The sequence below is a fragment of the Cherax quadricarinatus genome, chromosome 12 (genome assembly GCF_038502225.1).
Source record: "Cherax quadricarinatus isolate ZL_2023a chromosome 12, ASM3850222v1, whole genome shotgun sequence".
In the NCBI taxonomy this organism is placed as follows: Eukaryota; Metazoa; Arthropoda; class Malacostraca; order Decapoda; family Parastacidae; genus Cherax; species Cherax quadricarinatus.
Genome location: NC_091303.1, coordinates 30,868,544 through 30,940,632, shown reverse-complemented (window position 1 = coordinate 30,940,632; position 72,089 = coordinate 30,868,544).

Sequence of the window (72,089 nt, the reverse complement as noted above, 5' to 3'; positions counted from 1 at the left end):
TATGGAGGAGGTGAACGTATTCAGATATTTGGGAGTGGACGTGTCAGCGGATGGGTCTATGAAAGATGAGGTGAATCATAGAATTGATGAGGGAAAAAGAGTGAGTGGTGCACTTAGGAGTCTGTGGAGACAGAGAACTTTGTCCTTGGAGGCAAAGAGGGGAATGTATGAGAGTATAGTTTTACCAACGCTCTTATATGGGTGTGAAGCATGGGTGATGAATGTTGCAGCGAGGAGAAGGCTGGAGGCAGTGGAGATGTTATGTCTGAGGGCAATGTGTGGTGTGAATATAATGCAGAGAATTCGTAGTTTGGAAGTTAGGAGGAGGTGCGGGATTACCAAAACTGTTGTCCAGAGGGCTGAGGAAGGGTTGTTGAGGTGGTTCGGACATGTAGAGAGAATGGAGCGAAACGGAATAACTTCAAGAGTGTATCAGTCTGTAGTGGAAGGAAGGCGGGGTAGGGGTCGGCCTAGGAAGGGTTGGAGGGAGGGGGTAAAGGAGGTTTTGTGTGCGAGGGGCTTGGACTTCCAGCAGGCATGCGTGAGCGTGTTTGATAGGAGTGAATGGAGACAAATGGTTTTTAATACTTGACGTGCTGTTGGAGTGTGAGCAAAGTAACATTTATGAAGGGATTCAGGGAAACCGGCAGGCCGGACTTGAGTCCTGGAGATGGGAAGTACAGTGCCTGCACTCTGAAGGAGGGGTGTTAATGTTGCAGTTTAAAAACTGTAGTGTAAAGCACCCTTCTGGCAAGACAGTGATGGAGTGAATGATGGTGAAAGTTTTTCTTTTTCGGGCCACCCTGCCTTGGTGGGAATCGGCCAGTGTGATAATAAACAAAAATAAAAATAATATATATATATATATATATATATATATATATATATATATATATATATATATATATATATATATATATATATATATATATATATATATATATACAATTTATTTTTATCTCCAGCCGAGATCGTCTTCGGCTGATACAGATATGAGGAGAAAGCTTGCATTAATAAGCATACATGAAGGTATGCACCTCAGCAGGTAAGGTGCTTGATCACAGTTAAAGGGGACATGCTTACATTGATCACATGCACATCATCTTTAACATAAAATATAACACCTCACACTCTACCTTGCCTTAAGCTCGTCATCTCTCTTCCTTTCGAACAGGATCTCACTTAGAGCTGTAATATAAAGCTCCTGCAAAGCTTCCCTCTGGGATTACTGGAGAATTGTTTAGCGATCCAATAATAATTTTACTCGTTGATAATATCCTGATAGATCTGACAAGTGCATGAAGCATCTGACACTCACCTCCTCCACAACAATACTTCTGACACTCACCTCCTCCACAACAATACTTCTGACACTCACCTCCTCCACAACAATACTTCTGACACTCACCTTCTCCACAAAAATACTTCTGACACTCACCTCCTCCACAACAATACTTCTGACACTCACCTCCTCCACAACAATACTTCTGACACTCACCTCCTCCACAACAATACTTCTGACACTCACCTCCTCCACAACAATACTTCTGACACTCACCTCCTCCACAACAATACTTCTGACACTCACCTCCTCCACAACAATACTTCTGACACTCACCTCCTCCACAAAAATACTTCTGACACTCACCTCCTCCACAACAATACTTCTGACACTCACCTCCTCCACAAAAATACTTCTGACACTCACCTCCTCCACAACAATACTTCTGACACTCACCTCCTCCACAACAATACTTCTGACACTCACCTCCTCCACAAAAATACCTCTGACACTCACCTCCTCCACAACAATACTTCTGACACTCACCTCCTCCATAACAATACTTCTGACACTCACCTCCTCCACAAAAATACTTCTGACACTCACCTCCTCCACAACAATACTTCTGACACTCACCTCCTCCACAACAATACTTCTGACACTCACCTCCTCCACAACAATACTTCTGACTCTCACCTCCTCCACAACAATACTTCTGACACTCACCTCCTCCACAACAATACTTCTGACACTCACCTCCTCCACAAAAATACTTCTGACACTCACCTCCTCCACAACAATACTTCTGACACTCACCTCCTCCACAAAAATACTTCTGACACTCACCTCCTCCACAACAATACTTCTGACACTCACCTCCTCCACAACAATACTTCTGACACTCACCTCCTCCACAAAAATACCTCTGACACTCACCTCCTCCACAACAATACTTCTGACACTCACCTCCTCCACAACAATACTTCTGACACTCACCTCCTCCACAAAAATACTTCTGACACTCACCTCCTCCACAACAATACTTCTGACACTCACCTCCTCCACAACAATACTTCTGACACTCACCTCCTCCACAACAATACTTCTGACTCTCACCTCCTCCACAACAATACTTCTGACACTCACCTCCTCCACAACAATAGTTCTGACACTCACCTCCTCCACAACAATACTTCTGACACTCACCTCCTCCACAACAATAATTCTGACACTCACCTCCTCCACAACAATACTTCTGACACTCACCTTCCCCACAACAATACTTCTGACACTCACCTCCTCCACAACAATACTTCTGACACTAACCTCCTCCACAACAATACTTCTGACTCTCACCTCCTCCACAACAATACTTCTGACACTCACCTCCTCCACAACAATACTTCTGACTCTCACCTCCTCCACAACAATACATCTGACACTCACCTCCTCCACAACAATACTTCTGACACCTCCTCCACAACAATACTTCTGACTCTCACCTCCTCCACAACAATACTTCTGACACTCACCTCCTCCACAACAATACTTCTGACACTCACCTCCTCCACAACAATACTTCTGACACTCAACTCCTCCACAACAATACTTCTGACACTCACCTCCTCCACAACAATACTTCTGACACCCACCTCCTCCACAATAATACTTCTGACACTCACCTCCTCCACAACAATACTTCTGACACTCACCTCCTCCACAACAATACTTCTGACACTCACCTCATCCACAACAATACTTTTGACACTCACCTCCTCCACAACAATACTTCTGACTTTCACCTCCTCCACAACAGTACTTCTGACACTCACCTCCTCCCCAACAATACTTCTGACACTCACCTCCTCCATAACAATGCTTCTGACTTTCACCTCCTCCACAACAGTACTTCTGACACTCACCTCCTCCCCAACAATACTTCTGACACTCACCTCCTCCACAACAATACTTCTGACACTCAACTCCTCCACAACAATACTTCTGACACCCACCTCCTTCCACAACAATACTTCTGACACCCACCTCCTCCACAACAATACTTCTGACACTCACCTCCTCCACAACAATACTTCTGACACTCACCTCCTCCACAACAATAGTTCTGACACTCACCTCCTCCACAACAATACTTCTGACACTCACCTCATCCACAACAATACTTCTGACAATCACCTCCTCCACAACAATAGTTCTGACACTCACCTCCTCCACAACAATACTTCTGACACTCACCTCCTCCACAACAATACTTCTGACTTTCACCTCCTCCACAACAGTACTTCTGACACTCACCTCCTCCCAAACAATACTTCTGACACTCACCTCCTCCATAACAATACTTCTGACTCTCACCTCCTCCACAACAATACTTCTGACACTCACCTCCTCAACAACAATACTTCTGACACTCACGTCCTCCACAACAATACTTCTGACACTCACCTCCTCCAAAATAATACTTCTGACACTCACCTCCTCCACAACAATACTTCTGACACTCAACTCCTCCACAACAATACTTCTGGCACTCACCTCCTCCACAACAATACTTCTGACACTCACCTCCTCCACAACAATACTTCTGACACTCACCTCCTCCACAACAATACTTCTGAGATTCACCTCCTCCTCAACAATACCTCTGACACTCACCTCCTCCACAACAATACTTCTGACACTCACCTCCTCCACAACAATACTTCTGACACTCACCTCCTCCACAACAATACTTCTGACATTCACCTCCTCCACAACAATACTTCTGACACTCACCTCCTCCACAACAATACTTCTGACACTCACCTCCTCCACAACAATACTTCTGACATTCACCTCCTCCACAACAATACTTCTGACACTCACCTCCTCCACAACAATACTACTGACACTCACCTCCTCCACAACAATACTTCTAACATTCACCTCCTCCACAACAATACCTCTGACAATCACCTCCTCCACAACAATACTTCTGACACTCACCTCCTCCACAACAATACTTATGGCATTCACCTCCTCCACAACAATACTTCTGACACTCACCTCCTCCACAACAATACTTCTGACACTCACCTCCTCCACAACAATACTTCTGACACTCACCTCCTCCACAACAATACTTCTGACACTCACCTCCTCCACAACAATACTTCTGACACTCACCTCCTCCACAACAATACTTCTGACACTCACCTCCTCCACAACAATACTTCTGACACTCACCTCCTCCACAACAATACTTCTGACACTCACCTCCTCCACAACAATACTTTTGACACTCACCTCCTCCACAACAATAATTCTGACACTCACCTCCTCCAAAACAATACTTCTGACACTCACCTTCTCCACAACAATACTTCTGACACTCACCTCCTCCACAACAATACTTCTGACACTCATCTCCTCCACAACAATACTTCTGACACTCACCTCCTCCACAACAATAATTCTGACACTCACCTCCTCCACAACAATACTTCTGACACTCACCTCCTCCACAACAATACTTCTGACACTCACCTCCTCCACAACAATACTTCTGACACTCACCTCCTCCACAACAATACTTCTGACACTCACCTCCTCCACAACAATACTTCTGACTCTCACCTCCTCCACAACAATACTTCTGACACTCACCTCCTCCACAACAATACTTCTGACTCTCACCTCCTCCACAACAATACTTCTGACACTCACCTCCTCCACAGCAATACTTCTGACACCTCCTCCACAACAATACTTCTGACTCTCACCTCCTCCACAACAATACTTCTGACACTCACCTCCTCCACAACAATACTTCTGACACTCACCTCCTCCACAACAATACTTCTGACACTCAACTCCTCCACAACAATACTTCTGACACTCACCTCCTCCACAACAATACTTCTGACACCCACCTCCTCCACAACAATACTTCTGACACTCACCTCCTCCACAACAATACTTCTGACACTCACCTCCTCCACAACAATAGTTCTGACACTCACCTCCTCCACAACAATACTTCTGACACTCACCTCATCCACAACAATACTTTTGACAATCACCTCCTCCACAACAATAGTTCTGACACTCACCTCCTCCACAACAATACTTCTGACACTCACCTCCTCCACAACAATACTTCTGACTTTCACCTCCTCCACAACAGTACTTCTGACACTCACCTCCTCCCCAACAATACTTCTGACACTCACCTCCTCCATAACAATACTTCTGACTTTCACCTCCTCCACAACAGTACTTCTGACACTCACCTCCTCCCCAACAATACTTCTGACACTCACCTCCTCCACAACAATACTTCTGACACTCAACTCCTCCACAACAATACTTCTGACACTCACCTCCTCCACAACAATACTTCTGACACCCACCTCCTCCACAACAATACATCTGACACTCACCTCCTCCACAACAATACTTCTGACACTCACCTCCTCCACAACAATAGTTCTGACACTCACCTCCTCCACAACAATACTTCTGACAATCACCTCCTCCACAACAATAGTTCTGACACTCACCTCCTCCACAACAATACTTCTGACACTCACCTCCTCCACAACAATACTTCTGACACTCACCTCCTCCACAACAATACTTCTGACACTCACCTCCTCCACAACAATACTTCTGACATTCACCTCCTCCACAACAATACCTCTGACACTCACCTCCTCCACAACAATACTTCTGACATTCACCTCCTCCACAACAATACTTCTGACACTCACCTCCTCCACAACAATACTTCTGACACTCACCTCCTCCACAACAATACTTCTAACATTCACCTCCTCCACAACAATACCTCTGACACTCACCTCCTCCACAACAATACTTCTGACACTCACCTCCTCCACAACAATATTTCTGACACTCACCTCCTCCAAAACAATAGTTCTGACACTCACCTCCTCCACAACAATACTTCTGACACTCAACTCCTCCATAACAATACTTCTGACACTCAACTCCTTCATAACAATACTTATGACACTCACCTCCTCCACAACAATACTTCTGACACTCACCTCCTCCACAACAATACTTCTGACACTCACCTCCTCCACAACAATACTTCTGACACTCACCTCCTCCACAACAATACTTCTGACACTCACCTCCTCCACAACAATACTTCTGACACTCACCTCCTCCACAACAATACTTCTGACACTCACCTCCTCCACAACAATACTTCTGACACTCACCTCCTCCACAACAATACTTCTGACACTCACCTCCTCCAAAACAATACTTCTGACACTCACCTCCTCCACAACAATACTTCTGACACTCACCTCCTCCATAGCAATACTCCTGACTCTCACCTCCTCCACAACAATACTTCTGACACTCACCTCCTCCACAACAATACTTCTGACACTCACCTCCTCCACAACAATACTTCTGACTCTCACCTATTCCACAACAATACTTCTGACTCTCACCTCCTCCACAACAATACTTCTGACACTCACCTCCTCCACAACAACACTTCTGACACTCACCTCCTCCACAACAATACTTCTGACACTCACCTCCTCTACAACAATTCTTCTGACTCTCACCTATTCCACAACAATACTTCTGACACTCACCTCCTCCACAACAATACTTCTGACTTTCACCTCCTCCACAACAACACTTCTGACACTCACCTCCTCAAAAACAATACTTCTGACACTCACCTCCTCCACAACAATAATTCTGACACTCACCTCCTCCACAACAATAATTCTGACACTCACCTCCTCCACAACAATACTTCTGACACTCACCTCCTCCACAACAAAACTTCTGACACTCACCTCCTCCACAACAATACTTCTGACACTCACCTGCTCCACAACAATAGTTCTGACACTCACCTCCTCCACAACAATACTTCTGACACTCACCTCCTCCACAACAATACTTCCGACACTCACCTCCTCCACAACAATACTTCTGACACTCACCTCCTCCACAACAATACTTCTGACACTCACCTCCTCCACAACAATACTTCTGACACTCACCTCCTCCACAACAATACTTCTGACACTCACCTCCTCCACAACAATACTTCTGACATTCACCTCCTCCACAACAATACCTCTGACACTCACCTCCTCCACAACAATACTTCTGACATTCACCTCCTCCACAACAATACTTCTGACACTCACCTCCTCCACAACAATACTTCTGACACTCACCTCCTCCACAACAATACTTCTAACATTCACCTCCTCCACAACAATACCTCTGACACTCACCTCCTCCACAACAATACTTCTGACACTCACCTCCTCCACAACAATATTTCTGACACTCACCTCCTCCAAAACAATAGTTCTGACACTCACCTCCTCCACAACAATACTTCTGACACTCAACTCCTCCATAACAATACTTCTGACACTCAACTCCTCCATAACAATACTTATGACACTCACCTCCTCCACAACAAAACTTCTGACACTCACCTCCTCCACAACAATACTTCTGACACTCACCTCCTCCACAACAATACTTCTGACACTCACCTCCTCCACAACAATACTTCTGACACTCACCTCCTCCACAACAATACTTCTGACACTCACCTCCTCCACAACAATACTTCTGACACTCACCTCCTCCACAACAATACTTCTGACACTCACCTCCTCCACAACAATACTTCTGACACTCACCTCCTCCAAAACAATACTTCTGACACTCACCTCCTCCACAACAATACTTCTGACACTCACCTCCTCCATAGCAATACTCCTGACTCTCACCTCCTCCTCAACAATACTTCTGACACTCACCTCCTCCACAACAATACTTCTGACACTCACCTCCTCCACAACAATACTTCTGACTCTCACCTATTCCACAACAATACTTCTGACTCTCACCTCCTCCACAACAATACTTCTGACACTCACCTCCTCCACAACAACACTTCTAACACTCACCTCCTCCACAACAATACTTCTGACACTCACCTCCTCTACAACAATTCTTCTGACTCTCACCTATTCCACAACAATACTTCTGACACTCACCTCCTCCACAACAATACTTCTGACTTTCACCTCCTCCACAACAACACTTCTGACACTCACCTCCTCCAAAACAATACTTCTGACACTCTCCTCCTCCACAACAATACTTCTGACACTCACCTCCTCCACAACAATAATTCTGACACTCACCTCCTCCACAACAATACTTCTGACACTCACCTCCTCCACAACAAAACTTCTGACACTCACCTCCTCCACAACAATACTTCTGACACTCACCTGCTCCACAACAATAGTTCTGACACTCACCTCCTCCACAACAATACTTCTGACACTCACCTCCTCCACAACAATACTTCCGACACTCACCTCCTCCACAACAATACTTCTGACACTCACCTCCTCCACAACAATACTTCTGACACTCACCTCCTCCACAACAATACTTCTGACACTCACCTCCTCCACAACAATACTTCTGACACTCACCTCCTCCACAACAATACTTCTGACTCTCACCTCCTCCACAACAATAATTCTGACACTCACCTCCTCCACAACAATACTTCTGACACTCACCTCCTCCACAACAAAACTTCTGACACTCACCTCCTCCACAACAATAATTCTGACACTCACCTCCTCCACAACAATACTTCTGACACTCACCTCCTCCACAACAATACTTCTGACTCTCACCTATTCCACAACAATACTTCTGACACTCACCTCCTCCACAACAATGCTTCTGACTTTCACCTACTCCACAACAATACTTCTGACACTCACCTCCTCCAAAACAATACTTCTGACACTCACCTCCTCCACAACAATACTTCTGACACTCACCTCCTCCACAACAATACTTCTGACACTCACCTCCTCCACAACAATACTTCTGACACTCACCTCCTCCACAACAAAACTTCTGACACTCACCTCCTCCACAACAATACTTCTGACACTCACCAGCTCCACAACAATAGTTCTGACACTCACCTCCTCCACAACAATACTTCTGACACTCACCTCCTCCACAACAATACTTCCGACACTCACCTCCTCCACAACAATACTTCTGACACTCACCTCCTCCACAACAATACTTCTGACACTCACCTCCTCCACAACAATACTTCTGACACTCACCTCCTCCACAACAATACTTCTGACACTCACCTCCTCCACAACAATACTTCTGACTCTCACCTCCTCCTCCACAACAATACTTCTGACACCTACTTCCTCCACAACAATACTTCTGACACTCACCTCCTCCACAACAATACTTCTGACACTCACCTCCTCCACAACAATACTTCTGACACTCACTTCCTCCACAACAATACTTCTGACACTCACCTCCTCCAAAACAGTTCTTCTGACACTCACCTCCTCCACAACAATGCTTCTGACACTCACCTCCTCCAAAACAATACTTCTGACACTCACCTCCTCCACAACAATACTTCTGACACTCACCTCCTCCACAACAATACTTCTGAAACTCACCTCCTCCACAACAATACTTCTGACACTCACCTACTCCACAACAATATTTCTGACACTCACCTCCTCCACAACAATACTTCTGACTTTCACCTCCTCCACAACAATACTTCTGACACTCACCTCCTCCACAACAATACTTCTGACACTCACCTAATCCACAACAATACTTCTGACATTCGCCTCCTCCACAACAATGCTTCTGAATCTCACCTCCTCCACAACAATACTTCTGACTTTCACCTACTCCACAACAATAGTTCTGACACTCACCTCCTCCACAACAATACTTCTGACACTCACCTCCTCCACAACAATACTTCCGACACTCACCTCCTCCACAACAATACTTCTGACACTCACCTCCTCCACAACAATACTTCTGACACTCACCTCCTCCACAACAATACTTCTGACACTCACCTCCTCCACAACAATACTTCTGACACTCACCTCCTCCACAACAATACTTCTGACACTCACCTCCTCCACAACAATACTTCTGACTCTCACCTCCTCCACAACAATACTTCTGACACTCACCTCCTCCACAACAATACTTCTGACACTCACCTCCTCCACAACAATACTTCTGACACTCACCTCCTCCACAACAATACTTCTGACACTCACCTCCTCCACAACAATACTTCTGACTCTCACCTCCTCCACAACAATACTTCTGACACTCACCTCCTCCACAACAATACTTCTGACACTCACCTCCTCCACAACAATACTTCTGACACTCACCTCCTCCACAACAATACTTCTGACACTCACCTCCTCCACAACAATACTTCTGACACTCACCTCCTCCACAACAATACTTCTGACACTCACCTCCTCCACAACAATACTTCTGACACTCACCTCCTCCACAACAATACTTCTGACTCTCACCTCCTCCACAACAATACTCCTGACACTCACCTCCTCCACAACAATACTTCTGACACTCACCTCCTCCTCAACAATACTTCTGACACTCACCACCTCCACAACAATACTTCTGACTCTCACCTCCTCCACAACAATACTTCTGACACTCACCTACTCCACAACAATACTTCTGACACTCACCTCCTCCACAACAATACTTCTGACTCTCACCTCCTCCACAACAATACTTCACCTCCTAAACAACAATACTTCTGACACTCACCTCCTCCACAACAATACTTCTGACACTCACCTCCTCCACAACAATACTTCTGACACTCACCTCCTCCACAACAATACTTCTGACTCTCACCTCCTCCACAACAATACTTCTAACTCTCACCTCCTCCACAACAATACTTCTGACACTCACCTCCTCCACAACAATACTTCTGACACTCACCTCCTCCACAACAATACTTCTGACTTTCACCTCCTCCACAACAATACTTCTGACACTAACCTCCTCTACAACAATACTTCTGACACTCACCTAATCCACAACAATACTTCTGACATTCGCCTCCTCCACAACAATTCTTCTGACTCTCACCTCCTCCACAACAATACTTCTGACACTCACCTCCTCCACAACAATAATTCTGACACTCACCTCCTCCACAACAATACTTCTGACACTCACCTCCTCCACAACAATACTTCTGACTCTCACCTCCTCCACAACAATACTTCTGACACTCACCTCCTCCACAACAATACTTCTGACACTCACCTCCTCCACAACAATACTTCTGACACTCACTTACTCCACAACAATACTTCTGACACTCACCTCCTCCACAACAATACTTCTGACATTCACCTCCTCCACAACAATACTTCTGACACTCACCTCCTCCACAACAATACTTCTGACACTCACCTCCTCCACAACAATAATTCTGACACTCACCTGCCTGGCAGCGTGGCTTGCCGTGCACTGAGTGACGTGCCTGGAAGCGTGTCTTGCCATACACTGAGTGGTGTGCCTGGCAGCGTGTCTTGCTATACACTGAGTGATGTGCCTAGCAGTGTGTCTTGCCATGCACTGAGTGGTGTGCCTGGCAGCGTGTCTTGCCATACAATGAATGGTGTGCGTGGCAGCGTGTCTTGCAATGCACTGAGTGGTGTGCCTGGCAGCGTGTCTTGCCATACACTGAGTGGTGTGCCTGGCAGCGTGTCTTGCCATACACTGAGTGGTGTGCCTGGCAGCGTGTCTTGCCATACACTGAGTGATGTGCCTGGCAGCGTGTCTTGCCATACACTGAGTTATGTGCCTAGCAGCTTGTCGTGCCACACACTGAGTGGTGTGCCTGGCAGCGTGTCTTGCCATACTCTGAGTGGTGTGCCTGTCAGCGTGTCTTGCCATGCACAGAGTGGTGTGCCTGGCAGCGTGTCTTGCCATACCCTGAGTGGTGTGCCTGGCAGCATGTCTTGCCATACACTCAGTGGTGTGCCTGGCAGCGTGTCTTGCCATACACTGAGTGGTGTTCCTGGCAGCATGTATTGCCATACACTGAGTGGTGAGCCTGGCAGCGTGTCTTGCCATGCACTGAGTTGTGGGCCTGGCAGCGAGTCTTGCCATGCACTGAGTGAAGTGCCTGGCAGCGTGTCTTGCCATACACTGAGTGTTGTGCCTGGCAGCGTGTCTTGCCATGCACTGACTGGTGTGCCTTGCAGCGTGTCTTGCCATACGCTGAGTGATGTGCCCGGCAGCTAGTCTTGCCATACAGTGAGTGGTGTGCCTAGCAGCGTGTCTTGCCATACACTGAGTGATGTGCCTGGCTTCGTGTCTTCCCATACACTGAATGGTGTGCCTGGCAGCGTGTTTTGCCATACACTGAGTGGTGTGCCTTGCAGCGTGTCTTGCCATACACTGAGTGGTGTGCCTGTCAGCGTGTCTTGCCATACACTGAGTGGTGTGCTTGGCAGCTTGTTTTGCCATACACTGAGTGGTGTGTCTGGCAGCGTGTCTTGCCATGCACAGAGTGGAGTGCCTGGCAGGGTGTCTTGCAATACACTGAGTGGTGTGCCTGGCAGCGTGTCTTGCCATACACTGAGTGGTGTGCCTGGCAGCGTGTTTTGCCATACACTGAGTTGTGTGCATGGCAGCGTGTCTTGCCATACACTGAGTGTTGTGCCTGTCAGCGTGTCTTGCCATACACTGAGTGGTGTGCCTGGCAGCTTGTTTTGCCATACACTGAGTGGTGTGTCTGGCAGCGTGTCTTGCCATACACTGAGCGGTGTGCCTGGCAGCGTGTCTTGCCATACACTGAGTGGTGTGCCTGGCAGCTTGTTTTGCCATACACTGAGTGGTGTGCCTGGCAGCGTGTCTTGCCATGCACAGAGTGGTGTGCCTGGCAGCGTGTCTTGCCATACACTGAGTGATGTGCCTTTACAGCGTGTCTTGCAATGCACTGAGTGGTGTGCCTGGCAGCGTGTCTTTCCATACACTGAGTGGTGTGCCTGGCAGCGTGTTTTGCGATACACTGAGTTGTGTGCCTGGCAGCGTGTCTTGCCATACACTGAGTGATGTGCTTGTCAGCATGTCTTGCCATACACTGAGTAGTGTGCCATGCAGCTTGTTTTGCCATACACTGAGTGGTGTCCCTGGCAGCGTGTCTTGCCATGCACAGAGTGGTGTGCCTGGCAGCTTGTCTTGCCATACAATGAGTGGTGTGCCTGGCAGCGTGTCTTGCCATAAACTGAGTTGTGTGCCTGGCAGCATGTCTTGCCATACACTCAGTGGTGTGTCTGGGAACGTGTCTTGTCATACACTGAGTAGTGTGCCTTGCAGGGTGTCTTGCCATATACTGAGTGGTGTGCCGGGCAGCGTGTCTTGCCATGCACTGAGTTGTGTGCCTGGCAGCGAGTCTTGCCATACACTGAGTGTTGTGCCTTGCAGCGTGTCTTGCCATACACTGAGTGATGTGCCTGGCGGCGTGTCTTGCCATACACTGAGTGGTGTGCCTGGCAGCGAGTCTTGGCATACACTGAGTGGTGTGCCTGGCAGCGTGTTTTGCCATACACTGAGTGTTGTGCCAGGCAGCGTGTCTTGCCATACACTGAGTGGTGTGCCTGTCATCGTGTCTTGCCATACACTGAGTGGTGTGCCTGGCAGCTTGTTTTGCCATACACTGAGTGGTGTACCTGGCATCGTGTCTTGCCATGCACAGAGTGGTGTGCCTGGCAGGGTTGTCTTGCCATACACTGAGTGGTGTGCCTGGCAGCTTGTTTTGCCATACACTGAGTGGTGTGTCTGGCAGCGTGTCTTGCCATACACTGAGCGGTGTGCCTGGCAGCGTGTCTTGCCATACACTGAGTGGTGTGCCTGGCAGCTTGTTTTGCCATACACTGAGTGGTGTGCCTGGCAGCGTGTCTTGCCATGCACAGAGTGGTGTGCCTGGCAGCGTGTCTTGCCATACACTGAGTGATGTGCCTTTACAGCGTGTCTTGCAATGCACTGAGTGGTGTGCCTGGCAGCGTGTCTTTCCATACACTGAGTGGTGTGCCTGGCAGCGTGTTTTGCGATACACTGAGTTGTGTGCCTGGCAGCGTGTCTTGCCATACACTGAGTGATGTGCTTGTCAGCATGTCTTGCCATACACTGAGTAGTGTGCCATGCAGCTTGTTTTGCCATACACTGAGTGGTGTCCCTGGCAGCGTGTCTTGCCATGCACAGAGTGGTGTGCCTGGCAGCTTGTCTTGCCATACAATGAGTGGTGTGCCTGGCAGCGTGTCTTGCCATAAACTGAGTTGTGTGCCTGGCAGCATGTCTTGCCATACACTCAGTGGTGTGTCTGGAAACGTGTCTTGTCATACACTGAGTAGTGTGCCTTGCAGGGTGTCTTGCCATACACTGAGTGGTGTGCCGGGCAGCGTGTCTTGCTATGCACTGAGTTGTGTGCCTGGCAGCGAGTCTTGCCATACACTGAGTGTTGTGCCTTGCAGCGTGTCTTGCCATACACTGAGTGATGTGCCTGGCGGCGTGTCTTGCCATACACTGAGTGGTGTGCCTGGCAGCGAGTCTTGGCATACACTGAGTGGTGTGCCTGGCAGCGTGTTTTGCCATACACTGAGTGTTGTGCCAGGCAGCGTGTCTTGCCATACACTGAGTGGTGTGCCTGTCATCGTGTCTTGCCATACACTGAGTGGTGTGCCTGGCAGCTTGTTTTGCCATACACTGAGTGGTGTACCTGGCAGCGTGTCTTGCCATGCACAGAGTGGTGTGCCTGGCAGGGTTGTCTTGCCATACACTGAGTGGTGTGCCTGGCAGCGTGTTTTGCCATACACTGAGTTGTGTGCATGGCAGCGTGTCTTGCCATACACTGAGTGTTGTGCCTGTCAGCGTGTCTTGACTACACTGAGTGGTGTGCCATGCAGCTTGTTTTGCCATACACTGAGTGGTGTGTCTGGCAGCGTGTCTTGCCATGCACTGAGTGGTGTGCCTGGCAGCGTGTCTTGCCATACACTGAGTGGTGTGAATGGCAGCGTGTCTTGCCATACACTGAGTGGTGTGCCTGTCAGCTTATTTTGCCATACACTGAGTGGTGTGCCTGGCAGCGTGTCTTGCCATGCACAGAGTGATGTGCCTGGCAGCGTGTCTTGCCATACACTGAGTGATGTGCCTTTACAGCGTGTCTTGCAATGCACTGAGTGGTGTGCCAGGCAGCGTGTCTTGCCATACACTGAGTGGTGTGCCTGGCAGCGTGTTTTGCCATACACTGAGTGGTGTGCCTGGCAGCGTGTCCTGCCATACACTGAGTGATGTGCCTGGCAGCGTGTCTTGCCATACACTGAGGGGTGTGCCATGCAGCTTGTTTTGCCATACATTGAGTGGTGTCCCTGGCAGCGTGTCTTGCCATGCACAGAGTGGTGTGCCTGGCAGCGTGTCTTGCCATACACTGAGTGGTGTGCCTGGCAGCGTGTCTTGCCATACACTGAGTGGTGTGATTGGCAGCGTGTCTTGCCATACCTTGAGAGGTGTGCCTGGCAGCGTGTCTTGCCATACTCTGAGTAGTGTGCCTGGCAGCGTGTCTTGCCATACACTGAGTAATGTGCCTGGCAGCGTGTCTTTCCATGCACTGAGTAGTGTGCCTGGCAGCGTGTCTTGCCATACACTGAGTGGTGTTCCTGGCAGCCTGTCTTGCCATACACTGAGTGGTGTGCCTGGCTGCGTTTTTTTTATATGCACTGAGTGATGTGCCTGGCTGCGTCTCTTGAAATACACTGAGTGGTGTGCCTGGCAGCGTGTTTTGCCATGCACTGAGTGATGTGCCTGGCAGCGTGTCTTGCCATGCACTGAGTGATGTGCCTGGCAGGGTGTTTTGCAATACAATGAGTGGTGTGCCTGGCAGCGTGTCTTACCATACACTGAGTGGTGTGTGTGTGTGATGAATGGTTTGAAAAACCGGTTTTTCAAACTATTCATCACAACTGTCAGACACTGCAGCATCATGGGATCTTGTTACAAAGAATTCTTCAACACTTGTTCAAACTTTGGACGAAGACCTACTTCGACTAGTGGATGGTACCACTATGACCCCGCCTCCGCCTGCTTCACCTCACCTCACTACAGTATATAAGCCACGTCTACGGCCCTATGCTGTACATTCTACAAGATTGATTGACTGAATACATCGACTCCAGGGTGAGGGACTGATTACCTCATACTCCCCCTCTCCATACGCCTTCCTCTTTGTATTGGACTGATGAAGCCACTGTGTGGCGAAACGTTTCCTGAATAAAGATTCCCATATGCTGCATAAGTGTCTCAATCTTCAACTGAGTGGTGTGCCTGGCAACGTGTCTTGCCATACACTGAGCGGTGCGCCTGGCAGCGTGTCTTGCCATTCACTGACTGGTGTGCTTAGCAGCGTGTCTTGCCATACACTGAGTGGTGTGCCTGGCAGCGTGTCTTGCCATACACTGAGTGGTGTGCCTAAGAGCGTGTCTTGCCATGCACTGAGTGGTGTGCCTTGCAGCGTGTCTTGCCATACACTGAGTGGTGTGCCTGGCAGCGTGTCTTGCAATACACTGAGTGGTGTGCCTGGCAGCGTGTCTTGCAATACACTGAGTGGTGTGCCTGGCAGCGTGTCTTGCCATACACTGAGAGGTGTGCCTGGCAGCATGTCTTGCCAAGCACTGAATGGTGTGCCTGCCAGCGTGTCTTGCCATAAACTGAGTGGTGTGCTGGCAGCGTTTCTTGCCATACACTGAGTGGTGTGCCTGGAAACGTGTCTTGCCATTCACAAAATGATGTTTCTTGCAGCGTGTCTTGCCATACACTGAGTGGTGTGCCTGGCAGCGTGTCTTGCCATACACTGAGTGGTGTGCCTGGCAGCGAGTTTTGCCATACACTGACTGGTGTGCCTGGCAGCGTGTCTTGCCATTCACTGAGTGATGTGCCTGGCAGCGTGTCTTGCCATACACTGAGTGATGTGCCTAGCAGAGTGTCTTGCCATGCACTGAGTGGTGTGCCTGGCAGCGTGTCTTGCCATACACTGAGTGGTGTGCCTGGCAACGTTTTTTTTTCCATGCACTGAGTGGTGTGCCTGGCTGCGTGTCTTGCCATGCACTGAGTGATGTGCCTGGCAGGGTGTCTGGCAATACACTGAGTGGTGTACTTGGCAGCGTGTCTTGCCATACACTGAGTGGTGTGCCTTGAAGCGTGTCTTGCCATATACTGAGTGGGGTGGCTGGCAGCTTGTGTTGCCATTCACTGAGTGGTGTGCCTGGCAGCGTGCCTTGCCATACACTGAGTGGTGTGCCTGGCAGCGTGTCTTGCCATACATTGACTGATGTGCCTGGCAGCGTGTCTTGCCATACACTGAGTGGTGTGCCTGGCAGCTTGTGTTGCCATACAATGATTGTTGTGCCTGGCAACGTGCCTTGCCATGTACTGAGTGGTGTGCCTGGCAGCGTGTTTTGCCATACACTGAGTGGTTTGCCTGGCATCGTGTCTTGCCATGCATTGAGTGGTGTGCCTGGCAGGTTGTCTTGCCATACACTGGGTGATGTGCCTGGCAGCGTGTCTTGCCATACACTGAGTGATGTGCCTGGCTGCGTGTCTTGCCATACACTGAGTGGTGTGCCTGGGAGCGTGTCTTGCCATACACTGACTGATGAGCCTAGCAGCGTGTCTTGCCATATACTGAGTGGTGTGCCTTGAAGCGTGTCTTGCCATATACTGAGTGGTGTGCCTGGCAGCTTGTGTTGCCATACACTGAGTGGTGTGCCTGGCAACGTGTCTTGCCATACACTAACTGATGTGCCTGGCAGCGTGTCTTGCCATGCACTGAGTGATCTGCCTGGCAGCGTGTCTTGCCATTCACTGACTGGTGTGCCTTGCAGCGTGTCTTGCCATACGCTGAGTGGTGTGCCTAAGCGTGTGTTGCCATACACTGAGTGATGTGCCTGGCGGCGTTTATTGCCATACACTGTGTGGAGTGCTTTGCAGCGTGTCTTGCCATGGTCTGAGTGGTGTGCCTGGCAGCGTGTCTTGCCATACACTGAGTGGTGTGCCTGGCAGCGTGTCTTGCCATACACTGAGTGGTGTGCCTGGCAGCGTGTCTTGCCATACACTGAGTGGTGTGCCTGGCAGCGTGTCTTGCCATACACTGAGTGGTGTGCCTGGCAGCGTGTCTTGCCATACACTGAGTGGTGTGATTGGCAGCGTGTCTTGCCATACCTTGAGAGGTGTGCCTGGCAGCGTGTCTTGCCATATTCTGAGTAGTGTGCCTGGCAGCGTGTCTTGCCATACACTGAGTGATGTGCCTGGCAGCGTGTCTTTCCATGCACTGAGTGGTGTGCCTGGCAGCGTGTCTTGCCATACACTGAGTGGTGTTCCTGGCAGCATGTCTTGCCATACACTGAGTGGTGTGCCTGGCAGCGTTTTTTTATATGCACTGAGTGATGTGCCTGGCTGCGTCTCTTGAAATACACTGAGTGGTGTGCCTGGCAGCGTGTCTTGCCATGCACTGAGTGATGTGCCTGGCAGGGTGTCTTGCAATACAATGAGTGGTGTGCCTGGCAGCGTGTCTTACCATACACTGAGTGGTGTGTGTGTGATGAATGGTTTGAAAAACCGGTTTTTCAAACCATTCATCACAACTGTCAGACACTGCAGCATCATGGGATCTTGTTACAAAGAATTCTTCAACACTTGTTCAACATTTGGACGAAGACCTACTTCGACTAGTGGATGGTACCACTATGATCCCGCCTCCGCCTGCTTCACCTCACCTCACTACAGTATATAAGCCACGTCTACGGCCCTATGCTGTACATTCTACAAGATTGATGGACTGAACATATCGACTCCAGGTTGAGGGACTGATGACCTCATACTCCTCCTCTCCATACGCCTTCCTCTTTGTATTGGACTGATGAAGCCACTGTGTGGCGAAACGTTTCCTGAATAAAGATTCCCATATGCTGCGTAAGTGTCTCAATCTTCAACTGAGTGGTGTGCCTGGCAACGTGTCTTGCCAAACACTGAGCGGTGCGCCTGGCAGCGTGTCTTGCCATTCACTGACTGGTGTGCCTAGCAGCGTGTCTTGCCATACACTGAGTGGTGTGCCTATCAGCGTGTTTTGCCATCCACTGAGTGGTATGCCTGGCAGCGTGTCTTGTCATACGCTGAGTGATGTGCCTGGCAGCGTGTCTTGCCATTCACTGAGTGGTGTGTCTGGAAGCATGTCTTGCCATACACTGAGTGGTGTGCCTGGCAGCTTGTCTTGCCGTAAACTGAGTGGTGTGCCTGGCAGCGTGTCTTGCCATGCACTGAATTGTGTGCTTGGCAGCGTGTCTTGCCATGCACTGAGTTTTGTGCCTGATAGCGTCTCTTGCCATACACTGAATGGTGTCCCTGGCAGCGTGTCTTGCCACACACTGGGTGGTGTGCCTGGTAGCGTGTCTTGCCATACACTGAGTGGTGTTCCTGGCAGTGAATCTTGCTGTACACTGAGTGGTGTGCCTGGCAGCGTGTCTTGCCATACACTGAGTGGTGTTCCTGGCAGGGAATCTTGCTGTACACTGAGTGGTGTGCTTGGCAGCGTGTCTTGCCATGCACTGAGTGATGTGCCTGGCAGCGTGTCTTGCCATACACTGAATGGTGTCCCTGGCAGCGTGTCTTGCCACACACTGGGTGGTGTGCCTGGTAGCGTGTCTTGCCATACACTGAGTGGTGTTCCTGGCAGTGAATCTTGCTGTACACTGAGTGGTGTGCCTGGCTGCGTGTCTTGCCATACACTGAGTGGTGTTCCTGGCAGTGAGTCTTGCTGTACACTGAGTGGTGTGCCTGGCAGCGTGTCTTGCCATTCACTGAGTGTTGTGCCTGGCAGCGTGTCTTGCCATACACTAGGTGGTGTGCCTGGCAGCGTGTCTTGCCATACACTGAGTGGTTTGCCTGGCAGCTTGTGTTACCATACACTGAGTGATGTGCCTGGCAGCGTGTCTTGCCATACACTGAGTGATGTGCCTGGCAGCGTGTCTTGCCATACACTGAGTGGTGTGCTTGCAGCGTGTCTTGCCATGCACTGAGTTTTGTGCCTGGCAGCGTGTCTCGCCATACACTGAGTGAAGTGCCTGGCAGCGTGTCTTGCCATACACTGAGTGATGTGCCTGGCAGCGTGTCTTGCCATACACTGAATTATGTGCCTGGCAGCGTGTCTTGCTATACACTGAGTGGTGTGCCTGGCAGCGTGTCTTGCCATACACTGAGTTGTGTGCCTGGCCGCGTGTCTTGCCATCACTGAGTGCTGTTCTTGGCATCGTGTCTTGCCATGCCCTGAGTGATGTGCCTGGAAGCGTGTCTTGCCATACACTGATTGGTGCGCTTGGCAGCGTGTCTTGCCATGCTTTGAGTGATGTGCCTGGCAGCGTGTCTTGTCATACAATGAGTGGTGTGCCTGGCAACGTATCTTGCCATACACTGAGTGATGTGCCTGGCAGCGTGTCTTGCCATTCACTGAGTGGTGTGCCTGGCAGCGTGTCTTGCTATACACTGAGTGGTGTGCCTTGCAGCGTGTCTTGCCATACACTGAGTGGTGTGCCTGGCAGCGTGTCTTGCCATACACTGAGTGGTGTTCCTGGCAGCGTGTCTTGCCATGCATTGAGTGGTGTGGCTGGCAGCGTGTCTTGCCATGCACTGAGTGGTGTGGCAGCGTGTCTTGCCATACACTGAGTGGTGTGCCTTGCAGCGTGTCTTGCCATACACTGAGTGGTGTGCCTTGCAGCGTGTCTTGCCATACACTGAGTGGTGTGGCAGCGTGTCTTGCCATACACTGAGTGGTGTGCCTGGCAGCGTGTCTTGCAATACAATGAGTGGTGTGCCTGGCAGCGTGTCTTGAAATACACTGAGTGGTGTGCCTGGCATCGTGTCTTGCCATACACTGAGTGGTGTGTCTGGCAGCGTGTCTTGCCATACACTGAGTGGTGTGCCTGGCAGCGTGTCTTGCCATACACTGAGTGGTGTGCCTGGCAGCGTGTCTTGCCATACACTGAGTGGTGTGCCTGGCAGCGTGTCTTGCCATACACTGAGTGGTGTGCCTGGCAGCGTGTCTTGCCATACACTGAGTGGTGTGCCTTGCAGCGTGTCTTGCCATACACTGAGTGGTGTGCCTGGCAGCGTGTCTTGCCATACACTGAGTGGTGTGCCTGGCAGCGTGTCTTGCCATACACTGAGTGGTGTGCCTGGCAGCGTGTCTTGCCATACACTGATTGGTGTGCCTTGCAGCGTGTCTTGCCATACACTGAGTGGTGTGCCTGGCAGCGTGTCTTGCCATACACTGAGTGGTGTGCCTTGCAGCGTGTCTTGCCATACACTGAGTGGTGTGCCTGGCAGCGTGTCTTGCCATACACTGAGTGGTGTTCCTGGCAGCGTGTCTTGCCATACACTGAGTGGTGTTCCTGGCAGCGTGTCTTGCCATACACTGAGTGGTGTGCCTGGCAGCGTGTCTTGCCATACACTGAGTGGTGTGCCTGGCAGCGTGTGTGTCAGACGCCAGGCACTGCAATAGCATGATTTAATGGAATAGTATGCATTATGTCTTTATAGCCTAATTATTCAGGAATCAGCTTAACTTTATGGACGGAGGTGATCCGCGTCTCATGGTCCTGCAGGTGGATCAGTTTATTGTAGGTCGACGTCACTCAACCTTCCAGCTTCACCTCACATACTGATGAAGCTTTAGTGGTATCTGAGGAATTGTTTACATTTTTCATATTGTTAAGCAGCGGGAAATTAATTATGATCCTCGTTCATTATTGTGCACCAGTCTTGTGTTTATACAGGGATTTATTACTGTGCACCAGTCTTGTGTTTATACAGGGATTTATTACTGTGCACCAGTCTTGTGTTTATACTGGGATTTATTACTGTGCACCAGTCTTGTGTTTATACAGGGATTTATTACTGTTCACCAGTCTTGTGTTTATACAGGGATTTATTACTGAGCACCAGTCTTGTGTTTATACAGGGATTTATTACTGCGCACCAGTCTTGTGTTTATACAGGGATTTATTACTGAGCACCAGTCTTGTGTTTATACAGGGATTTATTACTGTGCACCAGTCTTGTGTTTATACAGGGATTTATTACTGCCCACCAGTCTTGTGTTTATTCAGGGATTTATTACTGTGCATCAGTCTTGTGTTTATACAGGGATTTATTACTGCGCACCAGTCTTGTGTTTATACAGGGATTTATTACTGTGCACCAGTCTTGTGTTTATATAGGGATTTATTACTGCCCACCAGTCTTGTGTTTATACACGGATTTATTACTGTGCATCAGTCTTGTGTTTATACACGGATTTATTACTGCCCACCAGTCTTGTGTTTATATAGGGATTTATTACTGCGCACCAGTCTTGTGTTTATATAAGGATTTATTACTGCCCACCAGTCTTGTGTTTATATAGGGATTTATTACTGCCCACCAGTCTTGTGTTTATTTAGGGATTTATTACTGCGCACCAGTCTTGTGTTTATATAGGGATTTATTACTGCTCACCAGTCTTGTGTTGATATAGGGATTTATTACTGCCCACTAGTCTTGTGTTTATATAGGGATTTATTACTGCCCACCAGTCTTGTGTTTATATAGGGATTTATTACTGTGCACCAGTCTTGTGTTTATATAGGGATTTATTACTCTGCATCAGTCTTGTGTTTATGTAGGGATTTATTACTGTGCATCAGTCTTGTGTTTATATAGGGATTTATTACTGTGTATCAGTCTTGTGTTTATATAGGGACTTGTTACTGTGCATCAGTCTTGTGTTTGTATAGGGATTTATTATTGTGCATCAGTCTTGTGTTTATATAGGGATTTATTATTGTGCATCAGTCTTGTGTTTATATAGGGATTTATTATTGTGCATCAGTCTTGTGTTTATATAGGGATTTATTATTGTGCATAGGTCTTGTGTTTATATAGGGATTTATTATTGTGCATCAGTCTTGTGTTTATATAGGGATTTATTATTGTGCATCAGTCTTGTGTTTATATAGGGATTTATTACTGTGCATCAGTCTTGTATTTATATAGAGATTTATTATTGTGCATCAGTCTTGTGTTTATATAGGGATTTATTATTGTGCATCAGTCTTGTGTTTTGTGTAGGGATTTATTACTGTGCACAAGTCTTGTGTTTATATAGGGATTTATTACTCTGCATCAGTCTTGTGTTTATGTAGGGATTTATTACTCTGCATCAGTCTTGTGTTTATGTAGGGATTTATTACTGTGCATCAGTCTTGTGTTTATATAGGGATTTATTACTGTGTATCAGTCTTGTGTTTATATCTTGATTTGTTACTGTGCATCAGTCTTTTGTTTATATAGGGATTTATTACTGTGCATCAGTCTTGTGTTTATATAGAGATTTATTATTGTGCATCAGTCTTGTGTTTATATAGGGATTTATTACTGTGCATCAGTCTTGTGTTTATGTAGGGATTTATTATTGTGCATCAGTCTTGTGTTTATATAGGGATTTATTATTGTGCATCAGTCTTGTGTTTATATAGAGATTTATTATTTTGCATCAGTCTTGTGTTTATATAGGGATTTATTATTGTGCATCAGTCTTGCGTTTATATAGGGATTTTTTACTGTGCATCAGTCTTGTGTTTATATAGGGATTTATTACTGTGCATCAGTCTTGTGTTTATATAGGGATTTATTACTGTGCATCAGTCTTGTGTTTATATAGGGATTTATTATTGTGCATCAGTCATGTGTTTATATAGGGATTTATTACTGTGTATCAGTCTTTTGTTTATATAGGGATTTATTATTGTGCATCAGTCTTGTGTTTATATAGGGATTTATTATTGTGCATCAGTCTTGTGTTTATATAGGGATTTATTACTGTGTATCAGTCTTTTGTTTATATAGGGATTTATTATTGTGCATCAGTCTTGTGTTTATATAGGGATTTATTATTGTGCATCAGTCATGTGTTTATATAGGGATTTATTACTGTGCATCAGTCTTGTGTTTATATAGGGATTTATTATTTTGCTTCAGTCTTGTGTTTATATAGGGATTTATTATTGTGCATCAGTCTTGTGTTTATATAGGGATTTATTATTGTGCATCAGTCTTGTGTTTATATAGGGATTTATTATTGTGCATCAGTCTTGTGTTTATATAGGGATTTATTATTGTGCATCAGTCTTGTGTTTATATAGGGATTTATTACTCTGCATCAGTCTTGTGTTTATATAGGGATTTATTATTGTGCATCAGTCTTGTGTTTATGTAGAGATTTATTATTGTGCATCAGTCTTGTGTTTATATAGGGATTTATTACTGTGCATCAGTCTTGTGTTTATATAGGGATTTATTATTTTGCTTCAGTCTTGTGTTTATATAGGGATTTATTATTGTGCATCAGTCTTGTGTTTATATAGGGATTTATTATTGTGCATCAGTCTTGTGTTTATATAGGGATTTATTATTGTGCATCAGTCTTGTGTTTATATAGGGATTTATTATTGTGCATCAGTCTTGTGTTTATATAGGGATTTATTACTCTGCATCAGTCTTGTGTTTATATAGGGATTTATTATTGTGCATCAGTCTTGTGTTTATGTAGAGATTTATTATTGTGCATCAGTCTTGTGTTTATATAGGGATTTATTACTGTGCATCAGTCTTGTGTTTATATAGAGATTTATTACTGTGCATCAGTCTTGTGTTTATATAGGGATTTATTACTGTGCATCAGTCTTGTGTTTATATAGGGATTTATTACTGTGCATCAGTCTTGTGTTTATATAGGGATTTATTACTGTGCATCAGTCTTGTGTTTATATAGGGATTTATTATTGTGCATCAGTCATGTGTTTATATAGGGATTTATTACTGTGTATCAGTCTTTTGTTTATATAGGGATTTATTATTGTGCATCAGTCTTGTGTTTATATAGGGATTTATTATTGTGCATCAGTCTTGTGTTTATATAGGGATTTATTACTGTGTATCAGTCTTTTGTTTATATAGGGATTTATTATTGTGCATCAGTCTTGTGTTTATATAGGGATTTATTATTGTGCATCAGTCATGTGTTTATATAGGGATTTATTACTGTGCATCAGTCTTGTGTTTATATAGGGATTTATTATTTTGCTTCAGTCTTGTGTTTATATAGGGATTTATTATTGTGCATCAGTCTTGTGTTTATATAGGGATTTATTATTGTGCATCAGTCTTGTGTTTATATAGGGATTTATTATTGTGCATCAGTCTTGTGTTTATATAGGGATTTATTATTGTGCATCAGTCTTGTGTTTATATAGGGATTTATTACTCTGCATCAGTCTTGTGTTTATATAGGGATTTATTATTGTGCATCAGTCTTGTGTTTATGTAGAGATTTATTATTGTGCATCAGTCTTGTGTTTATATAGGGATTTATTACTGTGCATCAGTCTTGTGTTTATATAGGGATTTATTATTTTGCTTCAGTCTTGTGTTTATATAGGGATTTATTATTGTGCATCAGTCTTGTGTTTATATAGGGATTTATTATTGTGCATCAGTCTTGTGTTTATATAGGGATTTATTATTGTGCATCAGTCTTGTGTTTATATAGGGATTTATTATTGTGCATCAGTCTTGTGTTTATATAGGGATTTATTACTCTGCATCAGTCTTGTGTTTATATAGGGATTTATTATTGTGCATCAGTCTTGTGTTTATGTAGAGATTTATTATTGTGCATCAGTCTTGTGTTTATATAGGGATTTATTACTGTGCATCAGTCTTGTGTTTATATAGAGATTTATTACTGTGCATCAGTCTTGTGTTTATATAGGGATTTATTACTGTGCATCAGTCTTGTGTTTATATAGAGATTTATTATTGTGCATCAGTCTTGTGTTTATATAGAGATTTATTACTGTGCATCAGTCTTGTGTTTATATAGGGATTTATTATTGTGCATCAGTCTTGTGTTTATATAGAGATTTATTATTGTGCATCAGTCTTGTGTTTATATAGGGATTTATTATTGTGCATCAGTCTTGTGTTTATATAGGGATTTATTACTGTACATCAGTCTTGTGTTTATATAGGGATTTATTACTGTGCATCAGTCTTGTGTTTATATAGGGATTTATTACTGTGCATCAGTCTTGTGTTTATATAGGGATTCTCTTAGTAGGTCTTGTTTAAGCTTAATAGTTTTAGTAAAATAATTTATTAGCCGCAATAAACCTTTGTTTATTACTTTTGCCTTAATGGGATTTTTTTTGCCCTAAATACACAAAGATCTGCACTTATATCTTCATGTTATTTGTTTGGTCACATATAAACTTTTGTCTTTATTTAGAACCTTCACTTTTTTTTTTGTCCAAGTTCAGAGATGATCGTGTGATCTTTATGGGGATTTTTTGTCGCATGTAAATAAGTGTATTAATAGCCGTCAAGGGATTTTTGTCTCATGTAGACAGATGCTTATAATTAGCACCTTAACATGATATTTTGTCCCAATTATACAGAAGTAGACTTAGGTCACATTATCGACCATTATCTACTTGTTTGTTCACCTACGAGCTTTCAGTCGACTTACATCAAACTTAGCATTTTATTATATATTTCCTCTACTAGTGCACTCAAGATCTGTCAGAAGACTTATTAGTCTATTTGTAATTTCATTAATCAAGTAATATTTTATCCTATGAATGGTTTTCATGTATTTATACTGGCAAGTAGCACAACAACACGTTAAACTTGGTTCCCTCAATTATATTTTCGGGCAACTCTGGTATTTTACATAAATCCAAGATGGCCGCAGGTCCTTATCTTGAATATTTAATTATTGATCCATTTGTCGTATAAAGATGTCTATTACCTATTGTATGGGTTTTATGGTGTGTGGAATCCATTTTTTTTTCAAATTAAATTCTTAATCTTGAATTAAAATGAGGTTAAATTTAACCTCTCTGGGGAAAATGAATGGAAAACTGTACTAAACCGTAATTTATATTATTCATTCAGTGAAATGAAGACACACATGAAGACACACAGTCCCTCAGCATTGAGTCGATTTATTTATTTATTTATTTATTTATTTATTTCCAATTTGTGCACACATACAGAGGTACAAAAAAAATACAGATAAGAGCAGTATGCCAAAGCCACTTATACTATGCATAGCATTACGGGCTGGCTTAAAATTAACTTAAGATTAACTAAGCAATGATTATTATTATTATTATAATCAAAAAGAAGCGCTAAGCCACAAGGACTATACAGCGCTGCTACTAAGCAATGATGAAATCAGTGATAAAACATTAATGTAAACAGATAACTATAAAGCACAAGTGAGTATTACAAAGACAGGTCATATGGTTGCATTCAGTTAGGTAGTGATTCTGTTAGGTAGTGTATTTAAAAAATAATAAAGTTAGATTGGGTTTTAGGTTTAACATTTATGTGATATAATTGTCGATGTGGTCAGTCCTTCAATCTTGAAAAGAATACAGAATATGTGCGAAGGAGTAGCTTATATACTGTAGTCAGGAGAGGTGCAGCAGTCGTAGGTGGTATCACATTTGTCCAGTGTTGAAGTAGGTCGTGCCCAAGGGTTAGGCAAGTGAAGAATTCCCAAGTATTAAGATCCCAAGAAGTTGCAACTTCTTGGGATCTTAATACTTGGGAATTCTTCGTTTGCCTAGCCCTTGGGCACGACCTACTTCCACATTGGGCAAATGTGACACCACCTACGACTGCTGTCCCTCACCTGTCTACGGTTTATAAGCTGCTTCTCCGCTCATATGCCGTATTCTATTCAAGATTGATGGACTGACCACATCGACTCTAGGCTGAGGGACTGATTACCTCATTCTCCTCCTGTTCTTCAAGTTTCTCCTTTGTATGGACTGATGAAGCCACTGTGTGGCGAAACGTTTCCTCAATAAAGATACCCAAGAGTTGCACATCTGTCTAATTCAACAACATGTCGGTTCTCTGAACCATTCATCTATAAGCAAGCTAGATATCTCAAAGGCGATGGGGCCGGATAACATCTCTCCATGGGTCCTGAGAGAGGTGTCAGTATAGCTACTGAATTCCCCATACTTATACTTGTGTAGTATATTGTAGATCGTATCATCCATGCATATATTTAGGCTCTCTTTCAGTAGGCTCAGTGACTAGTATGTGTGACGTCACGTGATGCTGTTGTGCGCTCGTCCTCGTCCTCAGTTCTCCACGCATAGGCCTAGAAACAGGACAGGCAGTTTGGGCTCTCCCCTCTCATACTCTGCTAATATATGTGTTACCATCCAACGACTGTGTTTAACTTCAACCATCACATCTCCACGAACCCCTTTCTACAAATGGTGGCAGTCATGTTACGTATGTCGTCTCGACAGAGGGAGCAGAGGTGCTATATGTACCATCTTCAACACATCTATCGAAACAGGGCGACTACCTGAGGTATGGAATACGGCAGACATAGTCCCAATATTTAAAAAAAGAGACAGACACTAAGCATTAAACTACAGACCAGTGTCACTGACATGTACAGTATGCAAAGTCATGGAGAAGATTATCAGGAGAAGAGTGGCGGGGCACGTAGAAAAGAGTGAGCTTATCAACGACAACCAGCACGGTTTCAGGGATGAGAAATCCTGTGTCACAAACTCCCTGAAGTTCTATGACAAGATGACAGCAGTAAGACAAGAGAGAAAGAGAGAAAGGTGGGTAGATTGCATTTTTTTGGACTGTAAGAAGGCGTTTGACACAGTTCCACACAAGAGATTAATGCAAAAGCTGGAGGACTAGGCAGAGATAGGGAAGACACTGCAAAGGATCAGGGAATTCTTGTCAGGAAGACAGCAGCGAGTCATGGTACGTGGCGAGGTGTCAGAGTGTGCGCCTGTGACGAGTGTGGTTCCACAGGGGTCAGTCCTGGGACCAGTGCTGTTTCTGGTATTTGTGAACGACATGACGGAAGGAATAGACTCTGAAGTGTCCCTTTTTGCAGATGATGTGAAGTTGATGAGAATAATTCATTCGGATGAGAACCAGGCAGAACTACAAAGGGATCTGGACAGGCTGCAGGCCTTGTCCAGCAACTGGCTTCTGGAGTTCAACCTCATCAAGTGCAAAGTCATGATGATTGGGGAAGGGCAAAGAAGACCGCAGACGGAGCACAGTCTAGGGGGGGGGAGAGACCACAAATCTCACTCAAGTAAAAGGACCTTGGGGTGAGTATAACACCAGGCACATCTCCTGAGGCGCTCATCGACCAAATAGCTGCTGCAGCATACGGGCGACTAGCATACCTAAGACTAGCATTCCGACTTTTCAATAAGATATCGTTCAGGACCCTGTACACCGTGTGCGTTAGACTAATATTTGAGTATGCAGTACCAGTTTGGAACCCACACCTAGCCAAGCACGTAAGGAAATTAGAGAAAGTGCAAAGTTTGCAACAAGACTAGTCCCGGAGCTAAGGAGCATGTACTACGAGAAGAGGGTTAGGGAAACTGACCTGACGAAAGTCAGCTGCCTCCATCACTCCTCTACTCCAGACACTCAGCTGCCTCCATCACTCCTCTACTCCAGACACTCAGCTGCCTCCATCACTCCTCTACTCCAGACACTCAGCTGCCTCCATCACTCCTCTACTCCAGACACTCAGCTGCCTCCATCACTCCTCTACTCCAGACACTCAGCTGCCTCCATCACTCCTCTGCTCCAGACACTCAGCTGCCTCCATCACTCCTCTACTCCAGACACTCAGCTGCCTCCATCACTCCTCTACTCCAGACACTCAGCTGCCTCCATCACTCCTCTACTCCAGACAGCTGACACTGGCATGGTGCTCCTCACCACAAGAACTGTTCAGTAATTCATCAGGTCGCCTGACTCCATCAGGAAGACAATCACAGCACGAGTTTAGATCATTGCATGGGAAGGATGCAATTGCATTTAAATAGGGAAGGCAACCAGAGACTTAGACACAACTATAGAAATATTATTGTTTGTAGAATAGATAGATGATACATGGAATGTACGTGTACATGGAATGTACGTGTACATGGAATGTACGTGTACATGGAATGTACGTGTACATGGAATGTACGTGTACATGGAATGTACGTGTACATGGAATGTACGTGTACAGGACCGCAACACATGCACATCTTATGAACTTTAATTTTTGTTAATAATGTTGGTAGAATTACCAACATTATGTTAGGTAAGAGAACACAAGTGCAACTAATGCGACATTTTGTTGTGGCAACGGATTGATAAAGTTCCTGGTGAGCGAAACGTTGCCACAATAAAATGTCACATTAGTGTAGATGTTTGTTCCTGGGGATTAGGATTTTTTTTTCAACAAGTCTGCCGTCTCCCACCGAGGCAGGGTGACCCAAAAAGAAAGAAAATCCTCCCCCCAAAAATACTTTTATCATCATTCAACACTTTCACCTCACTCACACATAATCACTGTTTTTGCAGAGGTGCTCAGAAATTATTGCTGTTAATATATGTGTCCGGTAGGTGTTTTGATGATCTGGAATCCTTGTTTGGAGATACTGTACTGTTTTCTCTAAGTATCTCCTATCACCAGTTCTACATGGAAGAGAGAGAGAGAGAGAGAGAGAGAGAGAGAGAGCGAGAGCGAGAGAGGGGGGGGAGGGAGGTTCCGTAGTAATGAGCTGCCAACTACACACACCAGGGAAATTTTAATTAACAACAGTGAGTGGGAAGGACTTAATGATGGTAGCAGAGGGCGTCCCCCTCACCTCTCACCTCACCTCTCACCTCACCTCTCACCTCACCTCTCACCTCACCTCTCCTCAAACATGAATAAACACATGAAGTAAAAAGAATTAAAATAACGACATAGGAAAAAGTGGAGAGTTACCATTCAGGAAGGACACTAGGCCTCTCAAGAACACAAGAATAAAAGAGCACAGCAGTAGGCCTATAGGCTCATGCCAGACATGTCCAACTCACACCACTTCTTCCAATGTTCTCGCTTCAGTGATGCATGTTTGTTCCTCCCATTAGAAACTATTGTTAAGCCAGCACTTCCCTAAATGCTTTCTAAATCTAGATTTGTCTAACCTGAATTCATTGTTGTGAATTTTAAATTGGTTGGAGATTTTCAACACATTAAAGCCAAGTCTGTAATATGGAGACCAGAACTAAACAACATAATCTGAATGAGACCTTACATAAAACTGAAGTATTATCTGAGAACTCCCACTGTTTATACTTTTTGATATGAAACGAAGAATTCTGTTGGCAGTATTGTGATCACTTATGCACAGTTGTCGTGGTTTTTGTTTACTACTAAACACAACTTCCAAATTTTTCTCGCATTCTGTTTGTTTCGGATCTACATTATTTACTTCATAGTTGATGAATTGTGCACATGTGCAGCATCTGGGCAGAACTGTAGGACAGGAAGCAATCAGTTCCTCAGTCAAAGTGATTTTATTTTTCCAGGAATAGAACCTTATTATGTTTGTCTATATTAATCCTCCGACCACTGCCTCAACCTATCCAGATCTTCCTGCAGCTCTCTAGTGTCTTCATCAGAATGTGTTTGACATGTTTCAGCAACATCGGCAAACTTACTCTCGTTGCGCTATTTATTTCCTCATCTATGTAGTTTATGTTTATTGTGAACAGCAAGGACCCCGGTACTGGCCCCTGGGGAACAGCACTTTTGACGACTCACCATTCAGATTTCTCCCCACTCATGTAAACTCTGTAATAATGTGGGTGGAATTACCGACAATATGTTAGGTAAGAGGACACAAGTGCAACTGATGTGACATTTTATTGTGGCAACCACAAGTACTACTACTACTACTACTACTACTACTGTTACTACTATTTCCACCACCACGATTACCTGCAAGGAATATATTATGTTTTGTACCTCACTCTGTGGCTACATAAACCTCTGTGTGTCCCTGTATTGTTTATAAGGTTGACAAAGCTCCTGGAGAGCGGAACGTTACCACAATAAAAGTCACATTAATTGCACTTGTGTCCTATTACCTAACATATAAACTCCGTTGCCTCTCCTTCAACAATACCTCTGCCTAGAAGATAATTTCTAAGCCTATTTCATCTGCCTCTTCTTTCTTCAACAGTCTCCTGCGTGAAACTCTATCAAAGGCTTTAATGAAGCTTTGCACACCGTATCATATCCATGGTCTAAGGCCTCAAATACCTTGGTATGGGGCATTAATGCTCCATTTATCTTCTAGACGATAAGGACACAAAAGCCTTAATTGGAAATTTCATCGAGATAACGGCTCGACTTCACAGCAGACTTTTCCGAGTCGACAAACTGTCATGGAAAAACTTTATGTACAGCCAAAACAATGATGAATTAAATATATGTGAAACACCTGAGGTAGCTTTATTCTGAAGACGTTTCGTCAACCAGTGGGTTATTCAATTCAATACGAAGCTTATTACAGTGACTGGAGACAACAGAAGAGGATATAGTCAATCCTTCAGTGTGGAAGGTGCTCGTTACCTTGGTCGTGATGAATCGTGGTTTTGCACATGTGTCTAATTCATCAACTTGTCGGTATTGTATACTGTTAATACCGCGATGGGAGAAACGCTGTCTGAATGAAGTTTCCTGTTATTGTTCTTGTGTCTTTATCATCAATAGCTCATTGGTATTCCCATACCAGCTACTGTTACACAGGAACTTTGACAGCGACTGCTGAAGTATCATCTTAGGACATGAAATACGTAGAGTGCAACATTCTACAAGACATTCCAAGGCACAGGTAAAGCTAACAGTCATCTGGCTACCTTCTACCAGCATAAAGCAGCCACAGACCAGCATAGACTAGCAGAGACTAGCCACAGACCAGCACAGACTAGCCACAGACCAGCACAGACTAGCCACAGACCAGCACAGACTAGCCACAGGTCACATCAAACCACACCTCTAGAGTGTAACAATCCGGCCCTGCTATGGTAGCCTTCATATTATAAATCATAAATAATATCGTCGTAGATGACTGGTATACAATACCAACAAGAGGAAGAATTAGATACGTGTCTAATTCTTTATACACAATATCGACAAATAAGACATATATTTAACATTAGGCATTTTTATTGATCAAAATTATCGCCTGTGCTGCAGGCAACGTCAATCGAATAAAGAGATGAATTACAATCCTGAAAGACGGTAGACGACGGGGAGAGGTATCATTAGGTAATCCGTCCCTCAGCCTCGACTAACGCAGGCGAAATGTTTTGTCAGTTAAGGCACCTAGTGTTGCGCATGAGTATAGTAGCGTTGCTTCTACTACCAGCCACTATTGAAACCAACATTTTACCACACACAGAGTCCAAGAATAAGCACTAGTAGCTGCTGCAAACTTGGAATCAGACAGAATCCCCTACAACATCTAGTTGACCCAAGCCTGCACCAGATCAAGCAAGTTCAACTTGCAGAGTAAAACGACATTTCATTCCGTTCTCCACACAACACCTCTTACTATGAACTCCCAAAACTCTCACACAAAACTCGCAGGACGTCCCTCCAACAAAGAAATCCAATGCGACTATACAAAACTAAAAACCCTGAGAAATCTAGCACAAAAACAAGGAGAATTGGGTCTCCCCTGACCCCAGGTATGTGACCTCACACCGGAAACACGACAATACACCAGCAATGGGGGGGGGGGGTGCTGGGGGTAAGCACCCTCGACCGCAACTCTCTCCTACTCTAAATAAAAGACCTCAAGAGTGACGATGCTGGGGACTTCCTGGGCACCGCAGCGTCGGCCAACTACCTACCTAACTCACCACGGGGATATTAAAGTGAATGTTCTCACAGTGAAGTGGAGCAGCTGCTGCTACTCCAGAGAAAGTGACCTTCACACACGCTGACTTAATGATGCTCAAGATCTCTCCAGCCAAGAAATTGGAGGTGTCTTCCAAATCCTTGAATCAAACCCATCGAGGCGTTGACTTAATCCAAGTTTAGCGCTTCCTCGTGGATATATTAATAATAATAATAATAATAATAATAATAATAATAATAATAATAATAATAATAATAATAATAATAATAATAATAACAATAACAATAATATTAGTAATATAAATAATAATAATAGGAATAATAATAATAATAATAATAATAATAATAATAATAATAATAATAATAATAATAATAATAATAATAATAATAACAATTATAATATTGCAGAGAGAGAGATGTCCGCGAATAAACTGCATTTCAACGGTGTAGACATCACAGGTCTCCTGGAGCCCAGCGCCCTCTATAATGAAACTAAGAGAGAAGACTCATAGATCAACCAGGGTTATGACAACCAAGAACTGCCATGTCAGGGTTATGACAACCAAGATCTGCCATGCCAAGGTTATGACAACCAATATCTGCCATGCCAGGGTTATGACAACCAAGATATGCCATGCCAGGGTTATGACAACCAATATCTGCCATGCCAGGGCTATGACAACAAAGATCTGCCATGCCAGGGTTATGACAACAAAGATCTGCCATGCCAGGGTTACGACAACCAAGATATGCCATACCAGGGTTATGACAACCAAGATCTGCCATGCCACATGATGCAACTTCCCAACAGTTCAAAGAACAACTGTCAAAAATCGACTCCTGTCTGGACAACTTTCCAGCCCCATCCCCAAACATCTTGCTGCTTGCTGACTTCAGTCTAAGACACACAAAATGGAAGAATATAGCAAATAATGTCGTAGCAGAAATAATCCCTGGAGGTAGCTCAGATGAAAGGTCACACACACACGAGCTGCTGAATTTCTGCAACAAACACACCCTAAGTCAGCAGATAGTGGAGCAACAAGACTGGAGAACACACTAGATCTTATTTTCACAAATAATGAGGAACTGGTAAGGAATATAACAATATCAAAAACAACAAATTCTGATCACAGTCTAATCAAAGTCCAGACTTGCATGCACAGGAGTCCTGATCGGCAAGATGCATACAGTTATGAGGGTATCTTTACCAAATTCAACTTCAACAACAAGAACATCATCTGGGATCAGGTAAACTATGTCCTAAATGAAACATGCTGGGAGGATATCTTAAATTACATGGGCCCTAACCAATTCCTCGAAAAGATTACCCTCCTGGTAGCTGAAGTATATTTCACGGTATATTCCTATAAGACAAAAGAAAACAAGAAGTAAACTGGAGAGAGAGAGAGAGACGCTCCCTCTACAGGAGAAGACGAAGAATCATTGAGCTCCTCAAGAATGCCAGATTATCTGATACACGGAAGGAAGTGCTAACCAGGGAAGTGGAAAATATTGAGCTAAAGTTAAAGGACTCATAAAGGATTCAGGAGAGACAAGAGGAGCTAAAAGCGATTAATGAAATTGAAAGAAATTCGAAATATTTCTTTTCATATGCCAAAAACAAGTCAAAAACCACTTCTAGTATAGGATCCCTGCTCAGACAAGACGGATCCTACACTGACGACAACAAAGAAATGAGCGAGATACTGAAATTGCAGTATGACTCAGTGTTCAGCGAGTCACTAACCGGTTTAAAGATAGATGATCCAAATTTTTTTTTCATGAATGAGCCTCAAAACCCTGCCAATGTAGGCCAGATTTGTGACATAATTTTAGCTCCACTAGACTTTGAGAAAGCCATCGACGACATGCCCATGCACTCAGCCCCAGGCCCAGACTCGTGGAACTCGGTGTTCATTAAAAACTGCAAGAACCCCCTCTCACGGGCTCTAAGTATGCTATGGAGAAGGAGCTTAGACACAGGCGAGATTCCACAGTCACTAAAAACAACAGATATAGCCCCACTCCGTAAAGGTGGCAGCAAAGTAGTATCTAAGAACTATAGACCAATTTAACGTCCCACATCATAAAAATCTTTGAAAGAGTTCTAGCAAGCAGGATAGCAAACCACCTGGACTCCCAAAAATTGCACAACCCAGGGCAACATGGTTTCAGAGCAGGTCGCTCCTGCATTTCGCAACTGCTTGATCACTATGATATGGTCCTAGATGCACTGGAAAACAAACAGAATGCAGATGTAGTATACACAGACTTTGCGAAAGCCTTTGACAAGTGCGACCATGGTGTAATAGCACACAAAATGCGTGCTAAAGGGATAACCGGCAAAGTAGGCAGATGGGTCTTCAACTTTCTAACCAATCGCACACAAAGAGTAATGGTAAACAGAGTTAAATCAGATGCTGCCATAGTGAAGAGCTCTGTCCCACAAGGCACAGTACTCGCACCTATCCTGTTCCTTATTCTCATATCAGACATAGACAGATGTGTAAACCATAGCACTGTATCATCTTTTGCAGACGATACTAAGATCTGCATGAGAGTGTCATCCATTGAGGACACGGCAAAGCTCCAAGAAGATATAAACAAAGTTTTCCAATGGGCAACAGAGAACAATTTGTAGATGAATGGTTCAGAGAACCGACATGTTGATAAATTAGACACATGTGCATCTCTTGGGTATCTTTATTGAGGAAACGTATAAAGATACCCAAGAGTTGCACATGTGTCTAATTTATCAACATGTCGGTTTTCTGAACCTTTCATCTACAAACCTGTCAGACACTGCAATTTCTTGGGATTTTAATACTTGGGAATTCTTCGCTTGCCTAATTCTTGGGCACGACCTACTTCCACACTGAACAAATGCGACACCACCTATGACTGCTGCACCTCTCCTGCAAACGGTTTATAAGCTCCTTCTTCACACATATGCCGTATTCTATTCAAGATTGATGGACTGACCACATCGACTCAAGGTAGAGGGACTGATTACCTCATTCTCCTCCTGTTCTTCAAGATTCTCCTTTGTATGGACTGATGAAGCCACTGTGTGGCGAAACGTTTCCTCAATAAAGATACCCAAGAGTTGCACATGTGTCTAATTTATCAGAGAACAATTTGATGTTCAATGAAGACAAATTCCAACTACTCCGTTATGGAAAATTGGAGGAAATAATAACTAGAACTGAGTATACTACAAACTCCAATCACACAATAGAGCGGAAAAGTAATGTGAAGGACCTGGGTGTGGTAATGTCCGAAGACCTCGCCTTCAAGGACCACAACAATGCCACTATCATATCTGCGAGGAAACTGATAGGATGGATAATGAGAACATTCAAGACAAGAGATGCTAAGCCAGTGATGATCCTTTTTAAATCACTTATTCTTTCTAGGCTGGAATACTGCTGTACATTAACATCCCCATTCAAGGCAGGTGAAATTGCAGAGCTAGAGAATGTACAGAGAACCTTTACTGCACGTATAAGTTCCATCAAACACCTTAACTACTGGGAGCGCCTGGAAGCACTTGACTTGTACTCACTAGAGCGCAGGAGAGAGAGAGATATATCACAATCTACACCTGGAAGATTCTGGAGGGACTGGTTCCTAATATGCACACAGCAATCACTCCATACGAAAGCAAAAGACTTGGCAGGCGATGCAACATACCCCCAGTGAAAAGTTGGGGCGTCACTGGCACACTAAGAGAAACCACAATAAGTGTCAGGGGCCCAAACCTGTTCAACAGCCTCCCACCAGCAATAAGGGGCATTACGGGAAGACCCCTGGTTGTCTTCAAGAGGGAACTGGACAGATACCTATAGATGGTGCCGGAACAGCAAGGCTGTGGTTCGTACGTTGGACAGCCTCGTTGATCAGGCCCTGATCCACCGGGAGGCCTGGTCGTGGACCGGGCCGCAGGGGCGTTAATCCCCGGAATGCCCTCCAGGTAGACTCCAGGTATGCCAGGGTTATGGCAACCAAGATATGCCATGCCAGGGTTATGACAACCAAGGTCTGCCATGCCAGGGTTATGACAACCAAGATCTACCATACCAGGGTTATGACAACCAAAAACTGCCATGCCAGGGTTATGACAACCAAGATCTGCCATGCCAGGGTTATGACAACCAAGATCTGCCATGCCAGGGTTATGACAGCAAAGATCTACCATGCCAGGGTTATGACAACCAAGATTTGCCATGCCAGGGTTATGACAACCAAGATCTGCCATGCAAGGATTATGACAACCAAGAACTGCCATGCCAGGGTTATGACAACAAAGATATGCCATGCCAGGGTTATGACAACCAAGACCTGCCATGCCAGGGTTATGACAACCAAGATCTGCCATGCCAGGGTTATGACAACCAAGACCTGCCATGCCAGGGTTATGACAACCAAGATCTGTCATGCCAGGATTATGACAACCAAGATCTGCCATGCCAGGGTTATGACAACCAAAATCTGCCATGCCAGGGTGATGACAACCAAGATCTGCCATGCCAGGGTAATGACAACCAAGACCTGCCATGCCAGGGTTATGACAAACAAGATCTGCCATGCCAGGGTTATGACAACCAAGACCTGCCATGCCAAGGCCATGACAACCAAGATCTGCCATGCCAGGGTTATGATAACCAAGACCTGCCATGCCAGGGCCATGACAACCAAGATCTGCCATGCCAGGGCCATGACAACCAAGATCTGCCATGCCAGGGTTATGACAACCAAGATCTGCCATGCCAGGGTTATGACAACCAAGATCTGCCATGCAAGGTCCATGACAACAAAGATCTGCCATGCCAGGGCCATGACAACCAAGATCTGCCATGCCAGGGTTATGACAACCAAGCTCTGCCATGCCAGAGTTATGATAGCAAAGATCTGCAATGCCAGGGCCATGACGCCTAGCATCTGCCATGCTAGGGCCATGACACCTAGCGTCGGCAATGCCTGGGCCATGACACATAGCATCTGCCATGCCAGGGCCATGACACCTAGCATCTGCCATGTTAGGGTCATGACACATAGCATCTGCCATGCCAGGACCATGACACCTAGCATCTGCCATGCTACGGCCATGACACCTAGCATCTGCCATGCCAGGGCCATGACACCTAGCATCTGCCTTGAAAGGGCCATGGCACCTAGCATCTGCCATGCTAGGGCCATTACACCTAGCACCTGCAATGCCAATGCCATGACACTTAGCATCTGTCATGCTAGGGCCATGACGCATAGCATCTGCCATGCCAGGGCCATGACACCTAGCATCTGCCATGCTAGGGCCATGACACCTAGCATCTGCCATGCTAGGGCAATGACATCTAACATCTGCCATGCTAGGACCATGCCACCTAGCATATGCCATGCCAGGGCCATGACACCTGGCATCTGACCTTGCTAGGGCCATGCAAGGGCCATGACACCTAGCATCGGCATTGCCTGGGCCATGACACCTAGCATCTGCCTTGAAAGGGCCATGACACCTAGCATCTGCCATGCTAGGGCCATGACACCTAGCATCTGCCATGCTAGGGCCATGACACCTAGCATCTGCCATGCAAGGGCCATGAAACCTAGTATCTGCCATGCTAGGGCCATGAAATCTAGCATCTGCTATGCCAAAGCCACGACACCTAGCATCTGCCATGCAGGGCCATGACACCTAGCATCTGCCATGAAAGGGCCATGACACCTAGCATCTGCCATGCCCGGGCCATGAAACTTAGTATCTGCCATGCTAGGGCCATGACACCTAGCATCTGCCATGCCAGGGCCATGACAACTAGCATCTGCCTTGATAGAGCCATGACTCCTAGCATCTGCGATGCTAGGGTTATGAAACATAGCTTCTGCCATGCTAGGCCCATGACACCTAGCATCTGCCATGCCAGGGCCATGACACCTGGCATCTGAGATGCCAGGGTCGTGACACCTAGCATCTGCCATACCATGGCCATGACACCTAGCATCTACCATGCGAGGACAATGACACCTTGCATCTGCCATGCTAGGAACGTGACACCTAGTATCTGCCATGCCAGGGCCATTACACCAAGCATCTGCCATGCCAGGGCCATGACACCTAGCATCTGCCATGATAGGGCCACGACACCTAGCATCTGACATGCCAAGGCCATGAAACCTAGTATCTGCAATGCTAGGGCAATGACACCTAGCATCTGCCATGCCAGGGCCATGACACCTAGCATCGGCATTGCCTGGGCCATGACACCTAGCATCTGCCATGCTAGAGCCATGACACCAAGCATCTGCTATGCAAGGGCCATGAAACCTAGTATCTGCCATGCTAGGGTCATGAAACCTAGCATCTGCCATGCCAGGGCCATGACAGCTAGCATCTGACTTGAAAGAGCCATGACACCTAGCATCTGCCATGTTAGGGCCATGACACCTAGCATCTGCCATGCCAGGGCAATGACACCTAGCATCTGCCATGCTAGGGCCATGACACCTAGCATTTGCCATGCCAGGGCCATGACAGCTAGCATCTGACTTGAAAGAGCCATGACTCCTAGCATCTGCGATGCTAGGGCCATGACACCTAGCTTTGCCATGCTAGGCCCATGACACCTAGCATCTGCCATGCCAGGGCCATGACACCTGGCATCTACCATGCTAGGACCATGACACCTTGCATCTGCCATGCTAGGAACGTGACACCTAGTATCTGCCATGCCAGGGCCATTACACGTAGCATCTGCCATGACAGGGCCATGACACCTAGCATCTGCCATGCTAGGGCCAAGACACCTAGCAACTGCCATGCTAGGGCCATGACACCTAGCATCTGGCATGCCAAGGCCATGAAACCTAGCATCTGCAATGCTAGGGCAATGACACCTAGCATCTGCCATGCCAGGGCCATGACACCTAGCATCTGCCATGCTAGAGCCATGACACAGCATCTGCCATGCCAGGGCCATGACGCCTAGCATCTGCCATGATAGCGCCATGGCATCTAACATCTGCCATGCTAGGGCCATGACACCTAGCATATGCCATGCCAGGGCCATGACACCTAGCATCTGACCTTCTTAAAGCCATGCAAGGGCCATGCCACTTAGCATCGGCATTGCATGCGCCATGACACCTAGCATCTGCAATGCCAGGGCCATGACACCTAGCATCTGCCATGCCAGGGCCATGACACCTAGCATCTGCCATGCCAGGGCCATGACATCTAGCATCTGCCATGTTAGGGCCATGACACCTAGCATCTGCCATGCAAGGGCCATGACACCTAGCATCTGCCTTGCTAGGGCCGTGACACCTGGCATCTGCCATGCCAGGGCCATGGCATCTATCATCTGCCATGCTAGGGCCATTACACCTAGCACCTGCAATGCCAATGCCATGACACTTAGCATCTGTCATGCTAGGCCCATGACGCATAGCATCTGCCATGCCAGGGCCATGACACCTAGCATCTGCCATGCTAGGTCCATGACACCTAGCATCTGCCATGCTAGGGCAATGACATCTAACATCTGCCATGCTTGGGCCATGCCACCTAGCATATGCCATGCCAGGGCCATGACACCTAGCATCTGACCTTGCTAGGGCCATGCAAGGGCCATGACACCTAGCATCGGCATTGCCTGGGCTATGACACCTAGCATCTGCCTTGAAAGGGCCATGACACCTAGCATCTGCCATGCTAGGGCCATGACACCTAGCATCTGCCATGCAAGGGCCATGAAACCTAGTATCTGCCATGCTTGGGCCATGAAACCTAGCATCTGCTATGCCAAAGCCACGACACCTAGCATCTGCCATGCAGGGCCATGACACCTAGCATCTGCCATGCCTGGGCCATGAAACTTAGTATCTGCCATGCTAGGGCCATGACACCTAGCATCTGCCATGCCAGGGCCATGACAACTAGCATCTGCCTTGATAGAGCCATGACTCCTAGCATCTGCGATGCTAGGGTTATGACATCTAGCTTCTGCCATGCTAGGCCCGTGACACCTAGCATCTGCCATGCCAGGGCCATGACACCTGGCATCTGAGATGCCAGGGTCGTGACACCTAGCATCTGCCATACCATGGCCATGACACATGGCATCTACCATGCCAGGACAATGACACCTTGCATTTGCCATGCTAGGAACGTGACACCTAGTATCTGCCATGCTAGGGCCAAGACACCTAGCAACTGCCATGATAGGGCCACGACACCTAGTATCTGACATGCCAAGGCCATGAAACCTAGTATCTGCAATGCTAGGGCAATGACACCTAGCATCTGCCATGCCAGGGCCATGACACCAAGCATCTGCTATGCAAGGGCCATGAAACCTAGTATCTGCCATGCTAGGGTCATGAAACCTAGCATCCGCCATGCCAAAGCCACGACACCTAGCATCTGCCATGCAGGGCCACGACACCTAGCATCTGCCATGTTAGGGCCATGACACCTAGCATCTGCCATGCCAGGGCAATGACACCTAGCATCTGCCATGCTAGGGCCATGACACCTAGCATCTGCCATGCAGGGCCATGACAGCTAGCATCTTCCTTGAAAGAGCCATGACTCCTAGCATCTGCGATGCTAGGGCCATGACACCTAGCTTTGCCATGCAAGGCCCATGACACCTAGTATCTGCCATGCCAGGGCCATGACACCTGGCATCTACCATGCTAGGACCATGACACCTTGCATCTGCCATGCTAGGAACGTGACACCTAGTATCTGCCATGCCAGGGCCATTACACGCAGCATCTGCCATGCCAGGGCCATAACATCTAGCATCTGCCATGCTAGGGCCAAGACACCTAGCAACTGCCATGCTAGGGCCATGACACCTAGCATCTGGCATGCCAAGGCCATGAAACCTAGCATCTGCAATGCTAGGGCAATGACACCTAGCATCTGCCATGCCAGGGCCATGACACCTAGCATCTGCCATGCTAGAGCCATGACACTTAGCATCTGCCATGCCAGGGCCATGACGCCTAGCATCTGCCATGATAGGGCCATGACATCTAACATCTGCCATGCTAGGGCCATGACACCTAGCATATGCCATGCCAGGGCCATGACACCTAGCATCAGACCTTCTTAGGGCCATGCAAGGGCCATGACACCTATCATCGGCATTGCATGCGCCATGACACCTAGCATCTGCAATGCCAGGGCCATGACACCTAGCATCTGCCATGCAAGGGCCATGACACCTAGCATCTGCCATGCCAGGGCCATGACACCTAGCATCTGCCATGTTAGGGCCATGACACCTAGCATCTGCCATGCAAGGGCCATGACACCTAGCATCTGCCTTGCTAGGGCCGTGACACCTAGCATCTGCCATGCCAGGGCCATGACACCTAGCATCTGCCATGCCAGGGCCATGACACCTAGCATCTGCCATGCCAGGGCCATGACACCTAGCATCTGCCATGCCAGGGCCATGACACCTAGCATCTGCCATGCCAGGGCCATGACACCTAGCATCTGCCATGTTAGGGCCGTGACACCTAGCATCTGCCATGCAAGGGCCATGACACCTAGCATCTGCCTTGCTGAGGCCGTGACACCTAGCACCTGCCATGCCAGGGCCAAGACACCTAGCATCTGCCTTGAAAGGGCCATGACACCTAGCATCTGCCATGCTAGGGCCGTGACACCTAGCATCTGCCATGCAAGGGCCATGACACCTAGCATCTGCCATTCCATGGCAATGACACCTAGTACCTGCCATGCTAGGGCAACGAAACCTAGCATCTGCCCTGCTAGGGCCATGACACCTAGCATCTGCCTTGAAAGGGCCATGACACCTAGCATCTGCCATGCTAGGGCCATGACACCTAGCATCTGCCATGCCATGGCCATGACACCTAGTACCTGCCATGCTAGGGCCACGAAACCTAGCATCTGCCATGCCAAGGCCATGACACCTAGCATCTACAATGCAGGGTCATGACACCTAGCATCTGCAATGTTAGGGCCATGACTCCTAGCATCCGCCATGCCAGGGCCATGATACCTAGCATCTGCCATGCTAGGGCCATGATATCTAGCATCTGCCATGCCAGGGCCATGACAGCTAGCATCTGCCTTGAAAGAGCCATGACTCCTGGCATCTGCGATGCTAGGGCCATGACACCTAGCTTTGCCATGCTAGGCCCATGACACCTAGCATCTGCCATGCCAGGGCCATGACACCTGGCATCTACCATGCTAGGACCATGACACCTTGCATCTGCCATGCTAGGAACGTGACACCTAGTATCTGTCATGCCAGGGCCATTACACGCAGGATCTGCCATGCCAGGGCCATGACACCTAGCATCTGCCATGCTAGGGCCAAGACACCTAGCAACTGCCATGCTAGGGCCATGACACCTAGCATCTGGCATGCCAAGGCCATGAAACTTAGCATCTGCAATGCTAGGGCAATGACACCTAGCATCTGCCATGCCAGGGCCATGACACCTAGTATCTGCCATGCTAGAGCCATGACACATAGCATCTGCCATGCCAGGGCCATGACGCCTAGCATCTGCCATGATAGGGCCATGGCATCTAACATCTGCCATGCTAGGGCCATGACACCTAGCGTATGTCATGCCAGGGCCATGACACCTAGCATCTGACCTTCTTAGGGCCATGCAAGGGCCATGACACTTAGCATCGGCATTGCATGCGCCATGACACCTAGCATCTGCAATGCCAGGACCATGACACCTAGCATCTGCCATGCCAGGGAAATGACACCCAGCATCTGCCATGCCAGGGCCATGACACCTAGCGTCTGCCATGTTAGGGCCACGACACCTAGCATCTGCCATGCAAGGGCAATGACACCTAGCATCTGCCTTGCTAGGGCCGTGACACCTAGCATTTGCCATGCCAGGGCCATGACACCTGGCATCTGCCATGCCAGGGCCATGACACCTAGCATCTGCCATGCCAGGGCCATGACACCTAGCATCTGCCATGCCAGGGCCATGACACCTAGCATCTGCCATGCCAGGGCCATGACACCTAGCATCTGCCATGTTAGGGCCGTGACACCTAGCATCTGCCATGCAAGGGCCATGACACCTAGCATCTGCCTTGCTGAGGCCGTGACACCTAGCACCTGCCATGCCAGGGCCAAGACACCTAGCATCTGCCTTGAAAGGGCCATGACACCTAGCATCTGCCATGCTAGGGCCGTGACACCTAGCATCTGCCATGCAAGGGCCATGACACCTAGCATCTGCCATGCCATGGCCATGACACCTAGTACCTGCCACGCTAGGGCAACAAAACCTAGCATCTGCCATGCTTGGGCCATGACACCTAGCATCTGCCATGCCATGGCCATGACACCTAGTACCTGCCATGCTAGGGCAACAAAACCTAGCATCTGCCATGCTTGGGCCATGACACCTAGCATCTGCCTTGAAAGGGCCATGACACCTAGCATCTGCCTTGCTGAGGCCGGGACACCTAGCATCTGCCATGCCAGGGCCAAGACACCTAGCATCTGCCTTGAAAGGGCCATGACACCTAGCATCTGCCATGTTAGGGCCGTGACACCTAGCATCTGCCATGCAAGGGCCATGACACCTTGCATCTGCCTTGCTGAGGCCGTGACACCTAGCACCTGCCATGCCAGGGCCAAGACGCCTAGCATCTGCCGTGCTAGGGCCATGACACCTAGCATCTGCCTTGAAAGGGCCATGACACCTAGCATCTGCCATGCTAGGGCCATGACACCTAGCATCTGCCATGCCATGGCCATGACACCTAGTACCTGCCATGCTAGGGCCACGAAACCTAGCATCTGCCATGCCAAGGCCATGACACCTAGCATCTACCATGCAGGGATATGACACCTAACATCTGCCATGTTAGGGCCATAACTCCTAGCATCTGCCATGCCAGGGCCATGATACCTAGCATCTGCCATGCTAGGGCCATGATATCTAGCATCTGCCATGCCAGGGCCATGACACCTAGCATCTGCCATGCTAGGGCCATGATACCTAGCATCTGTAATGCCAGAGCCACGACACCTAGCATCTGCCATGCTAGAGCCATGACACATAGCAACTGCCATGCTAGGGCCATGACACCTAGCATCTGCCGATCCAGTGCCATATCACCTAGCATCTGCCATGCCAGGGCCATGACACCTAGCATCTGCCATGTTAAGGCCATGACACCTAGCATCTGCCATGTTAAGGCCATGACACCTAGCATCTGCCATACCAGGGCCACGACACCTAGCATCTGCTATGCTAGGACCATGACACCTTGCATCTGCCATGCTAGGATCTTGACACCTAGTATCTGCCATGCCAGGGCCATTACACCTAGCATCTGCCATACCATGGCCATGACACCTAGCATCTGCCATGCTAGGGCCATGACACCTAGCAACTGCCATGCAAAGGCCATGACATCTAGCATCTACCATGCAGGGTCATGACACCTAGCATCTGCCATGTTAGGGCCATGACACCTAGCATCTGCCATGCCAGGGCCATGACACCTAGCATCTGCCATGCTAGGGCCATTACATCTAGCATCTGCCATGCCAGGGTTATGACACCTAGCATCTGCCATGCTAGGGCCATGATACCTAGCATCTGCCATGCCAGGGCCACGACACCTAGCATCTGCCATGCTAGAGCCATGACACCTAGCAACTGCCATGCCAGGGCCATGACACCTAGCATCTGCCATGCTAGGGCCTTGACACCTAGGAACTGCCATGCTAGGGCCATGACACGTAGCATCTTCCAATCCATGGCCATAACACCTAGCATCTGCCATGCCAGAGCCATGACACCTCGCATCTGAGATTCCAGGGTCGTGACACATAGCATCTGCCATACCAGGGCCATGACACCTAGCATCTGCCATGATAGGATCATGGCACCTTGCGTCTGCCATGCTATGAACGTGACACCTAGTATCTGCCATGCCATGGCCATTACACCTAGCATCTGCCATGCCAGGGCCATGACACCTAGCATCTGCCATGCTAGGGCCATGACACCTAGTAACTGCCATGCTAGGGCAATGACACCTAGCATCTACCATGCCAGGGCCATGACACCTAGCACCTGCCATGCCAGGGCCGTGACACGTAGCATCTGCCATTCAAGGGCCATGACACCTAGCATCTGCCATGCTAGGACCATGACACCTAGCATCTGCCATGCTAGGGCCATGACACCTAGCATCTGCCATGCCAGGGCCATGACATCTATCATCTGCCATGAAAGGGTCATGGCACCTAGGATCTGCCATGCTAGTGCCATGACACCTAGCATCAGCAATGCTAGGTGTCATGACACCAAGCATCTGACAAGCCAGGGCCATGACACATACCATCTGCCATTCTAGGAGCATGACGCCTGCCATCTGCCATGCTAGGGCCATGACACCTAGCATCTGCCATGCAAGGGCCATGACACGTAGCGTCTGCCATGCTAGGGCCATGACACCTGGCATCTGCCATGCCAGGGCCATGGCAACTAGCATCTGCCATGCTAGAACCATGACACCTAGCATCTGCAATGCTATGGCCATGACACCTATTATATGCCATGCTAGGGCCATGACATCTAGCATCTGCCATGCCAGGGTCATGACACCCAACATATTCAATGCTAGGGCCATGACACCTAGCATCTACCATGCCAGGGCCATGACACCTAGCATCTGCCATACTAGGGCCATGACACCTAGCATCTGCCATGCTAGGGCCAAGACACCCAAAATCTGCCATGCTAGGGACAAGAGACCTAGCATCTGCCATGCTAGGGCCATGACAACTAGCATCTACCATGCTATTGCCATGTCACCTAGCATTTGCCATGCCAGGTCAATGACACCTAGCATCTGCAATGCTAGGGCCATGATACCTAGCATCTGCCATGCCATTGCCATGACACCTAGCATCTGCCATGCTTTGGCCATGACACCTAGCTTCTGCCATGCTGGGCCATGACACCTAGCTTCTCTCATGCCAGGGCCGTGACACCTAGCATCTGCCATACAAGGGCCATGACACATAGCATCTGCCATGCTAGGACCATGACACCTAGCATCTGCCATGCTAGGAACATGAAACGTAGTATTTGCCATGTCAGGGCCATGGTACATAGCATCTGACATGCTAGAGCCATGACTCCTATCATCTGCCATGCCAGGGCGATGGCACCTGTCATCTGCAATGCTAGTGCAATGACACCTAGCATCTGCCATGCCAGGGCCATGGCGCCTTTCTTCTGACATGCTAGGGCCATGACAACTAGCATCTGCCATGCCAGGGCCATGACACCTAACATCTTACCTTGTTAGGGCCATGCAAGTGTCATGACACCTAGGATCAGCACTGCCAGGGCCATGACACCCATCATCTGCTATGCCAAGGCCATGACTCCTAGCATCTGCCATGCCAGGGCTATGACACCTAGCACCTGCCATGCCATGGTCATGACACCTAGCATCTACCATGCCAGGGCCATGACACCTAGCTTCTGCCATGCTAGGGCCGTTACTCCTAGCATATGCAATGCTAGGGCCTTGATACCTAGCATCTGCAATGCTAGGGCCATGACACTTAGTAACTGCCATGCCAGGGCCATGACACCTAGCATATTCCATGGCAGGGCCATGGTACCTAGCATCTGCCATGCTAGCGCCATGACGCCTAACATCTGTCATGCCAGGACTATAACACCTAACTTCAGCCATACTAGGCCCATGACACCTAGCATCTGCCATGCTGGGGCCATGACACCAGCACCTGCTATGCCAGGGGCATGACACCTAGCATCTGCCATGCCAGGGCCAAGGCACCTAGCATCTGCCATGCCAGGGCCATAACACCTAACATCTGCCATGCTAGGGCTATGACAATTAGCATCTGCCATTGCAGGGCCATGACACCAAGCATCTTCCATGCCAGGGTCGTGATACCTAGCATCTACTATGCAAGGGCCATGACGCCAGCATCTGCCATGTCAGGGGCATGACACCTAGCATCTGCCATGCCAGGGCCATGACACCTTACATCTGCCATGCTATAGCCATTACACCTTGCATCTGCCGTGCCAGGACCATGACACTTAGTATCTGCCATGGTATTACCATAACACCTAGCATCTGCCATGCTAGTGCCATGACACCTTGCATCTGCCTTGCTAAGGCCATGACACCTAGCATCTACCATGCTAAGGCCATGACAACTAGTATCTGCTATGTGAAGGAAATGACTCCTAGCATCTACCATGCTAGGGTCATGACACCTATCATCTGCCATGCCAAGGCCATGACTCCTAGCATCTGCCATGCCAGGGATATGACACCTAGCATCTGGCATGCCATGGCCGTGACACCTAGCATCTACCATGCAACGGCCATGACACCTAGCATCTGCCATGCAAGGCCGTGACACCTAGCATCTGCAATGCTAGTGCCTTTTTACATCTGCAATGCTAGGGCCATGACACATAGTAATTGCCATGCCAGGGCCATGACACGTACCATCTGCCATGCTAGGGACATGACACCTAGCATCTGCCATGCCAGGGCCATGGCACCTAGCATTTTCCATGGCAGGGCCATGACACCTACCATCTGCCATGCTAGCGACATGACGCATAACATCTGCCATGCCAGCACTATAACACCTAGCTTCAGCCATACTAGGCCCATGACACCTAGCATCTGCCATGGCAGGGCCATGACACCTAGCATCTTCCATGCCAGGGCCATGATACCTAGCATCTGGCATGCTAGGGCCATGACTCCAGCATCTGCTATGCCAGTGGCATGAAACCTAGCATCTGCCATGCCAGGGCCATGACACCTTGCATCTGCCATGCTAGAGCCATGACAACTAGCATCTGCCATGCCAGTGCCATGACACTTAGTATCTGCCATGCTGTTGCCATAACACTTAGCATCTGCCATGCTAGGGCCATGACACCTTGCATCTGCCATGCTAAGGCCATGACACCTAGCATCTACCATGCTAAGGCCATGACACCTAGTATCTGCTATGCCAAGGCCATGACTCCTAGCAACTACCACGCTAGGGCCATGACACCCATCATCTGCTATGCCAAGGCCATGACTCCTAGCATCTGCCATGCCAGGGCCATGACACCTAGCACCTGCCATGCCATGGCCATGACACCTAGCATCTACCATGCCAGGGCCATGACACCTAGCATCTGCCATGCTAGGGCCGTGACACCTAGCATCTGCAATGCTAGGGCCTTGATACCTAGCATCTGCAATGCTATGGCCATGACACTTAGTAACTGCCATGTCAGGGCCATGACACCTAGCATCTTCCATGGCAGGGCCATGATACCTAGCATCTGCCATGCTAGCGCCATGACGCCTAACATCTGCCATGCCAAGACTATAACACCTAACTTCAGCCATACTAGGCCCATGACACCTAACATCTGCTATGCTGGGGGCATGACACCAGCACCTGCCATGCCAGGGGCATGACACCTAGCATCTGCCATGCTAGGGCCATGACACCTTGCATGTGCCATTCTAAGGCCATGACACCTAGCATCTACCATGCTAAGGCCATGACACCTAGTATCTGCTATGCCAAGGCCGTGACTCTTAGCATCTACCACGCAAGTGTCATGACACCTATCATCTGCCATGCCAAGGCCATGACTCCTAGCATCTGCCAGGCCAGGGCCATGACACCTAGCATCTGCCATGCCATGGCCGTGACACCTAGCATCTACCAAGCCAGGGCCTTGACGCCTAGCATCTGCCATTCTAGGGCCGTGACACCTAGCATCTGCAATGCTAGGGCCCTGATACCTAGCATCTGCCATGCCATGACCATGACACCTAGCATCTGCCGTGCTATGGCCATGACACCTGGCATCTGCCATGCCAGGGCCATTACACCTAGCATCTGTCATGGCAGGGCCATGACACCTAGCATCTGCCATGCTAGCGCCATGACGGCTAACATCTGCCATGCCAGGACTATAACACCTAGCTTCAGCCATTCTAGGCCCATGACACCTAGCATCTGCCATGCTAGCGCCATGACACCTAGCATCTGGCATACCAGGGCCATGACAACTATCGTCTGCCATGCCACACATATAAGCACAAATTTACCAGTGTACGGTCTCAAAAGTTTTTACATTGTCTCACCCCGGTACTTGACCAGGGTTCCTAGTTGCTTGTCTTTTCAACCAGGCTGTTGCTGTTAGCCGCTCTCTGGCCCACGTTGCCATCACATGACGGAGAGTGAATTACTAATAATAAGACGAAGTAGGGTTATCACATGACCAAGACCCGCGTTAAGAAATACTTGTCCTGTTTTTCTGAGGAATGTTACCTTACCTAACGTAGCCTAACATGACAGACATAGTGACCAAGTCTTCTCTTGATGACTTTTACATATGTTCCGTCTATACGTATTGCTTAGGCTTAAAGATGGAGATATCTTCGCAAATATTTCACTTACCTTGTGCGTTTGATAGTCTAACCTGAGAGATGACTGTTCCCTTAGTGATAGTAACTCCAGCTCTGCTGCAGCGAAACCTTTGAAGCTGCTGTTACTGACGAACTCTTAATGAAATACTTGACGATATCCTTGTTGCTGTACCGGAGACTCCCAGATCAGGCTAATTAATGGATTTCAGCACCTTGTATGAGCCTCATCCTGTATGATAAAATGTGAGAGGGAAACATAGCTGTTGTTCCCACTGTAAGACAATCTTGTATAATACAGTAGAAGAACACTACTGATGTATTCAACTTTGTTAGATAAAATAAAAAATCTGATGTCTGCTGGCAGCAGGTTGAAGAACCATAGGCCAAGTATGATGACATACCCACAACACACTCAAGTATGATGACATACCCACAACACACTCAAGTATGATGACATACCCACAACACACTCAAGTATGATGACATACCCACAACACGCTCAAGTATGATGACATACCCACAACACACTCAAGTATGATGACATACCCACAACACGCTCAAGTATGATGACATACCCACAACACGCTCAAGCATGATGACATACCCACAACACACTCAAGTATGATGACATACCCACAACATACTCAAGTATGATGACATACCCACAACACACTCAAGTATCATGACATACCCACAACACACTCAAGTATGATGACATACCCACAACACACTCAAGTATGATGACATACCCACAACACACTCAAGTATGATGACATACCCACAACACACTCAAGTATGATGACATACCCACAACACGCTCAAGTATGATGACATACCCACAACACGCTCAAGTATGATGACATACCCACAACACACTCAAGTATGATGACATACCCACAACATACTCAAGTATAATGACATACCCACAACACACACAAGTATCATGACATACCCACAACACACTCAAGTATGATGACATACCCACAACACACTCAAGTATCATGACATACCCACAACACACTCAAGTATCATGACATACCCACAACACACTCAAGTATCATGACATACCCACAACATACTCAAGTATGATGACATACCCACAACACACTCAAGTATGATGACATACCCACAACACACTAAAGTATCATGACATACCCACAACACACTCAAGTATAATGACATAAACACAACACACTCAAGTATGATGACATACCAACAACACACTCAAGTATCATGACATACCCACAACACACTCAAGTATGATGACATACCACAACACACTCAAGTATGATGACATACCAACAACACACTCAAGTATCATGACATACCCACAACACACTCAAGTATGATGACATACCCACAACAGACTCAAGTATGATGACATACCCACAACACACTCAAGTATCATGACATACCAACAACACACTCAAGTATCATGACATACCCACAACACACTCAAGTATGATGACATACCCACAACAGACACAAGTATGATGACATACCCACAACACACTCAAGTATCATGACATACCCACAACACACTCAAGTATCATGACATACCCACAACAGACTCAAGTATGATGACATACCCACAACACACTCAAGTATCATAACATACCCACAACAGACTCAAGTATGATGACATACCCACAACACACTCTAGTATGATGACATACCGAAAACACACTCAAGTATGATGACATACCCACAGAACACTCAAGTATGATGACATACCCACAACACACTCAAGTATGATGACATACCCACAACACACTCAAGTATCATGGCATACCCACAACAGACTCAGGTATGAAGACATACCCACAACACACTCAAGTATGATAACATACCCGCAACACACTCAAGTATCATGGCATACCCACAACAGACTCAAGTATGATGACATACCCACAACACACTCAAGTATGACGACATACCCACAACACACTCAAGTATGATGACATACCCACAACACACTCAAGTATGATGACATACCCACAACACACTCAAGTATGATGACATACCCACAACACACTCAAGTATGAGACTCAAGTATGATGACATACCCACAACACACTCAAGTATGACGACATACCCACAACACACTCAAGTATGATGACATACCCACAACACACTCAAGTATGATGACATACCCACAACACACTCAAGTATGATGACATACCCACAACACACTCAAGTATGACGACATACCCACAACACACTCAAGTATGATGACATACCCACAACACACTCAAGTATGATGACATACCCACAACACACTCAAGTATGATGACATACCCACAACACACTCAAGTATGATGACATACCCACAACACACTCAAGTATGATGACATACCCGCAACACACTCAAGTATGATTACATACCCGCAACACACTCAAGTATGATGACATACCCACAACACACTCAAGTATGATGACATACCCACAACACACTCAAGTATGATGACATACCCACAACACACTCAAGTATGATGACATACCCACAACACACTCAAGTATGATGACATACCCACAACACACTCAAGTATGATGACATACCCACAACACACTCAACTCATACATATTATGAAGGGAGATTCCACTTTTTTCAGGACCCACTTAGAGGGAGGTCAACACTTATTATTATTATTATTATTATTATTATTATTATTATTATTATTATTATTATTATTATTATTATTATTATTATTATTATTATTATTAGGATGAACAAAAATCATTTGAGTCATACGATGCTTCATCCTTGTAGAGGCCAGGGACTGTGCTGGTGCGTCTGAGGCCAGGGACTGTGCTGGTGCGTCTGAGGCCAGGGACTGTGCTGGTGCGTCCGTGGCCAGGGACTGTGCTGGTGCGTCTGAGGCCAGGGACTGTGCTGGTGCGTCTGAGGCCAGGGACTGTGCTGGTGCGTCTGAGGCCAGGGACTGTGCTGGTGCGTCTGAGGCCAGGGACTGTGCTGGTGCGTCCGAGGCCAGGAACTGTGCTGGTGCGTCTGAGGCCAGGGACTGTGCTGGTGCGTCTGAGGCCAGGGACTGTGCTGGTGCGTCCGAGGCCAGGGACTGTGCTGGTGCGTCCGAGGCCAGGGACTGTGCTGGTGCGTCCGAGGCCAGGGACTGTGCTGGTGCGTCTGAGGCCAGGGACTGTGCTGGTGCGTCCGAGGCCAGGGACTGTGCTGGTGCGTCTGAGGCCAGGGACTGTGCTGGTGCGTCTGAGGCCAGGGACTGTGCTGGTGCGTCTGAGGCCAGGGACTGTGCTGGTGCGTCCGAGGCCAGGGACTGTGCTGGTGCGTCTGAGGCCAGGGACTGTGCTGGTGCGTCCGAGGCCAGGGACTGTGCTGGTGCGTCCGAGGCCAGGGACTGTGCTGGTGCGTCTGAGGCCAGGGACTGTGCTGGTGCGTCCGAGGCCAGGGACTGTGCTGGTGCGTCGTAGGCCAGGGACTGTGCTGGTGCGTCCGAGGCCAGGGACTGTGCTGGTGCGTCCGAGGCCAGGGACTGTGCTGGTGCGTCCGAGGCCAGGGACTGTGCTGGTGCGTCTGAGGCCAGGGACTGTGCTGGTGCGTCCGAGGCCAGGGACTGTGCTGGTGCGTCCGAGGCCAGGGACTGTGCTGGTGCGTCCGAGGCCAGGGACTGTGCTGGTGCGTCCGAGGCCAGGGACTGTGCTGGTGCGTCCGAGGCCAGGGACTGTGCTGGTGCGTCCGAGGCCAGGGACTGTGCTGGTGCGTCCGAGGCCAGGGACTGTGCTGGTGCGTCCGAGGCCAGGGACTGTGCTGGTGCGTCCGAGGCCAGGGACTGTGCTGGTGCGTCCGAGGCCAGGGACTGTGCTGGTGCGTCCGAGGCCAGGGACTGTGCTGGTGCGTCCGAGGCCAGGGACTGTGCTGGTGCGTCCGAGGCCAGGGACTGTGCTGGTGCGTCCGAGGCCAGGGACTGTGCTGGTGCGTCCGAGGCCAGGGACTGTGCTGGTGCGTCCGAGGCCAGGGACTGTGCTGGTGCGTCCGAGGCCAGGGACTGTGCTGGTGCGTCCGAGGCCAGGGACTGTGCTGGTGCGTCCGAGGCCAGGGACTGTGCTGGTGCGTCCGAGGCCAGGGACTGTGCTGGTGCGTCCGAGGCCAGGGACTGTGCTGGTGCGTCCGAGGCCAGGGACTGTGCTGGTGCGTCCGAGGCCAGGGACTGTGCTGGTGCGTCCGAGGCCAGGGACTGTGCTGGTGCGTCCGAGGCCAGGGACTGTGCTGGTGCGTCCGAGGCCAGGGACTGTGCTGGTGCGTCCGAGGCCAGGGACTGTGCTGGTGCGTCCGAGGCCAGGGACTGTGCTGGTGCGTCCGAGGCCAGGGACTGTGCTGGTGCGTCCGAGGCCAGGGACTGTGCTGGTGCGTCCGAGGCCAGGGACTGTGCTGGTGCGTCCGAGGCCAGGGACTGTGCTGGTGCGTCCGAGGCCAGGGACTGTGCTGGTGCGTCCGAGGCCAGGGACTGTGCTGGTGCGTCCGAGGCCAGGGACTGTGCTGGTGAGTCCGAGGCCAGGGACTATGCTGGTGCGTCCGAGGATAGGGACTGTGCTGGTGCGTCCGAGGCCAGGGACTGTGCTGGTGCGTCCGAGGCCAGGGACTGTGCTGGTGCGTCCGAGGCCAGGGACTGTGCTGGTGCGTCCGAGGCCAGGGACTGTGCTGGTGCGTCCGAGGCCAGGGACTGTGCTGGTGCGTCCGAGGCCAGGGACTGTGCTGGTGCGTCCGAGGCCAGGGACTGTGCTGGTGCGTCCGAGGCCAGGGACTGTGCTGGTGCGTCCGAGGCCAGTGGACTGTGCTGGTGCGTCCGAGGCCAGGGACTGTGATGGTGCGTCCGAGGCCAGGGACTGTGCTGGTGCGTCCGAGGCCAGGGACTGTGCTGGTGCGTCCGAGGAGGGACTGTGCTGGTGCGTGGTGCGTGCGTGCGTCCGAGGCCAGGGACTGTGCTGGTGCGTCCGAGGCCAGGGACTGTGCTGGTGCGTCCGAGGCCAGGGACTGTGCTGGTGCGTCCGAGGCCAGGGACTGTGCTGGTGCGTCCGAGGCCAGGGACTGTGCTGGTGCGTCCGAGGCCAGGGACTGTGCTGGTGCGTCCGAGGCCAGGGACTGTGCTGGTGCGTCCGAGGCCAGGGACTGTGCTGGTGCGTCCGAGGCCAGGGACTGTGCTGGTGCGTCCGAGGCCAGGGACTGTGCTGGTGCGTCCGAGGCCAGGGACTGTGCTGGTGCGTCCGAGGCCAGGGACTGTGCTGGTGCGTCCGAGGCCAGGGACTGTGCTGGTGCGTCCGAGGCCAGGGACTGTGCTGGTGCGTCCGAGGCCAGGGACTGTGCTGGTGCGTCCGAGGCCAGGGACTGTGCTGGTGCGTCCGAGGCCAGGGACTGTGCTGGTGCGTCCGAGGCCAGGGACTGTGCTGGTGCGTCCGAGGCCAGGGACTGTGCTGGTGCGTCCGAGGCCAGGGACTGTGCTGGTGCGTCCGAGGCCAGGGACTGTGCTGGTGCGTCCGAGGCCAGGGACTGTGCTGGTGCGTCCGAGGCCAGGGACTGTGCTGGTGCGTCCGAGGCCAGGGACTGTGCTGGTGCGTCCGAGGCCAGGTACACTGTGCTGGTGCGTCCGAGGCCAGGGACTGTGCTGGTGCGTCCGAGGCCAGGGACTGTGCTGGTGCGTCCGAGGCCAGGGACTGTGCTGGTGCGTCCGAGGCCAGGGACTGTGCTGGTGCGTCCGAGGCCAGGGACTGTGCTGGTGCGTCCGAGGCCAGGGACTGTGCTGGTGCGTCCGAGGCCAGGGACTGTGCTGGTGCGTCCGAGGCCAGGGACTGTGCTGGTGCGTCCGAGGCCAGGGACTGTGCTGGTGCGTCCGAGGCCAGGGACTGTGCTGGTGCGTCCGAGGCCGGGGACTGTGCGGGTGCGTCCAGGGAGGCCAGGGGACTGTGCTGGTGCGTCCGAGGCCAGGGACTGTGCTGGTGCGTCCGAGGCCAGGGACTGTGCTGGTGCGTCCGAGGCCAGGGACTGTGCTGGTGCGTCCGAGGCCAGGGACTGTGCTGGTGCGTCCGAGGCCAGGGACTGTGCTGGTGCGTCCGAGGCCAGGGACTGTGCTGGTGCGTCCGAGGCCAGGGACTGTGCTGGTGCGTCCGAGGCCAGGGACTGTGCTGGTGCGTCCGAGGCCAGGGACTGTGCTGGTGCGTCCGAGGCCAGGGACTGTGCTGGTGCGTCCGAGGCCAGGGACTGTGCTGGTGCGTCCGAGGCCAGGGACTGTGCTGGTGCGTCCGAGGCCAGGGACTGTGCTGGTGCGTCCGAGGCCAGGGACTGTGCTGGTGCGTCCGAGGCCAGGGACTGTGCTGGTGCGTCCGAGGCCAGGGACTGTGCTGGTGCGTCCGAGGCCAGGGACTGTGCTGGTGCGTCCGAGGCCAGGGACTGTGCTGGTGCGTCCGTGGCCAGGGACTGTGCTGGGGCGTCCGAGGCCTGGGACTGTGCTGGTGAGTCCGAGGCCAGGGTGCGGGTGCGTCCGAGGCCAGGGACTGTGCTGGTGCGTCCGAGGCCAGGGACTGTGCTGGTGCGTCCGAGGCCAGGGACTGTGCTGGTGCGTCCGAGGCCAGGGACTGTGCTGGTGCGTCCGAGGCCAGGGACTGTGCTGGTGACTGTGCTGCGTCCGAGGCCAGGGACTGTGCTGGTGCGTCCGAGGCCAGGGACCGTGCTGGTGCGTCCGAGGCCAGGGACTGTGCTGGTGCGTCCGAGGCCAGGGACTGTGCTGGTGCGTCCGAGGCCAGGGACTGTGCTGGTGCGTCCGAGGCCAGGGACCGTGCTGGTGCGTCCGAGGGGACTGTGCTGGTGCGTCCGAGGCCAGGGACTGTGCTGGTGCGTCCGAGGCCAGGGACTGTGCTGGTGCGTCCGAGGCCAGGGACTGTGCTGGTGCGTCCGAGGCCAGGGACTGTGCTGGTGCGTCCGAGGCCAGGGACTGTGCTGGTGCGTCCGAGGCCAGGGACTGTGCTGGTGCGTCCGAGGCCAGGGACTGTGCTGGTGCGTCCGAGGCCAGGGACTGTGCTGGTGCGTCCGAGGCCAGGGACTGTGCTGGTGCGTCCGAGGCCAGGGACTGTGCTGGTGCGTCCGAGGCCAGGGACTGTGCTGGTGCGTCCGAGGCCAGGGACTGTGCTGGTGCGTCCGAGGCCAGGGACTGTGCTGGTGCGTCCGAGGCCAGGGACTGTGCTGGTGCGTCCGAGGCCAGGGACTGTGCTGGTGCGTCCGAGGCCAGGGACTGTGCTGGTGCGTCCGAGGCCAGGGACTGTGCTGGTGCGTCCGAGGCCAGGGACTGTGCTGGTGCGTCCGAGGCCAGGGACTGTGCTGGTGCGTCCGAGGTGCGTCCGAGGCCAGGGACTGTGCTGGTGCGTCCGAGGCCAGGGACTGTGCTGGTGCGTCCGAGGCCAGGGACTGTGCTGGTGCGTCCGAGGCCAGGGACTGTGCTGGTGCGTCCGAGGCCAGGGACTGTGCTGGTGCGTCCGAGGCCAGGGACTGTGCTGGTGCGTCCGAGGCCAGGGACTGTGCTGGTGCGTCCGAGGCCAGGGACTGTGCTGGTGCGTCCGAGGCCAGGGACTGTGCTGGTGCGTCCGAGGCCAGGGACTGTGCTGGTGCGTCCGAGGCCAGGGACTGTGCTGGTGCGTCCGAGGCCAGGGACTGTGCTGGTGCGTCCGAGGCCAGGGACTGTGCTGGTGCGTCCGAGGCCAGGGACTGTGCTGGTGCGTCCGAGGCCAGGGACTGTGCTGGTGCGTCCGAGGCCAGGGACTGTGCTGGTGCGTCCGAGGCCAGGGACTGTGCTGGTGCGTCCGAGGCCAAGGACTGTGCTGGTGCGTCCGAGGCCAGGACTGTGCTGGTGCGTCCGAGGGACTATGCTGGTGCGTCCGAGGCCAGGGACTGTGCTGGTGCGTCCGAGGCCAGGGACTGTGCTGGTGCGTCCGAGGCCAGGGACTGTGCTGGTGCGTCCGAGGCCAGGGACTGTGCTGGTGCGTCCGAGGCCAGGGACTGTGCTGGTGCGTCCGAGGCCAGGGACTGTGCTGGTGCGTCCGAGGCCAGGGACTGTGCTGGTGCGTCCGAGGCCAGGGACTGTGCTGGTGCGTCCGAGGCCAGGGACTGTGCTGGTGCGTCCGAGGCCAGGGACTGTGCTGGTGCGTCCGAGGCCAGGGACTGTGCTGGTGCGTCCGAGGCCAGGGACTGTGCTGTGCTGGTGCTGGTGCGTCCGAGGCCAGGGACCGTGCTGGGGCGTCCGAGGCCTGGGACTGTGCTGGTGAGTCCGAGGCCAGGGTGCTGGTGCGTCCGAGGCCAGGACTGTGCTGGTGCCTCCGAGGCCAGGGACTGTGCTGGTGCGTCCGAGGCCAGGGACTGTGCTGGTGCGTCCGAGGCCAGGGAGGTCCCAGGGACTGTGCTGGTGGGTCCGAGGCCAGGGACTATGCTGGTGCGTCCGAGGCCAGGGACTGTGCTGGTGCGTCCGAGGCCAGGGACTGTGCTGGTGCGTCCGAGGCCAGGGACTGTGCTGGTGCGTCCGAGGCCAGGGACTGTGCTGGTGCGTCCGAGGCCAGGGACTGTGCTGGTGCGTCCGAGGCCAGGGACTGTGCTGGTGCGTCCGAGGCCAGGGACTGTGCTGGTGCGTCCGAGGCCAGGGACTGTGCTGGTGCGTCCGAGGCCAGGGACTGTGCTGGTGCGTCCGAGGCCAGGGACTGTGCTGGTGCGTCCGAGGCCAGGGACTGTGCTGGTGCGTCCGAGGCCAGGGACTGTGCTGGTGCGTCCGAGGCCAGGGACTGTGCTGGTGCGTCCGAGGCCAGGGACTGTGCTGGTGCGTCCGAGGCCAGGGACTGTGCTGGTGCGTCCGAGGCCAGGGACTGTGCTGGTGCGTCCGAGGCCAGGGACTGTGCTGGTGCGTCCGAGGCCAGGGACTGTGCTGGTGCGTCCGAGGCCAGGGACTGTGCTGGTGCGTCCGAGGCCAGGGACTGTGCTGGTGCGTCCGAGGCCAGGGACTGTGCTGGTGCGTCCGAGGCCAGGGACTGTGCTGGTGCGTCCGAGGCCAGGGACTGTGCTGGTGCGTCCGAGGCCAGGGACTGTGCTGGTGCGTCCGAGGCCAGGGACTGTGCTGGTGCGTCCGAGGCCAGGGACTGTGCTGGTGCGTCCGAGGCCAGGGACTGTGCTGGTGCGTCCGAGGCCAGGGACTGTGCTGGTGCGTCCGAGGCCAGGGACTGTGCTGGTGCGTCCGAGGCCAGGGACTGTGCTGGTGCGTCCGAGGCCAGGAACTGTGCTGGTGCGTCCGAGGCCAGGGACTGTGCTGGTGCGTCCGAGGCCAGGGACCGTGCTGGTGCGTCCGTGGCCAGGGACTGTGCTGGGGCGTCCGAGGCCTGGGACTGTGCTGGTGCGTCCGAGGCCAGGGACTGTGCTGGTGCGTCCGAGGCCAGGGACTGTGCTGGTGCGTCCGAGGCCAGGGACTGTGCTGGTGCGTCCGAGGCCAGGGACTGTGCTGGTGCGTCCGAGGCCAGGGACTGTGCTGGTGCGTCCGAGGCCAGGGACTGTGCTGGTGCGTCCGAGGCCAGGGACTGTGCTGGTGCGTCCGAGGCCAGGGACTGTGCTGGTGCGTCCGAGGCCAGGGACTGTGCTGGTGCGTCCGAGGCCAGGGACTGTGCTGGTGCGTCCGAGGCCAGGGACTGTGCTGGTGCGTCCGAGGCCAGGGACTGTGCTGGTGCGTCCGAGGCCAGGGACTGTGCTGGTGCGTCCGAGGCCAGGGACTGTGCTGGTGCGTCCGAGGCCAGGGACTGTGCTGGTGCGTCCGAGGCCAGGGACTGTGCTGGTGCGTCCGAGGCCAGGGACTGTGCTGGTGCGTCCGAGGCCAGGGACTGTGCTGGTGCGTCCGAGGCCAGGGACTGTGCTGGTGCGTCCGAGGCCAGGGACTGTGCTGGTGCGTCCGAGGCCAGGGACTGTGCTGGTGCGTCCGAGGCCAGGGACTGTGCTGGTGCGTCCGAGGCCAGGGACTGTGCTGGTGCGTCCGAGGCCAGGGACTGTGCTGGTGCGTCCGAGGCCAGGGACTGTGCTGGTGCGTCCGAGGCCAGGGACTGTGCTGGAGCGTCCGAGGCCAGGGAGGGTGCTGGTGCGTCCGAGGCCAGGGACTGTGCTGGTGCGTCCGAGGCCAGGGACTGTGCTGGTGCGTCCGAGGCCAGGGACTGTGCTGGTGCGTCCGAGGCCAGGGACTGTGCTGGTGCGTCCGAGGCCAGGGACTGTGCTGGTGCGTCCGAGGCCAGGGACTGTGCTGGTGCGTCCGAGGCCAGGGACTGTGCTGGTGCGTCCGAGGCCAGGGACTGTGCTGGTGCGTCCGAGGCCAGGAACTGTGCTGGTGCGTCCGAGGCCAGGGACTGTGCTGGTGCGTCCGAGGCCAGGGACTGTGCTGGTGCGTCCGAGGCCAGGGACTGTGCTGGTGCGTCCGAGGCCAGGGACTGTGCTGGTGCGTCCGAGGCCAGGGTGCTGGTGCGTCCGAGGCCAGGGACTGTGCTGGTGCGTCCGAGGCCAGGGACTGTGCTGGTGCGTCCGAGGCCAGGGACTGTGCTGGTGCGTCCGAGGCCAGGGACTGTGCTGGTGCGTCCGAGGCCAGGGACTGTGCTGGTGCGTCCTAGGCCAGGGAATGTGCTGGTGCGTCCGAGGCCAGGGACCGTGCTGGTCCGAGGCCAGGGACTGTGCTGGTGCGTCCGAGGCCAGGGACTGTGCTGGTGCGTCCGAGGCCAGGGACTGTGCTGGTGCGTCCGAGGCCAGGGACTGTGCTGGTGCGTCCGAGGCCAGGGACTGTGCTGGTGCGTCCGAGGCCAGGGACTGTGCTGGTGCGTCCGAGGCCAGGGACTGTGCTGGTGCGTCCGAGGCCAGGGACTGTGCTGGTGCGTCCGTGGCCAGGGACTGTGCTGGTGCGTCCGAGGCCAGGGACTGTGCTGGTGAGTCCGAGGCCAGGGACTATGCTGGTGCGTCCGAGGCCAGGGACTGTGCTGGTGCGTCCGAGGCCAGGGACTGTGCTGGTGCGTCCGAGGCCAGGGACTGTGCTGGTGCGTCCGAGGCCAGGGACTGTGCTGGTGCGTCCGAGGCCAGGGACTGTGCTGGTGCGTCCGAGGCCAGGGACTGTGCTGGTGCGTCCGAGGCCAGGGACTGTGCTGGTGCGTCCGAGGCCAGGGACTGTGCTGGTGCGTCCGAGGCCAGGGACTGTGCTGGTGCGTCCGAGGCCAGGAACTGTGCTGGTGCGTCCGAGGCCAGGAACTGTGCTGGTGCGTCCTAGGGGACTGTGCTGGTGCGTCCGAGGCCAGGGACTGTGCTGGTGCGTCCGAGGCCAGGGACTGTGCTGGTGCGTCCGAGGCCAGGGACTGTGCTGGTGCGTCCGAGGCCAGGGACTGTGCTGGTGCGTCCGAGGCCAGGGACTGTGCTGGTGCGTCCGAGGCCAGGGACTGTGCTGGTGCGTCCGAGGCCAGGGACTGTGCTGGTGCGTCCGAGGCCAGGGACTGTGCTGGTGCGTCCGAGGCCAGGGACTGTGCTGGTGCGTCCGAGGCCAGGGACTGTGCTGGTGCGTCCGAGGCCAGGGACTGTGCTGGTGCGTCCGAGGCCAGGGACTGTGCTGGTGCGTCCGAGGCCAGGGACTGTGGGGGTGCGTCCGAGGGAACTGTGCTGGTGCGTCCGAGGCCAGGGACTGTGCTGGTGCGTCCGAGGCCAGGGACTGTGCTGGTGCGTCCGAGGCCAGGGACTGTGCTGGTGCGTCCGAGGCCAGGGACTGTGCTGGTGCGTCCGAGGCCAGGGACTGTGCTGGTGCGTCCGAGGCCAGGGACTGTGCTGGTGCGTCCGAGGCCAGGGACTGTGCTGGTGCGTCCGAGGCCAGGGTCTGTGCTGGTGCGTCCGAGGCCAGGGACTGTGCTGGTGCGTCCGAGGCCAGGGACTGTGCTGGTGCGTCCGAGGCCAGGGACTGTGCTGGTGCGTCCGAGGCCAGGGACTGTGCTGGTGCGTCCGAGGCCAGGGACTGTGCTGGTGCGTCCGAGGCCAGGGACTGTGCTGGTGCGTCCGAGGCCAGGGACTGTGCTGGTGCGTCCGAGGCCAGGGACTGTGCTGGTGCGTCCGAGGCCAGGGACTGTGCTGGTGCGTCCGAGGCCAGGGACTGTGCTGGTGCGTCCGAGGCCAGGGACTGTGCTGGTGCGTCCGAGGCCAGGGACTGTGCTGGTGCGTCCGAGGCCAGGGACTGTGCTGGTGCGTCCGAGGCCAGGAACTGTGCTGGTGCGTCCGAGGCCAGGGACTGTGCTGGTGCGTCCGAGGCCAGGGACTGTGCTGGTGCGTCCGAGGCCAGGGACTGTGCTGGTGCGTCCGAGGCCAGGGACTGTGCTGGTTCGGCCGAGGCCAGGAACTGTGCTGGTGCGTCTGAGGCCAGGGACTGTGCTGGTGCGTCCGAGGCCAGGAACTGTGCTGGTGCGTCCGAGGCCAGGAACTGTGCTGGTGTGTCCGAGGCCAGGAACTGTGCTGGTGCGTCCGAGGCCAGGAACTGTGCTGGTGCGTCCGAGGCCAGGAACTGTGCTGGTGTGTCCGAGGCCAGGGACTGTGCTGGTGCGTCCGAGGCCAGGAACTGTGCTGGTGCGTCCGAGGCCAGGGACTGTGCTGGTGCGTCCGAGGCCAGGAACTGTGCTGGTGCGTCTGAGGCCAGGGGTGCTGGTCCGAGGCCATGGACTTTACTGGTGCGTCCGAGGCCAGGAACTGTGCTGGTGCGTCCGAGGCCAGGGACTGTGCTGGTGCGTCCGAGGCCAGGAACTGTGCTGGTGCGTCCGAGGCCAGGGACTGTGCTGGTGCGTCCGAGGCCAGGAACTGTGCTGGTGCGTCCGAGGCCAGGGACTGTGCTGGTGCGTCCGAGGCCAGGAACTGTGCTGGTGCGTCCGAGGCCAGGGACTGTGCTGGTGCGTCCGAGGCCAGGAACTGTGCTGGTGCGTCCGAGGCCAGGGACTGTGATGTTGCGTCTGAGGCCAGGGACTTTTCTGGTGCGTCTGAGGCCAGGGACTGTGATGGTGCGTCTGAGGCCAGGGACTGTGATGGTGCGTCTGAGGCCAGGGACTGTGCTGGTGCGTCTGAGGCCAGGGACTGTGCTGGTGCGTCTGAGGCCAGGGACTGTGCTGGTGCGTCTGAGGCCAGGGACTGTGCTGGTGCGTCTGAGGCCAGGGACTGTGCTGGTGCGTCTGAGGCCAGGGACTGTTCTGGTGCGTCTGAGGCCAGGGACTGTGCTGGTGCGTCTGAGGCCAGGGACTGTGCTGGTGCGTCCGAGGCCAGGGACTGTGCTGGTGCGTCTGAGGCCAGGGACTGTGCTGGTGCGTCGGAGGCCGGGGAGTGTGCTGGTGCGTCCGAGGCCAGGGACTGTGCTGGTGCGTCCGAGGCCAGGGACTGTGCTGGTGCGTCCGAGGCCAGGGACTGTTCTGGTGCGTCTGAGGCCAGGGACTGTGCTGGTGCGTCTGAGGCCAGGGACTGTGCTGGTGCGTCTGAGGCCAGGGACTGTGCTGGTGCGTCTGAGGCCAGGGACTGTGCTGGTGCGTCTGAGGCCAGGGACTGTGCTGGTGCGTCTGAGGCCAGGGACTGTGCTGGTGCGTCTGAGGCCAGGGACTGTGCTGGTGCGTCTGAGGCCAGGGACTGTGCTGGTGCGTCTGAGGCCAGGGACTGTGCTGGTGCGTCTGAGGCCAGGGACTGTGCTGGTGCGTCTGAGGCCAGGGACTGTGCTGGTGCGTCTGAGGCCAGGGACTGTGCTGGTGCGTCTGAGGCCAGGGACTGTGATGGTGCGTCTGAGGCCAGGGACTGTGCTGGTGGCCAGGCCAGGGACTGTGCTGGTGCGTCTGAGGCCAGGGACTGTGATGGTGCGTCTGAGGCCAGGGACTGTGCTGGTGCGTCTGAGGCCAGGGACTGTGATGGTGCGTCCGTGGCCAGGGACTGTGCTGGTGCGTCTGAGGCCAGGGACTGTGATGGTGCGTCTGAGGCCAGGGACTGTGCTGGTGCGTCTGAGGCCAGGGACTGTGATGGTGCGTCTGAGGCCAGGGACTGTGCTGGTGCGTCTGAGGCCAGGGACTGTGATGGTGCGTCTGAGGCCAGGGACTGTGCTGGTGCGTCTGAGGCCAGGGACTGTGATGGTGCGTCTGAGGCCAGGGACTGTGCTGGTGCGTCTGAGGCCAGGGACTGTGCTGGTGCGTCTGAGGCCAGGGACTGTGATGGTGCGTCCGTGGCCAGGGACTGTGCTGGTGCGTCTGAGGCCAGGGACTGTGCTGGTGCGTCTGAGGCCAGGGACTGTGCTGGTGCGTCTGAGGCCAGGGACTGTGCTGGTGCGTCTCTGTGATGGTGCGTCCGTGGCCAGGGACTGTGCTGGTGCGTCTGAGGCCAGGGACTGTGCTGGTGCGTCTGAGGCCAGGGACTGTGCTGGTGCGTCTGAGGCCAGGGACTGTGCTGGTGCGTCTGAGGCCAGGGACTGTGCTGGTGCGTCTGAGGCCAGGGACTGTGATGGTGCGTCTGAGGCCAGGGACTGTGCTGGTGCGTCTGAGGCCAGGGACTGTGATGGTGCGTCCGTGGCCAGGGACTGTGCTGGTGTGTCTGAGGCCAGGGACTGTGCTGGTGCGTCTGAGGCCAGGGACTGTGCTGGTGCGTCTGAGGCCAGGGACTGTGATGGTGCGTCTGAGGCCAGGGACTGTGCTGGTGCGTCTGAGGCCAGGGACTGTGATGGTGCGTCTGAGGCCAGGGACTGTGCTGGTGCGTCTGAGGCCAGGGACTGTGCTGGTGCGTCTGAGGCCAGGGACTGTGCTGGTGCGTCTGAGGCCAGGGACTGTGCTGGTGCGTCTGAGGGTTGGTGAAGGCAGCTTACAATGGATCTTTGACTAAGTCATCCTAGTTAAATTCAGGATGAATCTTGGGTCGTGACCTAAGTAGTGGAGTTTCTTCTGTATGGTCGGTCTCCCTATGGTCGGTCTCCCTATGGTCGGTCTCCCTATGGTCGGTCTCCCTATGGTCGGTCTCCCTATGGTCGGTCTCCCTATGGTCGGTCTCCCTATGGTCGGTCTCCCTATGGTCGGTCTCCCTATGGTCGGTCTCCCTATGGTCGGTCTCCCTATGGTCGGTCTCCCTATGGTCGGTCTCTCTATGGTCAGGGTTAGGCTTTACCTCTGGGTCCCAAAAAGGGTACATTCCGCTAAAGTCGGTTCCATATCCTCGGATCAGATATTTTTTCCCTCGTCTTACATTAGGTAGAACGAAATATTGGTTGTGTTGCCCGTAGAGTTTATACTCCTGTGGTGCATCCAAATTTTTATATATAAACTGACACAAATACATGCATATTTTATACAACAATCAGGAACAAGCTATACAAGATGCAAAACAACCACGGGAGGAGTTGAATGATAGTTTCGTGACGCAATCAGCACATCATCAGAGGCTTGCAATGTTGCAGAAAAAAGCAAGAGATCCAAGCAAATACGATGACAGGGATCTCTACTCCAGCAATGGCGATTCATGTGATCATGTTTGTTTGCACTTCCCACTCTTTTCTGCAATATTGCAAGCTCCTGATGATGTGCTGATTGCAACACGAAAGGTCTAGGGCTATCATTCAACTCCTTCCGTGGTTGTTTTGCAACATACGCACCACAGGATGATAAACTCTAGGGAAAACGCTACCCAGATTTCATTCTGTGAAATACTTAAAATATGTGGAAATAAAAGTCTATATCTTGATCCAAGGAAACGATGTTTAAATTGAATATAAATTTCATTCTATATAATATAAGAAGTGGAAAAATATTTGGTTCGAGGATATGGAGCTGACGTACCCTTTGTTGGGACTCAGAGCTAGAACCTAACCCCGACCATTGCAGTACCGACCATAGATAAGAAAAGTCCACTACTGACCTTAAGTAATGTGTTAGGGGATAAATGGCGAGGATAGTTACTATGAACGAGCGATTTCATTTAGTGTCTGGAAGTGTCACTCTTGTTCATGACGGTAACTTTTACATCAGTCGACCTGCCAGGGTGTTAGTCTACCTGCCAGAGTGTTGTCTAAATAGCAGGGTGTTAGACTACCTGTCATGGTGTTATTCTAAATGACAGGGTGTTAGTCTACCTGTCAGGATGTTAGTTTACCTGCCTGGGTGTTAATCTACCTGCAAGGGTGTTAGCCTACCTGCCTGGGTGTTAGTCTACCTGCCAGGGTGTTAGACTACCTGTCATGGTGTTAGTTTACCTGTCAGAGTGTAAGTCTACCTGGAAAGGTGTTAGTCTACCGGCCAGGGTGTTAGTCTGCCTGACATGGTATTAGTCTACCTGTCAGGATGTTAGTCTACCTGCCTGGGGTGTTAGCCTACCTGCCTTGGTGTTAATCTACTTGCAAGGGTGTTAGCCTACCTGACTGGATGTTAGTCTACCTCCCTGGGTGTTAGTCTAGCTGCCACAGTGGTAATCTACCTGCCTGGGTGTTAGTCTACCTGCTAGGGCATTAGGCTATCTGAAAGAGTGTTAGTCTAGCTACAAGGGTGTTAGTCTACCTGCCAAGGTGTTTGTCTACCTGCCTGGGTGTTAGTCTGCCTGTCTGTGTGTTAGTCTAGCTACCAGGGTGTTAGTCTACCTGCCAGGGTGTTAGCCTACCGGAATGAGTGTTAGTCTAGCTACAAAGGTGTTAGTCTACCTGCCAGGGTGTTAGTCTACCTGCCTGAATGTTAGTCTAGCTACTAGGGTGTTAATCTACCTGCCAGGATCTTAGTCTACCTGTTTGGGCGTTAGTCTAGCTACCAGGGTGTTAGTCTACCTGCCTTGGTGTTAGTCTAGCTACCAGAGTGTTAGTCTACCTGCCAGGGTGTTTGTCTACTTGCCAGGGTGTTTTTCTAGTTACCAGGGTGTTAGTCTACCTGCCTTGGTGTTAGTCTAGCTACCAGGGGGTTAGTTTACCTGCCTGGGTGTTCGTCTAGCTACTCGAGTGTTAGTCTACCTGCCAGGGTGTTAGTCTACCTGCCAGGGTGTTAGTCTACTTGCCTGGGTGTTAGTCTGACTGCCTGGGTGTTATTCTAGCTACCACGGTGTTAGTCTGTCTGCCAGGATGTTAGTCTACCTGCCTGTGTGTTAGTCTACCCGCCAGGGTGTTAGTCTACCTACCTGGGTGTTAGTCTAGCTACCATGGTGATAGTCTACCTGCCTAGGTGTTAGTCTACCTGCCAGGGTGGTAATCTACCTGCCTGGGTGTTAGTCTACTTGCCTGTATGTTAGCCTAGCTACCAGGGTGTTAGTCTACCTGCCAAGGTGTTAGTCTACCTGCCTGAGTGTTAGTCTAGCTACCAGGGTGTAAGTGTAGCAGCCAGGGTGTTAGTCTACATTCATGGGTGTTAGTCTAGCTACCAGAGTGTTAGTCTTTCTGCCTGGGTGTTAGTCTAACTGCTAGGGTGTTAGTCTACCTGCCTGGGTGTTAATCTAGCAACCAGGGTGCTAATCTAGCTGCCAAGGTGTTAGTTTACCTGCCTGGATGTTAGTCTATCTGCCTGTGCGTTAGTGTAGGTACCAGGGTGTTAGCCTACCTGCCTGGGGGTTTGTCTAGCTACCAGGGTGTTAGTCTACCTGCCAGTGTGTTATTCTACCTTCCTGGGTGTTTATTTACCTGTCTGGGAGTTTGCCTACCGGTCTTGGTGTTAGTCTAGCTATCAGGGTGTTAATCTACCTGCTAGGGTGTTAGTGTACCTGCCAGGGTGTTAGTCTACCTGCGTGGGTGTTAGTCTACCTGCGTGAGTGTTAGTCTACCTGCCTGTGTATTAGCCCAGCTACTAGGGTGTTAATCTACCTGCCAGGATGTTAGTCTATCTGTCTGTGTGTTAGTCTACCTGCCAGAGTGTTAGTCTACCTGCTTGGGTGTTAGTCTAGCTACCATTGTGTTAGTCTACCTGCCAGGGTTTTAATTTACCTGCCTGGGTGTTAGTCAACTTGCCTGTGTGTTACTCTAGCTACCAGGGTGTTAATCTACCTGCCTGTGTGTTAGTCTAACTACCAGGGTGTTAATCTACCTGCCAGGATGTTAGTCTAGTTACCAGGGTGTTAGTCTACCTGCCTGGGTGTTAGACTACCTTCTTGTGTGTTAGTCTAGCTGCCAGGATGTTAGTCTACCTGCCTGAGTGTTACTCTAGCTACCAGAGTGTTAGTCTACCTGCTAAGGTGTTAGTCTACTTGCCTCTGTGTTAGTTTAGCTACCAGGGTGTTAATCTATCTGCCAGGGTGTTGGTTTAGTACCAAGGTGTTAGTCTACCTGCCAGAGCGTTAGTCTACTTGCGTGGGTGTTAGTCTAGCTACCAAGGTGTTAGTCTAGCTACCATAGTGTTAGTGTACCTGCCTGGGTGTTAGTCTACTTTCCTGGGTGTTAGTCTACCTGCCATGGTGATAGTCTTTCTGCCTGGGTGCTAGTCTACTTGCCTGAGTGTTAGTCTTCTGTTACACTTAGTTCCAGGTTACCTTGATTAATGGCAACCTCTTATTTAAATAAGACTGATTTAAGGTAACTTTTTACTAACAACAAATTATTAACTCACTTTTTTCGTGAGAGAATAAAGACACGATAAATTAAATACTACAATCCTTAATTTCTATTCTTTTGAAAATATAACAATAATCAAGTCCTTTATAAATATAAATTTATATAGTCCTTAAAAGGACAGTTCACTCCTTTAATATAAATATCCCAGAAGTAAAACCAGAACCAGAATTATATATAGTTTAAATGTAAACACTTGTAATAATTCAGAGAGACTCCCACGAGACTTTCTAGACTCGTCATCTGCTATGGGAGACTCTGTATGGTGCCGTGTAACACGCCACAAAATATTCTAGAGAGCCAGGAATAATTGTGTTGACTGGTGAGGTGGTGAAGCTGCTGAGTGACAGTGACCGTGTGTGCCCCTGCATGGGGCTGGTCAGGTGTGTGCCCCTGCATGAGGCTGGTCAGGTGTGTGACCCTGCATGAGGCTGGTCAGGTGTGTGCCCCTGCATGGGGCTGGTCAGGTGTGTGCCCCTGCATGAGGCTGGTCAGGTGTGTGCCCCTGCATGAGGCTGGTCAGGTGTGTGCCCCTGCATGAGGCTGGTCAGGTGTGTGCCCCTGCATGAGGCTGGTCAGGTGTGTGCCCCTGCATGAGGCTGGTCAGGTGTGTGCCCCTGCATGAGGCTGGTCAGGTGTGTGCCCCTGCATGAGGCTGGTCAGGTGTGTGCCCCTGCATGAGGCTGGTCAGGTGTGTGCCCCTGCATGAGGCTGGTCAGGTGTGTGCCCCTGCATGAGGCTGGTCAGGGGTGTGCCCCTGCATGAGGCTGGTCAGGTGTGTACCCCTGCATGAGGCTGGTCAGGTGTGTGCACCTGCATGAGGCTGGTCAGGTGTGTACCCCTGCATGAGGCTGGTCAGGTGTGTGCCCCTGCATGAGGCTGGTCAGGTGTGTACCCCTGCATGAGGCTGGTCAGGTGTGTGCCCCTGCATGAGGCTGGTCAGGTGTGTGCCCCTGCATGAGGCTGGTCAGGTGTGTGCCCCTGCATGAGGCTGGTCAGGTGTGTACCCCTGCATGAGGCTGGTCAGGTGTGTGCCCCTGCATGAGGCTGGTCAGGTGTGTGCCCCTGCATGAGGCTGGTCAGGTGTGTGCCCCTGCATGAGGCTGGTCAGGTGTGTGCCCCTGCATGAGGCTGGTCAGGTGTGTGCCCCTGCATGAGGCTGGTCAGCCCCTGCATGCTGGTGCCCCTGCATGAGGCTGGTCAGGTGTGTGCCCCTGCATGAGGCTGGTCAGGTGTGTGCCCCTGCATGAGGCTGGTCAGGTGTGTGCACCTGCATGGTCAGGTGTGTGCCCCTGCATGAGGCTGGTCAGGTGTGTGCCCCTGCATGAGGCTGGTCAGGTGTGTACCCCTGCATGAGGCTGGTCAGGTGTGTACCCCTGCATGAGGCTGGTCAGGTGTGTACCCCTGCATAGGCTGGTCCCCTGCATGAGGCTGGTCAGGTGTGTACCCCTGCATGAGGCTGGTCAGGTGTGTACCCCTGCATGAGGCTGGTCAGGTGTGTACCCCTGCATGACCCCTGCATGAGGCTGGTCAGGTGTGTACCCCTGCATGAGGCTGGTCAGTGTACCCCTGCATGAGGCTGGTCAGGTGTGTGCCCCTGCATGAGGTCTGGTCAGGTGTGTGCCCCTGCATGAGGCTGGTCACGTGTGTGCCCCTGCATGAGGCTGGTCAGGTGTGTTACCCTGCATGAGTGCCCCTGCTGGTACCCCTGCATGAGGCTGGTCAGGTGTGTGCCCCTGCATGAGGCTGGTCAGGTGTGTACCCCTGCATGAGGCTGGGTGTGTCCCTGCATGAGGCTGGTCAGGTGTGTGCCCCTGCATGAGGCTGGTCAGGTGTGTGTCCCTGCATGAGGCTGGTCAGGTGTGTGCCCCTGCATGAGGCTGGTCAGGTGTGTACCCCTGCATGAGGCTGGTCAGGTGTGTGCCC